General features: G+C 36.2%; 1 protein-coding gene and 2 long non-coding RNA genes across 3 annotated transcripts in view; 1 reads left to right on the plus strand and 2 right to left on the minus strand.

Annotated features, from left to right (window-relative positions):
* Positions 1 to 45,076: 45,076 nt before the first annotated feature.
* On the plus strand, positions 45,077 to 47,832 carry LOC101256450 (uncharacterized). Its single transcript, XR_011212425.1, has 4 exons — positions 45,077 to 45,387; positions 46,097 to 46,341; positions 46,430 to 46,518; positions 46,614 to 47,832. It is a non-coding gene; the product is annotated as an uncharacterized lncRNA (long non-coding RNA).
* Positions 47,833 to 53,531: 5,699 nt separating this feature from the next.
* LOC101256742 (probable cellulose synthase A catalytic subunit 3 [UDP-forming]) lies at positions 53,532 to 54,367 on the minus strand (the record flags this gene model as incomplete). Its single annotated transcript, XM_004250799.2, has 2 exons — positions 53,532 to 54,176; positions 54,272 to 54,367. Coding segments are annotated over 2 exons (741 nt in total), but the record flags the coding sequence as incomplete, so codon positions are not given.
* A 13,898-nt stretch (positions 54,368 to 68,265) lies between these two features.
* Positions 68,266 to 72,089, minus strand: part of LOC101254560 (uncharacterized) — a 6,955-nt gene continuing 3,131 nt past the window's right edge. Inside the window, exons 2-3 of the long non-coding RNA XR_183272.5 lie at positions 71,749 to 71,815; positions 68,266 to 68,539 (exon numbers count right to left, since the gene is read on the minus strand). This is a non-coding gene — a long non-coding RNA (uncharacterized lncRNA). The remainder of the gene's footprint in view (positions 68,540 to 71,748; positions 71,816 to 72,089) is intronic.

A 72,089-nucleotide genomic window follows, 5' to 3' on the forward strand; every position in this document is an offset into this window, starting at 1 on the left:
AAGGTTTCCCCATTAAAATTCTTCAGGGACAGGAACCAAATAATTTTCATCTAAAATATTGAATGTGCGGTTATGATTTTAATTGTTCCAGCACGCACAAGGATGAATTCCCAAATGATGTTTGGATGAATATTAGATTTTCTAACATTAGGAAGAGAAATGATTTTGACAACTGAAAAATATGTGTGAGGTTAATTATGAATTTTCTAGATCCCCATTAAATAAATATGTGAATTTAAAGTTTAAGGGATAATTCATTTGCATAAGATGATATTCATCTTCTGGAGTGCGGTGACACTCATTCCTTCATTGTTGGTGAGAGCAATTGCTTCAACCCATTTCGACACATAGCAACCACCACAAGAATATATTCATCCCATGAGAACTCAAAAATGGGTCCATGAAATGAATGCCCCATACATAAAATAGCTCAATCACCAAAATGGGATTCAAGGGGAGATGTTGTCTCTTTGAAATTCCTCCATCTCGTTGGCACCGGTCACATGATTTGGCAAAATCATGAGCATATTTGTGGATGGTTGTCTAATAATACCCACAGTTCAAGATCTTATGCGCAGTTCGGATACCACTATGATGCGCACCAACAGGCGAGGAATGACACACCTCTAGAACACTGAACATCTCAACCTCAGGTACACAACATCAAATTATCCCATCGGCAAAACTTCGATATAAGTAAGGCTCATCCCAAAAAAACTTTTCCACATTATGCATGAACATATTCCTTTGGTGGAAGGTCAAATCTGACTGGACGAAACCACTGGACAGATAGTTTGCAAAGTCTGCAAACCATGGGACCAAATCCTGAGTAGTAGCCAATACATGTTCATCTGGGAATGCATCATCAATTTCAACATTTTCTCCTAATTCACACATAGATTCATCCTCCAATCTATACAAGTAGTCAGCAACTTGATTATCAGTCCCCTTTCTATCTTTTACCTCAAAATCAAACTCTTGCAGCAACAATACCCTTCTTATCAACCTTTGTTTTTTATCCATCTTTGCCATTAAATCTCACAAAGTAGAATGGTCAGTGTGCACTATGACCCTCTTGTCAAGAAAATAGGAGAAAAATTTCTCAAAAGCAAACACCACCGCAGTTAGTTCATGTTCAGTTATCGTGTAGTTCTTTTGGGCTTCATTCAGGGCTTTATTCGCATAGTAGATAGGGTGAAGGATTTTATACATTCTTTGTCCCAATACCACACCAAGTGCAACCCCATTCGCATCACGCATAAACTAAAATGGATCACACCAACTTCTCTTTCTAATCTCCGAATGCTTTCAGAAAGGATTTATTGAAAGAGAACTTACAATCCTTTTTGAGCATTTTGCACAAAGGATGTGCAATCTTTGAAAAATCTTTAATAAACCTCCGATAAAAATCGGCATGTCCAAGGAAACTTCTCACAGCCTTGACAGAAATGGGTGGAGGAAGCTTCTCTATCACCTGCACTTTGGTTCATCAACCTCTATACCCTTTTTTGAGATGCGATCACCCAACACTATAACTTCTTTTACCATAAAATGACATTTCTCCATATTTAGAACCAAATTACTTTCCTCACAACTCATAAGCACCTCATCCAAATTACTCAAGCATCGATCAAATGAGTATACAACTACAGATATCATCCATGAACACCTCAATAGTGTCCTCCACCATATCAAAAAATATCAACATCATACATCGTTGGAAAGTAGACAATGCATTATATAACCTAAACGACATCATTTTAAACGCAAAAGTCTGATAGGGAAAAGTGAATGTGGTCTTATCTTGATCTTCTAGAGCGATAGAAATATAGTTATAGCCCTAATAGCCATCAAGAAAACAATACCAACCCTTACCTGCAAATCTACCTAATATATGATCCATGAAAGGCATGGGGAAATGGTCCTTCTCAGTCCAAGCATTTAACTTTCGGTAGTCCATGCAAACTCTCCAACCGGTCACTGGTCGCGTCAGAACAAGCTCGTTTCTCTCATTATGTACCACAATCATCTCGCTCTTTTTAGGCACACACTGAACGTGAAGCACTCAACTATTGTTCGCAATAGGGTAAATGACTCCAGCATCCAACCACTTGATGATTTCCTCTTTCAGTACTTCTTGCATAAGTAGATTCAACCTTATTTGATGTTCAATACTCAGTTTATGATCCTTCATGAGTTAGATTTGTGGGAACAAATACCAAGAGGGATCCCAATAATATCCGCAATAGTCTAACCAATTGCTCACTTAAATCTCTTCAATATCGCCACTAAGAATTCTACTTTTTGTCCATTCAAATCTGCTGTAATTATCACCGATAAAGTGTCATCACTACCCAAGAACACATACCTTAGATGAGATGGTAGAACCTTAAGCTCTAATTTTGGAGCCTCCTCAAAAGATTGTTTCATGGGTGGAGACTCGCGATGATTCATATCCAACTCTAATTTCTTCGGCTTTGATCGATATTCATTTCATTCAAGTGCAACCACCAAAGAATCATAATCTTCAATACCATCACTGTAAAAATTCATGATGACTACCGCTATGGCCTCGACACCTAGTGAATCTTCAATTTGCACTTCACATACACTCTCAACCCTATAGGATATCGCAGATACCGTTTGGAGCTCATCGCTCTACTTCATGGACCTATAGATATTGAAAGTTGCTTCTTCATTGTTCAACCTAAATTTCATTTGCCTTTATCCATATAGACTAATGCACGGCTAGTGGCAAGGAATAGTATTCCTAGAATAATGGGGACCTCAAAGCCAACCTCATAGTCAAGAATCACAAAATTGGCCGAAAATATGAACGAAGGACTCCACTTTTACAAGTACAACATGGAGTATCCTTATGGTCCTCTTCACGGCTCAATCGGCCATTAGTAACCGCATCGTAGTAGGTTTTGGGTCTCCCATGCCTAACTTTTTATAACTGATGGCATGAGATTTTTGCTCGCACTAAGATCATATAAAGCCTAAGTAAAATGGCGCAGCCCTATAGAATATGGGATAGTTAAGGCGTCCGAATCCTCTTTTTTCTACACAAGATACCTTGTAGCAATAGCACTACAATGTTGCATTCTGTCATCATCCTCAAATCTCACTCACCTTTTTTTTCACCATATTTTTCATAAACTTAGCATATCCGAGAATTTCCTCCAAATCTTCTATCAACGGAATATTGATGGAAAGTTGTTTCAGCATAATTATAAATTAGTGATATTTACCATTTTCTATTTTCTTTACCGAACTCTATGGAAACGGTGGTAGAGGTCTAGGAATGAGGACTACTTTCTCAGATGCTTTCGCTTCTTTTGTTGTTGTGTCCTCCAACTCTCCACTAGCTTCTAATACATCTTCTTCCTTGCTCTTATCATTTTCGACTAAATACGACATAGGTGGATCAATTGTATGCTTAGCTCCTCGAGTAGTGACTGTAATGTGTGCCCATCATTAATAGTTGTATAGTTTGTGGCTTGATAGGGTGATACTTCTGTTCAACTGATTTGAGATTTATTTCTTGATCGTCGCAAGTCATTCGAACAAGCTGAAATTTTGATGCCTCATTTTGTCTGAAGTCCTAAGTCCCCCTGCCTTTGTCGTTGATGTTTCGTTATTTTGACATAATCAAATTGTCCTATTTGTGTTCTTTAGCGACTTGGTTCTTTACTAAGTGGTGTTGTTATTGGTTAGTTTCCCCTTTTTATAATAGAGTACGTATTTTGTTTGTTTTATTTAGTATTGTTTTGCCGTTCAAATTCGAAAGTGTTTGTTAAAATTTTGCATTGTTCCTCGACTCATGGGGATGTTGTCTTGAAAGTTCGTTTGTTGTGCAGTAGCTTTAGTAAGTGTTTAAAGAGTTTGCTTTGGTTTGGGCTTTCATCGCATTTTATGAAAGTAAGCATTTTGGTTTGAATATTATGGTCTTGTGAGAATAGTAACGCTACAGTATTGTTATTTCTTTGTGTTTTGAAGTAGGTGACATCTTTTGCGAAAAACTTGGATTAAAACTTTTGTCCTTGTCAAGTTTTGTTCTTATATTATTTAACACCGTAATTTTAATTAGCATGCTTAGTAGCTTAAAATTTGTTTTCTGCTAGGATGAGTTTGAAGTGTCTCATAGGTATTGAAACATTTTATTTTTTTCTCATACTTGTAAAGCCTTAAATAGTGTAGCCTTGCCCCCCCCCCCCCCAATTGTTGCCATGATTTAGTTGGATTGTTGTTCTCATAAAGCTTTTCTTTTGGACATTTCTCTTTCTGTTAAAATTGTTGTTGGAATTTGGTAAAAAATTGAGTATAATTCATATTATACTCACATATGTACTATGGCAGTTCATTATTCGGTCATGCAGCTATGTATTTTAAATTAATATTAAGCATTTAGAAAGAAATGTTCGCTAATGCACTTCTTATTTTATCTGTTGCATGTGAGACACGTTAAAGTTCATTCCCAATTCTCGTATGTTCCTTAGCCTCCTTGGAGAGCCGTAATGGCTTAATCCCATCTTCACCGAGTCGATAAGTCATTTATTCGACGAACAAGTCCCAAAGAGAAAGAAATCAAAGTGGCAAAGTTGAAGAAGTCGAGGCAAAAAGTCTGCTTTTTATTTTTTTTTTTAAATATTGTATTTTGTTATTTTTTGGCCTAAGCCTTTTGCATTGTTATATTTTACTTGTTTAGGACAGGTACGATCAAAATTAGACCTAAGGCCTAAAAATAGAAAATGGGTCCAGTTACCGATCCAGGTGGACAGAAACCGGGGTTGGACCCAACTCTACCCTCCTCTCTCTCTCCCTTTTCTTTATCGTTTACCTGGTAGTTAATACTTGCTGTTAGTTTAGGGTTAAAAGATCTGATCTCCCACAAGAAGCCTTTATGTTTTAATTATCTTAACTAAATTGATCGCCTTTAAATAGACTTAAAAATGATAATAAATAAATTTTTCAAGCAAACTACTCACTTAGATAATAAATTAATATTTTAATTTTCAAAACAACTCTAAATATCTCTTTAGCTCAATTTTAAGATAAACATTTTTTAGCCAAATAAGTTAGTTGCTGGATAATCACGAGTTAGTGAATATTTTAGGTGCCGTAAAAACCTTCCAAAAATATAATAGGAATCCCCTAACCCCCTTATATATTTTTCAACCGGTTTCCTATTAATCGATTGAAAAAAATAGTTTTTTTATTTTTCTTCAAAAAATTAAATAGCGATTCTCTAAAAAACTATAAAACTTATATAAAAATATTTTTTTTCTGAAATGAATAAAACAAAAATGGCAAATCTGCTGGGGACTTGAGGATTCTAACCTTAAAACTAACGTGTTTTGGCAATGTGGAATTAACTATTTATTTGCTTACTTGTTGCTTAATTGAATTGTTGCATTTTTCATGACATTTTTCCGCCAAGCGGCAAATAGTTGCATTAGGATAAAGGGAGTTACGTGGCTTACTACGACTCTTTTTTAGAAACATACCAAGCCTTCATTTGGAAGTAACAAATGAATAGTTGGCTTGCGGTCATCCAACATCGTTTGTTAGCTTCACCCTGTCGTCTGTCCGACTGAAGTAACCATCACTTTGAAGCTAATTCTAGTAAGCCTAAGATAGAGCGAGACCAAAACTGAATCTAAGCATTAGCCTAAGAAGACTTAATACCCAAGGCATATTAAGTCCATTAGTTGAAACATCCAAAATCATGACCAACGTCTCCGACCTCATGACATATCAGTTTGCTTGACATTTTAATTATGTACACGTGGAAACCAAATATGGGGTGGGTAAACTTAACTGTGTTTCTTTTTTGTAGGTATGAATCACTTTCCAAGATTCGACATGGTCGTAAAAGCACCATTTTTACTCAAAATATGGTTTGATAACCTTGACGGAAATCGTAGAAGAGCCATAACAAGTATGTGGGCACCCTAACCGAGTTAATCAACATGACGGGTTGGCTTGAGCTAAATGAAGTCCTCACAGGTTATTGGGACGACAAAAAAATGATGTTTCGATTCGTAATTGTGGAAATCACCCCGACAATCGAGGAACTTTGAGACTGCATTGACAGATTAGGTACAGGGCTAGAAACAAAATTGAGAAAGCAAGAGTACATCCTAATCCCAAACAAACCTCCGTCAAAGATATCGCAGACTGTTCGGGTTAAGAAAAAATTACACTTACTGGTACCGAGAAGCTAGAGTATCGTTCAGAGATCTCTACGTCAAATTTGGATACGCGAGCTTCTATGCAATTTATAACCAAGAGTTCAAAATTACCTGCAGAGAATGGAATGTGATCCGACCCTTGATATTTGTCGTCTCATTATTGGGAACAATGATCTTTTCAAACGGCTCGATCTTGAGTATCTACACTCGAGTGATAATGCTTGCACACACGTTGTTCAAAGGTTTTAAGAATCAAGGACAAGTAAAATATTATCCCATCGCTCCAGTCATAGTCTCTGACATTTATTGAGCCCTAGGAAAGTGTAAAGGGGACATCGTTACTTTCAAGGATGTAACCTGCTCCTTTAGTGGTGGATCCTTAGTCATTTAGAAAAAGGGCACGAGACTCAGGAGTTACATACCTTAGATAATAATAACACTCTCAAAGATTTGAACGATATGTTGTTTTGGGCAAATCTGGAGAATAAAAGGACTAGGAAAAGATGGGCTCATATTTTTTCCGAACTAAGAAAAGAAGATCCCCAATGGTTGCTCGAATTGCTTCTTCTTGAGGGAGGACGTCATAGTGGGGCAAACAGAACTCGTACTTCCACTGCCGGGTATTTGGAGAATCCATTCTTACGCACTCTTCCAAGTCCTAAGACAATTTGTGAGGAGGCAAACAATGCCTCGAGAGGCGTACTTGTTAGGATCGAATTCACGCACACACACTAGGTGAATGAAGAACACAAGAACTTTCAAGAGAAAGAGATGAGAGATCTAGAGAGAGAAAGAGAAAACCCAATATTTTGTGGTAACACCCCGTGAGTAAACTTCCACGGCGGTGAGGTATATTTATATTAATAAAATCAGAGTATTTTTGGTTACAGAGAATAAATAGGAAAGCCTAAAATAGAGAATAAATAGGAAAGCCTAAAATAGAGAATAAATAGGAAAGCCTAAAATTAATGAGGCTCCACTACCTAACAATTCTCCCACTTGGAGACTGACTCAGTCATCCAAAAAATACATTCTCAAAAAAAATCTCTTCATCATCAACATCTTTACTGCACCGCAACATCTATAGCAACAACTACAGAAAACCAACCGAGGTTTTACATAACCTCAGTTTCCCAATATCAACACATTTCATCAACATGTCTGTCGGGTTCTTTGCACCCTCTATCTTCTCCAAGCACATATCACCATCCTCCACTGCCTGGGAGTGAAATTGTATCGCCTTCTAATGTGCTTTGTCTTCGAATAATAGACTGGATTTTTCACCAACTGTATGGCACTCTGACTATCTGAGTAAAGAATCTTTTCGCTCTGCTTCTTGCCCAATTCCTCAAGATAATCTGCCAGCCATATCATATCTTTCCCAGCTTCAGCTATTGCCACATACTCAGCTTCAGTAGATGAAAGAGAAACACACTTCTGAAGCCTGGACATCCAACTCACTGCTGTTCCACCTATGGTGTAAATGTACCCGGATGTACTCTTGCTCGAGTCAACATCCCTACTAAGATCAGCATCCACAAAACCCTGTAGAGTCACCTTGCCTTTGCCAAAACAAAGTGAAGTACTGCATGTACCTCTCAGATATCTCAGAAGCAACTTCACAGCTTCCCAACGCTCTTTCGTGACATGTCCCTGCTAACAACTCCCACTGCATGTGCTATATTAGGTCTAGTGCAGACCATAGCATACATCAAACTACCAACTGCTGAAGCATATGGAACAAGTGCCATGTGATCACGCTCCTCGGCAGTCTTGGGTGACTGCTCCTTTGACAATTTAAATTGATTTGCCAATGGATTAGTCATGGGTTTAGCATCATTAACCCTGAATCTACTCAGTACCTTCTTAATGTACAACTCCTGAGATAGATTTAAAGTGCCAGCAGATCTATCCCGAGAAATCTTCATCCCCAAAATTTGTTTTGTTGGACCCAAATCTTTCATCTCAAATGTTGTAGACAACCTTGTCTTCAGATTGTTAATCTCCCTCGTACTAGATCCTGCAATCAACATATCATCCACATACAAGAGTAGAAAGACATATGAATCAGTGTATTTCTTGAAGTAACCACAAGGATCCTTTTCGGCATTGCATAATCCACTCTTGGTCAAGAAGGAGTCAAACTTCTTGTACCAATGCCTTGGTGCTTGCTTTAGTCCATACAAGCTCCTGGTGAGCTTGCACACCATGTGTTCCTTGCCTGGAACCACAAATCCTTCTAGTTGCTGCATATAGATATCTTTGTCCAGATCTCCATGTAAAAATGTTGTTTTTATATCCATTTGCTCTAGATGCAAATTCTGTGATGCAACAACACTCAACAGAATTCAAATAGAGGTTAACTTCACAACAGGAGAGAGTATTTCAGCATAATCAATACCTTTCCTTTGTCAATATCCTTTAACCACTAAACGAGCCTTGAACCTTCTTTTGCCATCTGGTTCAGTCTCGATTCTAAACACCCACTTGTTAAGCAAAGCTCTCTTCCCTGCAGGTAGCTCAGTCAACACCCATATGTCGTTCTTCTCAAGTGACCTCATCTCATCATCCATGGATTGCTCCTACTTGATCGAATCCTCCACCTGTAGGGCCTCATCAAAAGACTCTTGTTCCCCCTCATCATTCAGCAATAGATAGTGTAATGAAGGTGAATACCTATCTGGTGCCCTGATGGATCTGGATGATCTCCTTAACACCTGCTCAGGTGTAACTTAATCCACTTCATATTCTTCACTAGGAGTTGGTTGAGTATCTGCTTCGACATCTCTGGGGTTACTCTTCTCCAACTCAACCTCAACTCCCACTTGCTTTGTAATCTCTAGAACCTTCTGCTCTTTGTCCTTGTACAGGACAGACTCATCAAATGTCACGTCACAATGTCTCAGGATCTTTCTGTTCTTGTCATCCCAAAACCTGTAACCAAACAAATCAGAACCATATCCTATGAAGTAACACTTCACAGCCTTGGCATCAAGCTTGTGTCTCTTTTCTGGATCAACATGAACATAATCAGTGCAACCAAAAGTCCTCAAGTGTGAGTACTTGAGTTCTTTTCCTGTCCACACCACCTCTAGAATCATGAACCCTAAAGGAACTGATGGTCCCCTGTTTATCAAATATACAGCTGTGCTCACAGGATCCGCCCAAAGTATTTTGGGCAGCCCACAGTCTATCCTAATACTCCTTGCACGCTCATTCAATGTTCTGTTCATCCTCTCAGCAATTCCATTCTGCCTCTCCTTACCAGGAACTGTTCTCATCAATCTGATTCCCTCAGCTGCACAGAAGTCCTTGAACATTGATTTTTCATACTCTCCTCCATTGTCAGATCTTAGGCATTTGACTTTCAAACCGGTCTTGTTCTCAACTTCAGCTTTCCACTTCTTGAAAGTTGCAAACACATCTGACTTATGCTTCAAGAAGTAAACCCATACCTTCCTGCTGAAATCATCAATAAAGGTAACATAGAATCTGGATCCTCCAAGTGATGATACTGGAGATGGTCCCCAAACATCTGTATGGACCATTTCCAACTGCACTTTCTTTGGCTCTCAAGGAATCTTTGTGAAGCTTACTTTTTTCTGTTTGCCCATAACACAGCTCTCGCAAAGACCCATATCCACAGACTTCTGACCCTCTATTGCTCCTATTGCAACCAGCATCTTCATTTCTTTAGCACTCATGTGTCCAAGTCTGTTGTGTCACAGACATGAACCAGAAGCACCTTCAACAACAGCGGCCATGTTTATACACCCTGCAGTGGTGTACAAGGTTCCAGATTTGGTGCCACGAGCTACTACCATAGCACCTTTCACGATCTTCCATGAACCTTTCCCAAACTCTGCTGCATATCCCGTGCTATCCAACTGACCAACAGAGATCAGATTTTTCTTGATCCCAGGAATATATCTGACATCCTCCAATGTCCATTGGTTTCCCGAGGTGGTCTTTGTGCAAACATCCCCCTTTCCTTCAATCTCTAAGGCTTTATTCTCAGCAAGATATACTTTTCCAAAATTTCTAGATTTGAAATTTTGAAACAACTCCTTGCTTGGAGACGAATGGAAAGATGCACCAGAATCCAAAATCCATGATTCAACCGGGCTGTTCACACTAAGGATTAGAGCATCCCCAATGTCCTCTGCTGAATTTACACAATCATTGTAATCTCCAAATTTATGATTCTGTTTCTTCTTTGGCTTTGTATTGTTCGTCCGAAAGTGCCCTTTTTCTCCACAGTTCCAACAAATCACATTTGATCTATTCGGGGATTTTCCTGGATTCTTTGATTTTGATCGACCATGTTGATTTTGGCCTTTCGCCTTACTTCTCCCCCTTCGATCAACGCTGAGAGCACTTCCCGATGAATCTCCCACTTCTCGTTTGCGAATACTTTCGCTAAGAATAACATCACGAATTTCATCAAACTTCAGTTTCTCAGATCCACGGGAACTACTAATCGTAGCAACAATAGTATCCCAAGACTCGGGCATAGATGACATCAAAATCAACGCCTTAATTTCATCTTTGAAATTAATATCCACAGAATTGAGTTGACTCATAATCATATTGAACTCGTTTATATGATAAGAAACAGATCTACTTTCAGACATTAGTAAATTGAACAATCTACGCATCAAATATACCTTGTTCATAGCCGATGGTTTTTCATACATATTTGATAGTGGCTTCAACAGACCGGACGTAGTCTTCTCCTTCACGATGTTGAATGCCACGTTTCTTGACAAAGTCAACCGGATCAACCCTAGAGTCTGGCGATCCTTGAGTTTCCACTTCTCCTCCGTCAAGGATTTCGGCTTCACCCCGGTCAACGGTTCGTGAAGATCTTTCTGGTACAGATAATCTTTGATCTGCATCTTTCAGAAATTGCAATCGGATCCATCAAACTTCTCGATTCCAAGCTTCGAACTATCCATCTTCTGTGATCGTGTTGAATATCCTTAGCTCTGATACTAGTTTTTAGGATCGAATTCACGCACACACACTATATGAATGAAGAACACAAGAACTTTCAAGGGAAAGAGATGAGAGATCTAGAGAGAGAAAGAGAAAACACAATATTTCGTGGTAACACCCCGTGAGTAAACTTCCACCCCTGTGAGGTATATTTATATTAATAAAATTAGAGTATTTTTGGTTATAGAGAATAAATAGGAAAGCCTAAAATAGAGAATAAATAGGAAAGCCTAAAATTAATCAGGCTCAACTACCTAACAGTACGATGGCGCCTATTTGTATGACATTGGGTATTATAGAGTGGATGACACTTTAGTAAAGCTGAGGGAATGGAAAGGGGCCAAGCGAATATAGAAAGACACCATTGCCCCAGATCGGTTTGACACTGGATATAGTGAAACTTATAATGTTTGGCTAAAAAATAACATACAAAGTGTCTTCTCTCCAGTCCTGAACAATTGTCACAGTGTGGAAGACAAAGAAGTCAAAGCTGTGATCGAGTTACAATAGGTAAAACGGGAAGCACGAGAAATGTACTCCAAGTTTATTGAAAATCAAGATGCTCTTGAGAAGACCACTCAGGAATTGGAATGGCTGAGACGTCGTTTTGATAAATTTGACTCATAGGTCAAAGAGAAGATAGGGGGGATGCAATACGAGGATTAGTATGAAAAAGAAAGCCTAAGCGGGGGTTATCTATTCATACTACGGTGCATGTTTCAGAAGTACAAGACTCAGGAAAGCAGTGGAGGAGAAGGGCCCTCAGGGACAGCATACTGGACTTCGCCCCTGCGTGGGTTTTTTCTATATGTATTTCTGTCATTACCGTAAATTTAAATGGCCTCTGCATGGGTCTGTCACTTTTGGTACTTTGTTCTGTACTTTTCTCCATTTATTCCCCTTGTGAACATTAACTATTCATATGTGAAATTTACTTGGGAGTAATTAACTGGTTTAATTCCACGCGTACATCATTAGGATGCGCTAGTCCTACCCTTGGAACAAAAGGGTCCACTATATGTTTAAGATGTTATACATATGTGTTTTTAACTATTTATGTGATATGTTTTTTTGAACGAGGACATCACAAACCAACTCCTTGCCAGAGATCCCCAAAATATACAAGTCACTACTACAAAGTCTGTCCAAGTTTTTTCGAGTCTTAAGTATCCCAATAAAAAGCAAATATTATCACCAAATCTTAAAAAATTACTCTACCATCTCAGAAAGGGTGAGATCACAGCTATGGACAAAGGAAAGGGTATCCAGACTGAATCAACCAAAAAGGAGATGGTCGACATAAGGAAGTAGTGGGGAAAGCGCCTATATAATATATTGTTTCCTGCTAAGAACCCCGAGATAGAGAGCATTGAAGAAAGTTATGAGGAAGAGCTTACCCGCAAACCATATCTCGAGGGACTTCTGGTAGAGTGGGACCAGAAAAATCACTCTCGAAGCATACCCACAAGGATATCGGACAAGGATGGAAGCCATTTCGTGCACCCTCATTTTTGAGAATTATTGGTCTAGGCGTATATTGAGGCCCATCGAAAGAGCATCTTCTTAAGAGGAATCAGGGGACCTCCGCAAGACTTATGAGTGTCATGCCAACCAGAAAGGGCACACGATAGAAGAGTACATAGAGTGTAAGAATATAGTCCTCCATTTGCTCGATATGGACAGTACCGTGAATAGTTTGGGAAGACGATGTCATCATTGCATGTGATGAAAGGCGGCTCGACATAACAGTCACTGAGAGGACTATATTTTACCATTTCTCATTCACTCCTTTTAAGAAAACAGTGTTGGAGTTCTATTCAGAATTGGTTCGAAATGGAGTCTTCACCCCTTTATACAAGGACGTACATGTGTTGTATTCCCTTTGGTTTGAAGTTCGACAAACGTTGCCCCTATCACAACGCCACAGACAATAGCATGGAAAAGTGTCTTGTCTTCCACCAGACGTAGAATATCTCATCAACATAGGAAAGATTCAGGTTGAGTCTGTTCCCCGTGGTTGATTCTACAACAAGAAGAAGAACGACTGAAATGGGGCCACTAATTATACATTTAAATCTTTGTTGTTATTTTTCAATTTCCTTGTAATCGTAATGAATGAATGAATGAAAAATAAGTATTTCCTTTATTCGAACTACGTAGGTCCTGAATTCTCCTTGTGAGATACGTAGGCAGCCTTTCAAGGCCCCGCCCTATCCTTTGAAATTTTCATTCTCCCCCTTTCATGCTACAAGGAAATGTGAGGCTCAAATCAATGGACGACAAAGAGATGCAACAAAAGACCTTGTCTCAACATGATCTAACCTTTCTGAGATAGTGTCTAACAAAAAAAAAGCAAGCTCGTGCTTGTTCAAAGATAGTTTCCCTTTACTCGTGGGCTAACATGTCCTTAAACAAAGCAACTTTGTGTGTTTATCTGCTCTCTATGTGATATCCTGCATTTTGTATTCTGAACTTAAACTGACAAATCTACCTTTGAGTTGTTTTCCTCCACAGGTACTTTGAAATTGGTCTGTGTTGATTTAAGATGGCAATCATCCCTACTTCACTAGATCTAAAGGGCCCGCATATTTCTTTCCAGACAAGATTTAGACAAGGGAAAAGCAGTAATAGGGGACAACAACGAGGAAATTCGTCATACTGACGTTGCGGTTGCTCAACCCACCACAACGGATCAGAATGAACTAATTATGCGATTAATGCAACAGAACACGGAGATGAGAGTGAAAATGCAAGGGAGATAAAATCTGCCTCCAACAGGTTTTACTGCTAACGCTGCAGATGGGACACCTCCTCTCTACTTCCCCTCTTCAAACATGGATCAAGCTCAGAATTTGCCGTCTACTCTTGCCCAAAATCCCTCGGTCATCAATTTGACAACCCAAAATCCTCAGTATGCCTCCACCTACTACCATAATTCACCACCTCCTCAAAATAACCATTCCCAAATACCACCTAATCCTCAAAATACCCACCATCAAACCGCTCCACCACTGCAAAACCAGAATCAAAGCCAAAACCAAAACGCATTTCACACCCAAACTCCTCACCACCACCACCACCAAAATACTAACCCCAAACCTATCCGTAAACATACCAAAACAGAATGCCCAAAGTCCCTCCGTAGCTCCACCTCTACCCAGAAAAACCATCTTTTAAATTCCCATTCGTAATGAGCAGGATGTGAACGGTTTTGAGCTCGACCATTATGAGGAGCAGGAAAGAGACTGGAAGTTGAAAGAAGAGGCCGCCAAATAGACATAAAGGAAGAGATTCGAAAAGCAATGAAGGAATTTAAGTGCATTCTTGACGTTGGAGTTGGTAGAGATGAAATTGTCTTAATGGACCTCCAAGAAGGGTCCTAGGTGCCAATGTTTGATACTTTTGAAGAAAAAAGGAATCCCTTAGTGCATCTAAGGGCCTACTATGACCGGCTCGCAGGAGTTGGTAGAGATGCAATTGTCTTAATGTGGCTTTTTAGCCAAAGTTTGAGTGGGGAAGCTTTGGAATGGTTTACATCTCACGAGATCAGACAGTAATCCAGCTGGAATACTTTGGATAAGGATTTCGTCGAACGATTTGCCTACAAAGTAGAAATCACCTGTAATAGTTACTCCTTAGAAAAGATGAACAAAAAGTCCAACGAACGCTACAGAGAGTTTTTGCATAGATGGCAAAAGGAAGCAGCTAGAGTGCGGCCTCCTATGTCCGAAAAGGAGATAGTTGAAGTGTTTGTGCGAGTGAAAGAGCCCGAATACTATGATAGAATCATATTGCTCGTTGGAGCAAAATTTTGTGAGATAGTCAAAGTTGGTGAGACTGTTGAAGATGGATTGAAAACCAGGAAGATTGCCCGTGTTGCCGCGTCAGCTGGATCATCGGGTTTGTTGAAGAATAAAAAAGAAGACATTTGTGTTGTCTCTTACGATGGGAGGAAGACCCCCAGAAGATCATCATCCTACCAAGTTCTCCCTCGACCTTCCCATAATTCTTACCAGGCTTGCTACACGCAATATAGTTATCCAAATACTCCTCCTCCTATCTACAAAAATGCTACCTCCACATACCCAAATTCCCTCCTCCAAATTATCAAAATCCATCTCCTGTTACCAAAACTCTCCCCCACTTTACCAAATTCCATCCCATCTTACCAAAGTGTTGCTCCCAACGGTGCCAATGTCCAGTCAAATTACAAACCACCCCCACCAGTATATCAAGTCCAATCTCCAGTGTACCAAAATACCCCCACGAACTACCAATCTCTATCACAAAACTACCACACAAATCCTTATATAAGAAACCAAACTTCCCGTCCAAATACCCGAAATTATCAATAGACGCCTCCTCCCCAAAAAGGCAGCTATGATCCCCTTTGACCCAAATTCGAGAAAAAGGCCCCAGAAACTTTACCGTGCTCGCTGAAAGCCGAACAAAGTTGTACGAGCGACTGGCTGCGACCAGAAACATTCACCCGGTGAGGCCTAAGCCGGTGGATACAAGTTCTAAATTCTAGATACCCGGTCAAAGATGTGCCTACCACACCAACGGCGTTGGACATGATACTGAGAATTGTATAAACCTCAAATACAAGAATCAAGATCTGATCTATCAAGAAGTAGTTTCTCTTCAAACAGTTGTGCCAATTTCAACACCATCCTTTGACAAATCATGGAGACGTCAATATGATAGATATGGATGATAACTACTGCACGACTAAGGTGATAACTCCAATTGTCCATGATGAGTTTGAAAGGGTTGCGGCTTCGCTTAGAATTAACAAGAAAAAAGAGTTCGTGATATTGACACCCACAAAGGTTGTTGCCTTAGTGCCATTCAAAGCTCCTTCTAGGTCAAAGTTTGTGATTGAAACCGCAACTGCTCAGGGTATGACGCGATCTGGGAGGTGTTATACTTCGAAGAGTTGGCTTTTGGAGGACAGAAGTAGTATCAAAGGAAAAAGCCGATAAGTGAGGGTGAAGCGGAGAAATTTTGGAGAATGATTTAGCCAAAGGACTACTGGATTATTAAGCATTTGATGAAAACTCCAACTTAGATTTTCGTGTGGGCCCTATTGATGAGCTCCCAGCTACATAGGCAGGCCTTGATGAAGGCCGTAGACAACTCATATGTGCCTGTGGGAACAATCAGTGATAATGCAGCGGCTATGATCAATCAAGTTATCAAAGGGAATCATATTAGCTTTTGTGACGAATAAATGTCCTTTAAAGGGAGGTTGTATAACAAGGAACTACATGTCACTGTTATATGCCGTGAAAGGTTCATAAATCGTGTCTTGGTGGATGATGGGTCTGGTCTCAACATTTTCTCACTGTCGACTCTAAGGCAGTTAAGGTTTGACTTAGGGAAGCTGGTACAAAACCAATTCAATGTAAGAGCCTATGGCGGAGTACAGAGAGACACATTGGGAGAGGTGAATCATGTCATTCAAATGGGTCCGGCACAGTTCACTGCACAGTTTCAAATCTTGGACATTGACACCAACTATAACCTTCTTTAGGGAAGGCCTTTCATCCATATGACTGGATTTGTGCTTTCTACTTTTCACCAGATGATGAAGCTCATCTAGAAGGACGAAGAATTGGTTATTTATAGCAACGGCAGTCACTCCGGAAGGCAGACGCCCATTATTGATGAACTTTTGCAAGGTACCAATTTTTACACAGTGGAGCTGGTAAATGCCACTGGTGATGATTTAGCCCTACAGTCTCCTATGCCTGCCGTGTATAAGATTATTGCCACTGTGATGCTGTAGAATCGGTTTGAACCATGTTTCAGATTGGGAAGGAATTTCCAAAAAATTATTAAGCCTATTCCAGTCCCCGTCAAAGGAGAAAAATATGGTTTGGGATACGTCCCCACATATAATGAGATGAAGATGAAGAGGAACAGTTATCAAGCATTGGCCAAGCCGATCCCACATTTGTATCAATCATTTCCAGTCTGGTAGCACGCCTATCGTGATGGTCTCGGGAAGGAATTTGTGGCCTTTGAAGATATCGATGTTGTCACAGAGGACGAGGTGGAGCTAGATTGTATCTGTGCGATCCTGTAGAACAGCAGTAGAATTAGACTTCCATGCCAATCCTGATTCCCCGATCAACTTAGTAGAAGGACATTTTTTATGCATATTTTGAAAATTGGTGGTGGTCCAGAAGAGGCCCGGATCCACCATTCTTCATTTTTCTTAATCGCTTGAATTTTTAAATTCCCCCGTGATGTTTAAAAAGGCGACATGGCCCTTTACCATGGCAAAAATTTGCATTATTTCCATTTTGAATAAAGCCTCTTTTATTGAAAACTTACCTATTTAATTATTTGCTATAATTTGCTTTCCTAAATTTGTCTGTTTATCGTTTCAGTAGCATTAATTTAAAACCTACAATGTCATTTCATGTCACGAGTTTAATGAATAGAATGAGTTAGGTGATGACGATGGTGAAGGATATGAAGAAGAAACTAAAGTACCAGAATATATTACTAAAAAATTTTGGTAGTTTGAAAATAATCATAAGCCAAATTTGGAAGAAACTAAAAAGGAGACCAAGAGTCTGTTAAAGGAAGCTCAAATAAAGGATCTGATTCATTTGCTTGCTGAACACATTGATGTGTTCATCAAGGAGGTTAGCTACATGCTAGGGTTAAGTACAAATATGGTGTCTCAAAAATTCACGATCAATCCAGGGTTCAGTCCAGTGAAACAGAAATCTCGGAAGTTCAAGCCTTAATTAAGTTTGAATGTTAAAAAACAGATCACCAAACAAATCGATTCTCAATTGATGAAAGAGACACAATACCCCACTTGGTTGGCCAATGTTGTTCCGGTTGCCAAGAAAGATGGGATGATCAGAATTTATGTCGACTACAAAGATATCAACAAAGCCATCCCAAAAGATAATTTTCCAGTGCCAAACATTCATATTCTAATCGATAATTGTGCTAAAAATGAAATGCAGTCATTTATGGATTGTTACGCTGGTTATCACCAGATTTTGATGTATGAAGAAGATGCAAAGAAGACAGTTTTTATTACGCCTTGCGATGTATATCATTACAGGTGATGTCATTTCGTCTCAAAAATGTTTGTTCTACTTATATGAGGGCTATCACAATCATATTTCACGACATGATTCAAAAGGAGATTGAGGTGTTTGTAGGCGACGTCATAGTCAAGTCCCGCAAGAGTTTTGATCACTTGACGCATTTAAAGTTCTTTGATAATCTGAACTTTTATAACTTGAAATTATATCCCGCTAAATGTGCTTTTGGGTTGCCAACCGGCAAGTTGTTGGGATTTATAGTCAGCAGAAGAGGCATTGAGCTCACCCTTCAAAGATTAAGGCAATTCAAGAGTTACCTCCTCTGAAGATTAAGAAGGAAGTGATGAGTTTCTTATGGAGGTTGAACTACATAAGTCGATTCATATCCCAATCAACTGCGGTGTGTGATCATATCTTCAAACTGTTGAAGAAAGATGCTTTGACAAAGTGGACTGAAGAGTGTCAGACTACTTTTTATGCTATCAAGAATTATTTGTCAAATCCACCGGTATTGGTTTCACTGTGAGAAAAGAGTCCATTGTTTCTGTATTTTTCCATCTCAGATAATCATTTGGATGCGTGCTTGGGTAGCATGACGAAACAGGGAAGAACGAGGGATCCATTTATTATATAATCAAGAAGTTCACCTCATACGAGTCTGATTATACTCTTTTGGAAAGAACGTGTTGTGCTTTGACCTGGATCACTCAAAAGTTTAGACATTATTTGTCTTCTTATACAACATACCTTATATCAAGGATAGACCCATTGAAGTACATTTTTTAGATAACGATGTCGATCAAAAAGTTGGCCAAATGGTAGATGCTTTTGAATGAATTTGATAATGTGTATGTAACTCAGAAGACTATAAAAGCACAGGCCTTGGCTGATCATCTTGCAGAAAATCCTGTTGATGGAGAGTATGAACAGCTCAAGACAGATTTTCACGATAAAGAAGTATCGTTTGTGGGTGAAGATATTTCTGAAATATATCCTGGATGGGGATTATTCTTTGATGGAGTGGAAAATCATCAAGGAAAAGGTATCGGAGCGGTCTTAGTATCAAAATTCGATCAGCACTATCATATGGCATCTAAGTTCCAGTTTAATTGCACGAACAATAGGAATGAATATGAAGATTGTATCGTCAGTTTAAAAATGGCCATTGACATGAATGTCCACGAGCTATTGGTTATTGGATATTCAGATTTATTAATTCATCAGGTTCAAGGAGAATGGGCTGTGAAGAACCGGAAGATCATGCCATATGTGCAATATATATAGAAGGTGTGCAAGAGATTATGTAAAATCGTATTCAGACAAACTCCCAGAAAGTAGAACGAGTTAGCTTATGATCTTGCCACCATCGCCTCAATAATTAAACATCCAGATACTGATTATATTGAACCTCTGGATACAGAGCTGAAAGAACATCCAGTCCATTGTTCACATGTCAAAGCAGAACCAGACGGTTTACCATGGTATTTTAAAATAAAGAAGTACTTAGAACCGAGAGTTATACTGAAGATGCCACATCGAACCAGAAAAATTCGATACATCGTATGGCCCTCAATTTTTCTAAGTAGAGAAATCATTTAAGGAGGACTCCAGATTTAGGTCTTATCAGATTTATTGATGATGTGAAGCTTATTGAACAAATATACGCCGGAGTTTGTGGCACGCACGTGAATGGACTCAATTTGGCAAGGAAGATCCTTTGAGTCGGTTAATTTTGGATGACTATGGAGCATGATTGTTGCAAGTTTGTGCAGAAATGTCATAAATGCCAAGTGAATGGTGATTTAATGCAAGTGCCTCTTCATGAGCTCAACGCTATGAGTTTACCTTGGCCATTTGTAGCTTAGGGCATGGATGTCATCGGTCCAATAGAGACAGACGCTTCTAATGGACACAGATTTATCTTGGTTGCCAATGATGATTTCTCCAAGTGGGTCGAAGCAGCCTCTTAGAAGTCGGTGACCAAGAAATTTGTAGTTGATTTTGTTCGTAACAATTTGATATGCAGGTTTGGAGTACTAGAATCCATCATTACTGATAATGGCATGAATCTCAACAGACACTTGATGAGAGATATATGTGAATAGCTTAAGATTACTCACCGAAACTCAACCGCTTATCCTCTCTAAATGAACGGAGCTGTAGAGGTCGCTAATAAGAATATACAGAAGATTTTGAGGAAAATGATTGACAATCACCGAGGATGGCATGAGATATTTCCATATTCTTTGTTGGGTTATCATACGACTGTTAGAACGTCGATTGGAGCCACTCCATACTTGCTAGTATATTGAACGAAAGCACTCATATCTGCCGAACTTGAGATACCATCTTTGAGAATCTTCCATGAAGTTGAGTTTAGTAATGTTGAATGGGTCAGCAAGCGGATCGATCAAGTAACCTTGATTTATGAGTAGAGAACAGTTGTCGTTTGTCATGGCCAACTATATAAACAGAGAATGATTCATGTTTTCCACAAGAGAGTCAAACAAAAATTTTTCAAATTGGTCAGTTGGTCCTGAAGTGCATTTTCCCCCATCAAGATGAGTACAAAGGAAAATTTACACCGTATTGACAAGGGCCTTACATGGTTCGCAAAATATTATCTAGAGGTGCCTTGGTCCTGTCGGAGATGGATGGCACCGCATGGCCAAAAGTGATCAACTCGGACGCTGTCAAGAGATATTACATGTGAAACTTTAGTTTGTATTTTTGTTGTTTCCTTGTAATCGTTCTATTTGCTTGTATTTGCTTTGTTTAAAATTTTATCCCTTTTGTAATGAACTACGTCTGACTAGAATTCTCGAGAACGAGATACGTAGGCGGCTTATGTCGGCCTCGGTCACCTCATTTATTCCCTTTAATATTTTATTGTATTTGAACTACTTTGGACCTGAATTCTCAAGAATTAGATACATAGGCAGCTTATGTCGGCTTCGGCCGGCTTATTTGTAAATTTTTTATTATTGTCAACCTTTGAGGGGGAACTGCATTTGGCCTGGTTCCTGCCTCAACGGGACGTAGGCGCCACAAGGGTTCGTTCATATCTGTAGTGAGATTTCTATTCCTCTTTACAATAGAAACTGGGATAGAATTTTTTAGAGTGACTCAAAAATTCTTGAGAAGAAGATTTTTCCTCAACAAGTCGAGACTGAAGCCTCTTTGGAGCTTTAACATGGTTTATTCGCAGTCTAGAGTGATTCTGAATACTCCTCAGCGAATAAACAAATAGACCTCTACGCATCAGACTTAAAGAAGTTCGCTAAGCCTGACATGACATGATACTTGGCAGTAACCTCTTTTCAAAATACTAATTTTTGAAATTTATTTTTCTCAAAATTTTCTCTTTTTGATTCATTTATTTTGGCATAAAATATTTTGTCTTATCTATAAATAGTCGAGAGATCAGAAAATCAACCAAAAAGAGCATGACAAGGAGCAGACAAATGAAGAAATTGACACATATCAGTTTTTTTTTAAAACTAACAATTTTTCTGTGGACGCATGTTTATAGGAAATATTTTATATTGTTTATATCAAAGATTGAAAGTGTTAATATTATTGTTTCATGCATTGCCCAACAACGAAGTCTATAATGGATATATAACTGTGTTCAAAGAAAAATCAAATGAAAATCTCGAGAAAGGCGTTCTACAGCTTTTTGTCAAGGATGTCATCTGCATCATATTACCAGACATGATAGTATTGCTACCCGGAGGGTCACTTTATTTGTGTTGTCGATTAAGATGATACACTACCTGGAGGATCATTTTAGTGTATTATCAATTAAGGCGATGTGATTATATAGAAGGCACCAAGAAGATCATTATGTGGCTCGATTGAAAAACTATCTTCATTTGGTACCAAAGATATTCATGCATCGTGGGAAGATATTCATGCCTCGCAAAAAATCATGCATCGCGAGAAGATATTCATGCATTTTAGGAAGATATTCAAGCCCCGTAGAAAATCAGGCATCGCATGAAGATATTTATGACCCACAGAAAATCAGGAATCGTGGGAAGATATTCATGCAGCATAGATATTCATGCCTCGCAGAAAATCATGCAACGCGAGAAGATATCGATGCATCGCGAGTCGATATTCATGCATCGCAGGAAGATGTTCATGCCCCAAAGAAAATCAGGCATTGTGGGTAGATATCCATGCCCCACAGGAATTCATGCCTCGCGGAAAATCATGCATTGCAAGTTAATATCCATGCATTTAGGAAATTCATGCATCGCGAGTTAATATTTATGCATCACGGGAAATCATGCATCACGGGTTAACATTCATGCATCATGGAAAATCATGCATCGCAAGTCGATATTCATGCATCGAGAAGATGTTCATGTATCGCGGGAAGATGTTCATGCCCCACAAAAAATTAGGCATCGTGGGAAGATATCCATGCCCCACAGAAAGTCATGCCTCGCAGAAAATCATGCATCGCGAGAAGATATTCATGTCTCGCAGAAAATCATGCATCGCGAAAAACCATGCATCTTGAGTATAATTCATATTATACTCACATATGCACTATGTCAGTTCATTATTTGGTTATGTATTTTAAATTTATGTTAAACATTTAGAAAGGAATTTTCGCTAATGCACTTCTTATTTTATATGTTGCATATGAGACTCGTTGGAGTTCATTCGAAATTAACGTAAGCTCCTTAGCCTCCTTGGTGAGCTGTAAAGGCTTAATCCCATCTCCACCGAGTCGATAAGTCATTTATTTGACGAACAGGTCTCAAAGTGAAAGAAATCGAAGTGGAAAAGTTGAAGAAGTCGATGCTAAAAAGCCTGCTTTTTGTTTTTTAAAAATATTATATTTTGTTACTTTTGTCCTAAGCGCTTTGCATTGTTATTATTTTACTAGTTTAGGATAGGTACGATCGAAATGAGGCCTAAGGCCTAAAAACAGAAAATGGGTCCAGATACAGGTCCTCTCTCTCTCTCTCTCTACTTTATCTTTTATCTACTGGTTGATACTTGCTATTAGTTTAAAGATCTGAATTCCCCGCAAGACACCTTTATGTTTTAACTATTTTAACTAAATCGATCGCCTTTAAATAGACTTAAAAATGATAATAAATAAATTTTGTGAGATAACTACTCACTTAGATTATAAATTAATATTTTAATTTTCAAAAGAACTCTAAATATCTCTTTATCTCAATTTTAAGTTAAACATTTTTAGCCAAATAAGTTAGTTGCCGGATAATCACGAGTTAGTGAATATTTTAGGTGTCGTAAAAACCTTCCTAAAATATAAACAGGAATTCCCAGACCCCACTTAAGTATTTTTCAACCGTTTTCCTGTTAATCGATTGAAAAAATAGTTTTTTATTTTTCTTTAAAAAATTAAGTGACGACTCTCTAAAAAAACTATAAAACTTACATAAAATATTTTTTCCGAAATGAATAAAACAAACTTCATATGTGTAACGACCTGTTTAGTCGTTTTGAGCAGCAGATTTTATTTCTAGAAAACTGGCTGAGGCGACGGACCCCACGACGGACCGTCATGGGCACGACGGACCGTCGCAGGGTCTCGTTTCAAAAAACTTAGAAATTATGAAATTTGGGTACTGAAATCGACTCTCTAAACTTCGTAACGGAATGGCAGGACGGACCGTCGTGGGTACGACGGACCGTCACAGACCCTTTAGTGAAAATTAAGTCTCTGAACTCAGTGACGACTTGGCAGGACGGACCGTCATAGGCGTGACGGGCCGTCACAGACTCTTTAACAAATTAGGGGTCTCTGAACTTTGTGACGGAGCAGCAGGACGGACCGTCGAAGGCACGACAGGCCGTCACAGACTGCGTAATCCCAGTCTGAGTCGGATTTCCTTAATTATTTTGAGGGACGTTTTTGACTATTCCTGCTTTAATTATAAAGTTAGGGGGTTAATGTTAATAAGTCTAATTACTTGGGGTTAAAAGAGGTAACCTTAAGTTAATTAGTGGGTTATTATTGCCATCTTTTATTCTTAATTATATACTAATTAGGGTAAAAGAAAGAGGGTTTGAATAAAGAAAATAGAAAGAACAAGAGAAAGAGAGAGAGAGAGAGAGTCGAACGAGAAAGAGGAGAAACGAAGAGAAATAAAGCTTGGGAAATTGCCTGCTTGATCACGAATCTTCGGTGGAGGTAGGTTATGGTTATTTCATGCTATTCGTAGTAAACTCTTAATAGCGAATGTTATGTATTGATAATATTGTAAGCCCTGCTATGTGCTTAATTGTATGCTTGCATGAATATGATTATGTAATTGTGAATAAATAAGCATGATGAAGCTATTGAATCCCAAATCTTGAAAAGAAACCCTAATCTAGTTTGTTAATGATGATGCCTTGGTATAAAAGAAGGCTTGATGAACGAAAGTGGTGAGATTAGGGGATCGGGTGCCACGTTTTGGTACGAGGATAGTATATGGGGGTCGGAGTGTCACGTTCCGACACCAGGATAGTATATGGATCGGGTGCCACGTTCCGATACCAGGATAGTATATGAGGATCGGAGTGTCACGTTCCGACACCAGGATAGTATATGGATCGGGTGCCACGTTCCGGTACAAGGATAGAATGAGGATCGGAGTGTTACGTTCCGACACCAGGATAGTATATGGATCGGGTGCCACGTTCCGGTACCAGGATAGAATGAGGATCGGAGTGTCACGTTCTGACACCAGGATAGTATATGGATTGGGTGCCACGTTCCGGTACCAGGATAGTATATGAGGATCGGAGTGTCACGTTCCGACACCAGGATAGTATATGGAGCGTAGTGTCACGTACCGACACGAGGGGAATAAAGATAATGAATCTTGAAATATGTTAATATACTCAATCTAATGAACTTAATTTCCATATGAGTATGATGAGGAGGCGTGAGTCCTCATTGATGTGCTTGGTGTTGTGACCAAGGGTTATGGTAATTGTAAATACTGCATGCTAAGGATATTAGTTGATTTAGGATGTTATCTGATATATACTGTTTTCTATTTTGAGTTGGCCGATGATATCTACTCAGTATCCGTGTTTTGTACTGACCCCTACTTTTATGTTTTCTTCTTTGTTAATTGTGGAGTGCAGCAAACGTGTCGTCGTCTTCGACTCAACAGTAATTCAAGCCAGTCTTTACTACATCGGAAATTCAGGGTGAGCTAATGCTTCTAGCTTGGACTGGATCTTCTTCTTCAAGTCCTGATGCCTTGAACTTCCGTCATGGACTAGCTTCTTATGTATTTTTAGCTTCTTAGACATTTTTAGTTAGTAATTTGATCGTAAATGTTCTTGTGATGATGACTTCCAGATTTTGGGAATAATAATAGTTTTGAGTTACAGAAGTTGATTATTGGTTTTATTAATGAGTTTAAGTCTTCCGCATTACTTTTTATTGATATTACATTGAAATGTTAAGGTTTAGATTGGTTGGTTCGCTCACATAGGAGGGTAAGTGTGGGTGCCAGTCGCGGTCCGGTTTTGGGTCGTGACAAACTTGGTATCAGAGCATTAGGTTCGTTGGTCTCATCACACAAGAACGAGTCTAGTAGAGTCTTAAGGAACGGTAGGGGGACGCCTTTACTTTTCTTCGAGAGGCTATAAGACTTTAGGAAAATTCCATTCTTTCTTTCTTTCGTGCTATTACTTGGATCCAATTGGTATCTAGGTGATACAAATTAGTATATGACCATCTTCACTCTATTTCGTAGATGGTTAGAACTAGAGCAACGACTGCGCCAACACCAACACCGGCAAGACAAGAAACGTCTGAGCCAGCCACTGGGGCTGTGGCTCGAGGAAGAGCAATGGCAAGAGGCCGTGGTAGAGGTCGTGGGAGGACGTCCTCTAGAGGAAGAGGACAAGTACCTAGCCCATCTGATACTAGGGCAGTGACTCCTCCACCGACTGAGGAGGTAGTAAGAGAGGGTGAGGAAGGGGAAAATGAGCAAGTACAGAATGAGGAATTACCACCCCAACCTACCCCAGAGATGATCAATCAGGTTCTGGCTTATCTTAGCGGGTTATTTGATCAGGGCCAGACACCCCCAGTGTTTTCTGCACCAGCACCTCAGGTTCCGGAGGTGCAACATGCGGCTACTATGGCTCCCTGTATGGATGCCTCATTGGAGATAGGCACGTTTCCTCGTCTGACTACGGGGCCCATAATGACAAATGATCAGCATGAACTTTTAAGTTAGTTCTTAAAATTGAAATCTCCAGTCTTCAAGGGTGCTGAATGTGAGGATGCCTACGATTTTTTGGTTGATTGTCATGAGCTACTACACAAGATGGGTATAGTAGAACGGTTTGGTGTTGAGTTTGTGACTTATCAGTTTCAAGGGAATGCCAAAATGTGGTGGCGATCACATGTTGAGTGTCAACCGACAGAGGCAACACCTATGACTTGGGCATCATTCTCTAGCTTGTTTATGGAGAAGTATATCCCGCGGACTTTGAGGGATAGGAAAAGAGATGAATTCTTAAGTCTGGAACAAGGTAGGATGTCGGTTACTGCTTATGAGGCTAGGTTTCGCGCACTATCCAGATATGCCACGCAGCTGTGCTTCAGTCCACAAGAGCGGATTCGCCGATTTGTGAAGGGGTTGAGGTCAGAATTGCGGATTTCAGCCTTACAGGTAGCGGCTATGGCAAAATCCTTTCAAGAAGTGGTAGACTTCGTGATAGAGGTGGAAGGAGTAAAGCCAGATGACTTCACCATGGCATCGACATCAAAAAGGTTTCGAATGGGAGGTGAGTTTAATGGTTCTTACTCTAGAGGACAGGGTTTCGGAGGTTACTCAGTCCGACCAATTCAGTCTTCACTACAGACTGTAGTTGGGGGTCCACCTTAGACCGGTCAACACTTCTCTAAGAGACCTATGCATGAACCCAGAGAGTGATATGGATGTGGGGAGATTGGAGATATTAAGAGATATTGTCCAAAACAGAGTTATCGACCCCCAATAGCTAGAGGTAGAGGTGGTTATGGAAGAGGCCGTCATTCTGGAGGACGTGGTTGTCGAGGTAATGGTGGTCACCAAAACGGCCGGGGTGATGGGCAAACTGGAGCCACTACATCACAACATGGTAGGGGCAACGGACAGACAAACGATAGGGCCCATTGTTACGCTTTCCCTGGGCGGTCTGAAGCAGAGGCATCTGATGCTGTCATCACAGGTAATCTTTTGGTTTGTGATTGCATGGCTTCTGTATTGTTTGATCCCGGATCCACATTTTCTTATGTATCTTCCTCATTTGCTAATGGTCTTAATTTACATTGTGAATTACTTGACATGCCTATTCGTGTTTCTACTCCGGTGGGTGAGTCTGTGATAGTTGAAAAAGTGTATAGGTCTTGTTTGGTAACTTTTGTGGGGAGTAACACTTATGTAGATTTGGTTATCTTAGAAATGGTTGACTTTGATGTAATTCTGGGTATGACCTGGCTTTCTCCGAATTTTGCGATCTTGGATTGTAATGCTAAGACAGTGACGTTAGCCAAACCTGGGACAGATCCGTTAGTGTGGGAGGGGGACTACACTTCCAATCTGGTGCGTATCATCTCCTTTCTTCGTGCTAAGAAAAAGGTTAGTAAAGGGTGTTTAGATTTCTTGGCACATCTCAAGGATGACACTACCCAAGTACCTTCGATTGAGTCGGTTTCGGTAGTCCGTGAGTTTTTGGATGTGTTCCCTGCAGATCTTCCTGGTATGCCACCAGATAGGGATATTGACTTCTGCATCGATCTTGAACCGGGCACTCGCCCCATTTCTATACCCCCTTATAGAATGGCTCCCGCGGAGTTAAGAGAGTTAAAGGCACAACTTCAAGAGTTGCTAAGCAAAGGCTTTATTAGACCAAGTGCATTTCCTTGGGGTGCTCCGGTTTTGTTTGTGAAGAAGAAGGATGGGAGTTTTCGGATGTGCATAGACTACAGACAACTGAATAAGGTAACTATTAAGAACAAGTATCCTCTTCCTCGCATTGATGACTTGTTCGATCAGTTACAAGGTGCTTGTGTCTTCTCTAAGATTGACTTGAGATCCGGTTATCATCAATTGAAAATACGGGCAACGGATGTGCCAAAGACTGCTTTTAGAACCAGGTATGGGCATTACGAATTTGTAGTGATGTCTTTTGGTCTTACGAATGCCCCTGCTGCGTTCATGAGCTTGATGAACGGGATTTTTAAGCCATATTTGGATCTCTTTGTGATCGTGTTTATTGATGATATACTAATATACTCTAAAAGTAAGAAGGAACATGAGGAGCATTTGAGAATGGTATTGGAAATGTTGAGGGATAAAAAGCTTTATGCCAAGTTCTCTAAGTGTGAGTTTTGGCTAGATGCAGTGTCCTTCTTGGGGCACGTGGTTTCTAAGGATGGAGTGATGGTAGATCCTTCTAAGATTGAGACAGTGAAGAATTGGGTAAGACCTACTAATGTGTCAGAAATAAGGAGCTTCGTTGGTTTAGCTAGCTACTACCGTCGATTTGTCAAGGGATTCTCTTCTATTGCTTCCCAATTGACGAACTTGACTAAGCAGAATGTTCCATTTGTATGGTCGGACGAATGTGAGGAAAGCTTTCAGAAACTCAAGACTTTGTTGACTACCGCACCTATCCTTACCTTGCCAGTAGAGGGTAAGAACTTCATTGTTTATTGTGATGCATCCTATTCTGGGTTGGGTGCAGTGCTAATGCAAGAGAAGAGTGTAATTGCTTATGCTTCAAGGCAATTAAAAGTGCATGAACGTAACTATCCAACTCATGACTTGGAATTGGCCGCGGTAGAGTTTGCAGTAAAGCAATGGAGACACTATTTATATGGGGTTAAGTGTGAGGTCTATACGGATCATCGTAGCCTACAGTATGTCTTTACTCAGAAAGATTTGAACTTGAGACAAAGAAGATGGATGGAACTACTGAAGGACTACGACATCACTATTTTGTATCATCCGAGGAAGGCGAATGTTGTAGCGGATGCTTTAAGTAGAACGGCGGGAAGCATGGGAAGTCTAGCTCACTTGCAAGCTTCTAGACGCCCATTGGTTAGAGAGGTTCAGATTCTAGCTAATGACCTTATGAGGTTAGAAGTAAATGAGAAGGGAGGATTGTTGGCTTGTGTGGAGGCAAGGTCTTCCTTCCTTGACAAGATTAAGGGAAAGCAGTTTAATGATGAGAAATTGATCCGGATCCGAGATAAAGTGTTGCAAGGAGAGGCTAAAGAAGCAACAATCGATGAGGAAGGTGTTTTGAGGATTAAGGGAAGGGTATGTGTATCCCGCGTCGATGATTTGATCAAAACTATTCTGACAGAGGCTCATAGTTCAAGGTATTCGATACATCCGGGTGCAACCAAGATGTACCGTGACCTAAAGCAACATTTTTGGTGGAGTAGAATGAAGCGTGATATTGTTAATTTTATTGCCAAATGTCCAAACTGTCAACAAGTAAAGTATGAACACCAGAGGCCCGGAGGAACACTTCAGAAAATGCCCATTCCTGAATGGAAATGGGAGAGAATTGCAATGGATTTCGTGGTTGGTCTTCCAAAGACAATGGGTAAGTATGACTCTATTTGGGTGATTGTTGATAGGTTAACTAAGTCTGCTCATTTCATTCGGGTCAAGGTGACTTACAATGCAGAGAAGTTAGCCAAAATCTATATCTCAAAAATCGTTCGATTGCATGGAGTTCCGCTCTCCATCATATCAGATAGAGGTACACAGTTTACTTCTATGTTTTGGAAAACATTGCATGCGGAATTGGGTACTAGGTTGGACCTTAGTACTGCGTTCCATCCTCAGACCGATGGTCAGTCTGAGAGAATGATTCAAGTGTTGGAGGATATGCTTCGTGCATGTGTGATAGAGTTTGGTGGCCATTGGGATAACTTCTTACCCTTAGCGGAGTTTTCATACAATAATAGCTATCACTCAAGCATTGATATGGCTCCATTTGAGGCATTGTATGGTAGGAGATGTAGGTCTCCCATTGGGTGGTTAGATGCATTTGAGGTTAGACCTTGGGGCACTGATCTTTTGAGGGATTCGATGGAGAAAGTGAAATCTATTCAAGAAAAGCTTCTAGCGGCGCAAAGTAGACAAAAAGAATATGCAGATCGAAAGGTTAGAGACCTAGAGTTCATGGAAGGTGAACAAGTCTTATTGAAGGTTTCGCCAATGAAAGGGGTGATGCGGTTTGGTAAGCGAGGTAAACTAAGCCCAAGATATATTGGTCCCTTTGAAGTACTTAAGCGAGTAGGGGAGGTGGCTTATGAGTTAGCCTTACCTCCAGGGCTGTCCAGAGTGCATCCGGTATTCCATGTGTCTATGTTGAAAAGATATCATGGGGATGGAAATTACATTATCCGTTGGGATTCAGTTTTGCTTGATGAGAATCTGTCTTATGAGAAGGAACCTGTTGATATTTTAGGTAGAGAAGTTCGCAAGTTGAGGTCAAGGGAGATTGCATCCATCAAGGTGCAATGGAAGAATCGGCCGGTTGAAGAAGCCACTTGGGAGAAGGAGGCCGATATGCAAGAAAGATACCCACATCTGTTTAAAGATTCAGGTACTCCTTCTCGCCCTTGTTTTTCTTCTTGTGATCGTTCGAGGAAGAACGATGGGTAAATTGGTATCTATTGTAACGACCTGTTTAGTCGTTTTGAGCAGCAGATTTTATTTCTGGAAAACTGGCTGAGGCGACGGACCCCACGACGGACCGTCATGGGCACGACGGACCGTCGCAGGGTCTCGTTTCAAAACACTTAGAAATTATGAAATTTGGGTACTGATATCAACTCTCTGAACTTCGTAACGGAATGGCAGGACGGACCGTCGTGGGTACGACGGATCGTCACAGACCCTTTAGTGAAAATTGAGTCTCTGAACTCTGTGACGACTTGGCAGGACGGACCGTCACAAGCGTGACGGGCCGTCACAGACTCTTTAAAAAATTAGGGGTCTCTGACTTTGTGACGGAGCAGCAGGACGGACCGTCGCAGGCACGACGGGCCGTCACAGACTGCGTAATCCCAGTCTGAGTTAGATTTCCTTAATTATTTTGAGGGACGTTTTTGACTATTCCTGCTTTAATTATAAAGTTAGGGGGTTAATGTTAATAATTCTAATTACTTGGGGGTTAAAAGAGGTAACCTTAAGTTAATAAGTGGGTTATTATTGCCATCTTTTATTCTTAATTATATACTAATTAGGGTAAAAGAAAGAGGGTTTGAATAAAGAAAATAGAAAGAACAAGAGAAAGAGAGAGAGAGAGAGAGAGAGAGAGTCGAACGAGAAAGAGGAGAAACGAAGAGAAACAAAGCTTGGGAAATTGCTTGCTTGATCACGAATCTTCGGTATAAAAGAAGGCTTGATGAACGAAAGTGGTGAGATTAGGGGATCGGGTGCCACGTTCTAGTACCAGGATAGTATATGAGGATCGGAGTATCACGTTCCGACAACAGGATAGTATATGGATCGGGTGCCACGTTCCGGTACCAGGATAGTATATGAGGATCGGAGTGTCACGTTCCGACACCAGGATAGTATATGGATCGGGTGCCACGTTCCGGTACCAGGATAGAATGAGGATCAGAGTGTCACGTTCCGACACCAGGATAGTATATGGATCGGGTGCCACGTTCCGGTACCAGGATAGGATGAGGATCAGAGTGTCACGTTCCGACACCAGGATAGTATATGGATCGGGTTCCACGTTCCGGTATCAGGATAGTATATGAGGATCGGAGTGTCACGTTTCGACGCCAGGATAGTATATGGAGCGTAGTGTCACGTACCGACACGAGGGGAATAAGATAATGAATCTTGAAATATGTTAATATACTCAATCTAATGAACTTAATTTCCAAATGAGTATGATGAGGAGGCGTGAGTCCTCATTGATGTGCTTGGTGTTGTGACCAAGGGTTATGGTAATTGTAAATACTGCATGCTAAGGATATTAGTTGATTTATGATGTTATCTGATATATATTGTTTTCTATTTTGAGTTGGCCGATGATATCTACTCAGTACCCGTGTTTTGTACTGACCCCTACTTTTATGTTTTCTTCTTTGTTAATTGTGGAGTGCAGCAAACGTGCCATCGTCTTCGACTCAACAGTAATTCAAGCCAGTCTTTACTACATCGGAAATTCAGGGTGAGCTAATGCTTCTAGCTTGGACTGGATCTTCTTCTTCAAGTCCTGATGCCTTGAACTTCCGGCATGGACTAGCTTCTTATGTATTTTTAGCTTCTTAGACATTTTTTATTAGTAATTTGATCATAGATGTTCTTGTGATGATGACTTCCAGATTTTGGGAATAATAATAGTTTTGAGTTATAGAAGTTGATTATTGGTTTTATTAATGAGTTTATGTCTTCCGCATTACTTTTTGTTGATATTATATTGAAATGTTAAGGTTTAGATTGGTTGGTTCGCTCACATAGGAGGGTAAGTGTGGGTGCCAGTCGCGGTCCGATTTTGGGTCGTGACAATATGCATCCTCTTTATAGTAGTACTCATCTGCCATTGGTAGTGGTTTAGTCAAATAGTTCACCACATTTACCTTCTTTGCGCCTCCGCAAACATATTTCAAGACCAACCCTAACTCAATTCTCATTTGCACCATCTCTTCACGAATCTCATCTGAGGTTGGGTTGTTTTTAGCCTGAAGAGTGAAAGTGTTTCACCCAATGTCCGACTTTCTAGTGCTCCAAGATTTACTGTTACGCGATATCTTCTCCAACTTTTCTGCAATCTCAGCACACGTGCATTCTCCATAAGATCCACCCGCAATAGTATCGAGCACTGTTTTGTTGTTTTCACCTTGACCTCTGTAGAAGTACTCTTTCAGTAATTCATCATTAATGTGGTGGTTTCGTACAGATCTCATGAACGCAATAAATTTTTCCCAAAAGCTACTCACCGACTCTTCACGTAGTGCCAAAAAGTTATTCACCTTATCCTTGTAGTTGAGTTTCTTAGACACTGGATAGTACCTTACCAAGAACACATCTCTCAACTGATCCCAAGTATAGATAGGGTCTTAGTGAAGCTCAGTGAACCATATATCACATCTCCTGTCAGTGATAAAGGAAACTCCCGCAACCCGATGACGTTTATATCCAAGTTTTGTCCACCCACACAACTTTTGTACATGGTCCTTAATTTAGCTATATGATCATGTGGGTCCTTCGATGGTAGTCCGAGAACAAGCCCCTCGTGGTGAGCATCTGCATCGAGCTACTCGTCACCATGAATGTGTGCCCATGTGGCAGAGGGGGCAGGACAAGAGGTCCATGAGAGTCTGCGATCACATTATCCCTATCCTGAAGTCGTGGGGCTGTTCGAGGTTGCATTCTTAAAGCCTCTCCCAACTGGTTTTCAACATGTGCCTGATTGCGTTCCTCAACTGATAAAGGAAGCTTTTGGCCTGCTCCATCACCTAAAATCACTCTGTTAGGGTTAACTGGGACTTATTAGTTCTCCTCAGATATGTATACTTGGCATACACTAAAGTTAGACTTGAGAGAAACAAAAACAAAGAGACAAAGTAAATCAGGAAATAGTTGACTAAATTTCAATAATGTAACTAAAGTTAATCTAAAAGCCAAATTCACCGGTAGCGGCGTCAAAATTTGATATGCTCAAATTACACCTCCCTAAAGAAATATAAGTTATCGTTACCAAGTACAAAATCCAACTAGTAGGTTGGGATCGATCCCACGAGGAAAATAGTTTAGACTTAATTTTTATTTCCGATTAGATCTATTTAGGCAACTTCTTTCCGAAATAAGTAAGTAACGGGGGGGGGGGGGTTGTGAAACAAAATTTCCTTAAAGAGTGTAATTATCAAGTGAGGACAAAAGCAAACGTTGATTTTATCAAGATGAGAGAATAACTAGGGTATATGTGTTCCCCTTAGATTCATAACGTTGTATTCCTAGCAAGAGCAACTCTTTCTAGTGTTTTACATGCAAAGTGATAAGTTAGGTATCTCTAAATCCTTGGTCCGACATCTAGAGAATTTCACCCCGTACCTTGTATAATTTACTAACCCTTACCATTACATCATGATCAATGTATGAATTAGTTATTACTTTGCACCGATCAACACTAGCCTATTAGATAGCATCACACTAAAATTATGTTGATAATTCTTTTCTTATTAACTACCTCCTTGGTCCGCAAGTATCAATAAGGCGAGTTCTAACGCGCACTCATTAAAAAGACTTCTAAACGAAAAAATTATCAGTGCATGCAACATCACTGTACGAGAATTGCTTAATTACTAGGATTACTTTGTCAATTACCCATGGTTTCCACAACCCTAGTTGTGGATTTAGTTACCCATGCTAGCAAGATCACAATTCATAATATTAAATAAATAAATTATGAACTTACTTTGAAGAATAAACCCAGAAATCTTCACTTGAAATTTCAATAAAAATCGTTTAAACGAAATTCAAAAATTGATTAATTGCTAAAGTTTGCAAAAATCAATCTCCAAAACACAAAGTAAAACAAACGTAATAGTAGTTAACCTCAAAACAAGGTTTTAATGCCCTATATATAGAAAAACATAATCCTAAAGAAAAAGGTGCACAATATAGTTCAAGGGGATAATAGTTATTTAGTATAGTTAAGGTGTGTGTTTGAAATTTCGGTCATAGTCTAGGGGGGTATTTGTGCATTTTCTATTTTATTTTAAATATTATATTTCTTTTTTGGTTTGTAGTCGTTCAAATAGGTATATAATGTATTCGTCACAATTCTATATTTTATGATTGAATATATGATTTATAGAATTGTGACGAATACATTATAAGAAGGGAAATAAAAACTTACTGGTATTCATTTTTTCGTTTGAAATACAAAATCATGATGAAATACAACTTGATATTTGAAATACAAACTTAGTAAGACATTTTTTGTATTTTACTTTTCAAAAACAATATAATTTTTATGAATACATAATATATAAAATTGGGACAAATACATCACAAGAAAGGAAATACAAAATTATTTGCATTCATTTGAGTTTGATATACAAAATGCTATTGAAATACAATATAATATTGTTTTTTTAAAAAAAAAATTCAACTTCAAATTTTTATTTTTTCATCCCTACCCTCTAACCCCTCACCCCCCCCCCCCCCATTCGCACTCCGAAAAAAATTCAAGTTTTTTTTTTCGAAAAAGTTTCAACTTCAAAATTTATTTTCAACTCTAGTAAAAAATAAAAGATATTTCTCAAAAATATTTTTCATTCAAAAATCAAACAGTAAAGTATTTTTTCGAAAAATATTTTCTACTCACCATAAACTATTTGATATTTTTTTACACTTTCCTTATTAATTCTTTTTTATCTTTAAACTATTTGACAATTTATGAGACTTTCGTGTTTTGCTTTTAAACTTTCTGTATTAATTCTTTTGTATTAAAAAAAAAAAAAAAGAGGAAAAGAAAAGTAAATGTTTTTCTGATGAAAATCCAACTCCAGCTGGAACTGAAATCAAATCCACTATATACACCTTCTAGTCCTATTCGAAAACAGATGCTGGAAAACTCTCAGGTATTTTTTTTATTATTATTATTATATATATATATAATTTGAACTTTTAAATTACACGGTCTTTATTAACAGTAATTATTAAGAAAGTGCTTAAAAATTTAAGTTTTTTTTAAAGAAATATTTCAACTTTAAAAATTATTAGTTACTCTAGTTAAAATAAAAGATATTTCTCAAAAATATTTTTCTTTCAAAAATCAAACACTAAAATATTTATTCGAAAAATATTTTTTACTCACCAACCAAAATGAGAAAATAAATCTAATATATACCTATTTTCCAGAAAAACATATTTTTTTTGAAAACATTTTTCATTTCCTTCGTACCAAACATACCCTTAAAATCCATCTGAAAAACAATATTGTTGCAGTTGAAAATTGTTTGTAAATTAGTAGAAGTATCCCACTAAAGACAGATCATGTAATTCGGGGTATTTACTATTTAAATTTAAAAGTTAATTATATAAATTGATTTTATTTGGTTTATATTTATAAAAATAAAAATATTTAATTAGAATTTAGCTTTGTTAAAAATTGGAAGAAATACCAAACGGATAAAGTATATGCATAATATATACATATTTAAAGAACAATTTTAAGTGTCATCTACATGTTGTCATTGAATTTATATAAAATATATAGGGTAAATGCACGAGTATTCCCTAAGCTATGATCGAAATTTCAGTGACACATCTTAACTAAACTAAGGTCATAGTACCTCTCCTGAATTTATTTGTTTGGTAATTTTATGCATCTTTTTTACTTACGTGGCATCCAAATATCTCCCACGCGCCTCAATTGCGTGGATTTACGAGATGTGTCACGTAAGACTAAAGGTACACAAAATTATAAAAAAAAATAAGTTTAGATGAATAATTGGACCTTAATTTAGATAAGATATGTCTCTAAAATTTCGATCATAATTTGAGGAATATTTGTGCAATTTCCCTAAAATATAAAAAAAAAAAAAAGTCAAAACAAAACTTTAGCAAAAAGTGGTGTTCCGGAGATGGGTTAAACTATTTGACAATTTTTTTACACTTCCCTTATTAATTATTTTTTATCACTAAACTATGTGACAATTCATTAGACTTTCGCGTTTTGCTTTTAAACTTTTTGTATTAGTTCTTTTGTATTTAAAGAAAAAGAGGAAAAGAAAAGTAAATGTTTTTCTGATCAAAATCCAACTCCAGCTGGAACTGAAAACAAACCCACTATATGCACACCTCCTAGTCCTATTCGAAAGCAGAAGCTGAAAAAATCTCAGGTATTTATATATATATATAACAATAATTTGAACTTTTAAATTACATGGTCTTTATTAACAATAATTATGAAGAAAGTGTTTAAAAATTTGTTGAAGCAAAAGATGGCGGGTGTGGATGCTGCAAAGAGTAAAGAGGAGAAGATGAAGATAATTTTCGACAAGTTCGATGTTAACAAAGATTTATATTTAGGGATAAGGAGTTGTTAGGATGTATCATGACAGTTGAACCCACATTAAGTAACGATTTGCAAAGGCTTCCATTTTTCCTTCAAATATACTTGGGTAACCCCTCTTTCCTAGCTGGTTCAAAAGGCTATCCTATTATGGTTTCACTCGCATTTACGAAGAAGGTCATCGTAATCTTGATCATGACTTCAATACTATTAATATTCAGCCCCCAATTCCACAGGTATGTACCTTGCATATGTTTCATATATATAATGTGTTCATTCACTGAATTGTTTGTTGTTGAATATGGACTTTTTCGTTATTACATAATGATGGATGGTGTAAATCTTGCAAACCTTTGGCGTCTATGAGAATAGTACGAAATAGAATTGATTAGTAATGTAAGGATTATGTCTAATCCACAATTTGGTATATTAGGGACAGTTCTATCTTTAAGCATGCTTAAAATAACAATACCATGATTTGGTGAAAATCCTATGAGGCAAAGAATTAAATAATGACAATGGCCTCTTGGATTTATTTCTCGATCGCAATAGAAAATCACTAAGACTTGTGATATGAATAGGTACATTGCATAAATTTGCAGGTATCTTTACAAGCAGGGCCAGCAGTAGGACAGGGATAATCCATTCAAGGTGTTTTAGAACAACAACAACAACAAGAACAGTACCAACAACAACTACAAAAACAACAATAACAACAACAAGAACAGTACCAACAACAACTACAAAAACAACAATAACAACAACAAGAACAGTACCAACAACTACAACAACAACAACTTCAATAACAGTACCAACAACAACTACAACAACATAGTTTGATGCTTCAATCACAAGTAGTACAACAACAAGCACAACAATGTGCTAGCGACAACTATTTACTCAAACAACAACCTCAGAAACACACGCAACAACTGGTACAAATATCTCTTCTGCCTTTCATATAATCTGAGAACATTTGACAATGTTACTTTTATGACCGTCATTAGGTTACGAATTTTATTTGTTTATGAAATTATTGTAGGGTGGAGTGTTTAGCTCTACTGCGCAAGTGAATAGTAATGGAAACACGGGGCAACAAGTGGTACATATACCTCATCTACCTTTAGTACACTCTGAGAACATTTATTAGTGTTGCTATTTAGCCGATCATCTAGACTCAAATCATATTTTACCAAACTCCAATCTAAAATAATCTTTGTGTTTTATATTGTTTTTCTTTTTCCAACTTTTTTTGTTTTAGGTTACAAAGTTTATTTGTTTGTAAAATTCTTGATCCTCTCACTGTACCCGAGGTAATGGATTAATTTCTCCCAAGACAAAATATATTAATCCTGTTAAAGAAATAGCAGTACCTCAACTTCTTTAACTTCAGCAAACTTAAGAACAACAACAAGTCACACAGACTCAGTCGATCGACACTTTGATTTGAGAGAAAAATATATGCAGAGAAGAAAAATTTCAGTGTTTGAAAAAATGAAAAATGACTTCCTTTTATAGCCATTTTCAGCAAGAAATGTGTATGTTCAGAAAAATCTATTCAGGCCGTTTTATCTTGAAAGTTGTGTCTTTTGGAAAAAATAACAATTTTTCAAAAAATGTGTTTGTTAGGAAAATAACGGCTTTTCAAAAAGTAATGACTTTTCGAGAAGAGTAACAACTTTTCGAAATGTTATTGTTATCCACGAATTAATTCTGTTAATTAACTAATTAACTAACATTCTGATTTAATTTAAAAGAGATAATATTAACACGATTTATTTGATTAACAAAAATTGATTAAAAATATTTTGTCCAAAAAATTTATCAATCAACCACATCATTTGCCAAATTCAAATCCGAAGCCGAAGCCGAGTGACGACGGCGTGAGGGAGCGCCTTCTTCTTAACTCTTTAAGAAGTAAAGGAAGTGTTTCCTTATATAACGACACCAATTTCTCTTTCTTTTGCCGATATGGGAGAAATCACTTTTCATTTGCACTTTGCAAATGACTTTTCATTTTCCCTCCAAAATAGTTCTCTCACTTTTCATGTTCTCTCTTTTCTTATTTTTTATTTTCGTTTCCCATTCACACTTGCTAAATCCAACAATCCCCCACATGAATGGGAATGACTATTGTTAAAACACATGCATGAAAAACTCGTGTGTCTTGTAAATAAAGGTTAATCACATCTGGATAAGTAGGTTTCCCTTTAAACTTTCTGTAGTGAACATATATTGAATATACTCGGGCAATCGATAGATTTGATATCCTTGAACCATCGAGCTTTGGTGTATACCTAGACAACAAAAGTAACACAATCAACCCTTGAACTGTTCTTAGTTCTCATTGTTTTGTTCGTTTTAGCCATGAACACATCTCGGATAATAAGTGCTTAGAGAACTGGCCTTACCGGATTCTCCTTAAAGCGGCTTACACTTTACACTCACATAGGTGATTTCTAAATGTGTTATCCTGTAGATACACCATTTGATAAACCCTGTAGCAAACTTAGAAATAATTAGAAAGTCCTTATGCCTTTATCATGGTTACTGAACATTGTCTCAACATTAGAATGGACCATAAAATAACTTTTTGACAATTTTGAACCGTCATTAATGACTTTGTTTTATATCCTTGAACCTAGATCTTGGGATCTCCAGTCTTCTAGGTAGAGTTACTGCCACAATGACTTGTTTTCGGCCATAGTCCCATTCCTGTCGATGATTTCTAAACTCCTTCTCTAGTTAGGCCTTTTGTAAGTGGATCCGACGCATTATGCTTTGACTTCACATAGTCAATTGTGATAATTCCACTAGAGAGTAGTTGTCTCACAGAAGTATGTCTTCGTCTTATGTGACAGACTTGCCATTATACATAACATTTCCAGCCCTTCCTATTGCAGCTTGACTATTATAGTGTATGCATATAGGGGCCATTGGTTTGGGCCAAAATGAAATATCTTCTAAGAAATTACGGAGACATTCAGCTTCGTCAAATGCCTTATTTAAAGCAATGAATTCATACTCCATTGTAGAGCGAGCTATACATGTTTGTTTGGATGATTTCCAATATATTGCTCCTCCACCATTAGTAAAAACATATCCACTTGTGAATTTTTTTTCAGTTGACCCAGTAATCCAATTTGCATCACTATATCCTTCAAGAACTGCTGAATATTTGTTATAATGCAAAGCATAGTTTTGAGTGCCATCTAAGGATCTCAAAACTCTCTTCATTGCCAACCAATGATTTTGATTAGGATTACTTGTGTATCGTCTCAGTTTACTGATAGCGCAAGCTATGTCTGGTCGTGTACAATTCTTGACATACATCAAGCTTCCCAACACTTTAGCATAGTCTAATTGAGAGTGACTTTCACCTTTATTCTTTGCAAGATGAAGGTTTACATCAATTGGAGTCTTTGCCCTTTTGAAATTCAAATAATTAAATATTTCAAGTACCTTTTGAATATAATGAGTTTGAGATAATGCTAGACCATTAGGAGTTTTAAGAATTTTAATTCCCAATATCACACCAGCAACTCCTAAGTCTTTCATATTAAATTTAGTAGAGAGCATACGCTTAGTAGCTTTTCTATTAGTAATGGCTTTGCTCATTATAAGCATGTCATCCACATATAGGCATACATGACTTCCTAATTTGGAGTATATTTAATGTAAACACATTTATCGCATTCATTGATCTTAAATCCATTTGACAATATGGTTTGATCAAACTTTTCATGCCATTGTTTTGGTGCTTGTTTTAGACCATAAACTAACATAATAAGTTTGCTCACTTTCATTTTTTTAGCAGGAACTACAAAACCCTCAGGTTGTTCTATGTAAATTTCTTCTTCTAGCTTTTCATTTAAAAAGGCAGTTTTCACATCCATTTGATGAATTTCAAGACCGTATATTGCAGCTTGGGTAATTAACATTCGAATTATGTAATCCTAGTCACTAGCGAATATGTGTCAAAATAATCAAGACCTTCTTTTTGTCTAAAGTCTTTGACAACAAGTCTTGCTTTATATTTGTCAATAGTTTCATTATCTTTCATCTTCCTTTTAAAGATCCATTATGAACCCAAGGGTTTGTTCCCTGGAGGTATTCAATTTCACAATTAACAGCCTCCTTTCAAGAGGTTGTGTCTCTAAACAACATTGCTTCCTTGAATGTTTGAGGCTCACTTTCAGGAAGAAATGTTACAAAATCAGTTCCAAATGATGTAGATGTACTTTAACGTTTACTGCGTCTTGGGTTCTCTTCATTTGGTTCATTCTCTTTTGGTTCTTCTCTGGGTTGTTTAGACCCCCCACTAGATGACTCAAGTCTAGTTTTATACCGATAGATATGTTCAAAAAATTCAGCACTATCTGATTCCATTATCGTATTACTATGAATATTCAGATGTTCGGTCTTATGAACCAAATATCGACATGCCTTACTGTTTGTGGCATATTCAATGAATACACAATCCACAGTCTTAGGCCCTATTTTACCCTCTTAGGTATAGGAACTTGGACTTTGGCTAGACACTCCCACACTTTAAAATATTGCAAGTTGGGTTTTCTACCTTTTCGTTTCTCATATGGAATAACATGTGTCTTTGAGTGAGGCACTCTATTGAGTATTCGATTTGCTGTAAGGATAGATTTCCCCCACAAGGTCTACTGTAAACCTGAACTTATAAGTAATGCATTCATCATTTCTTTTAAAGTTTGGTTTTTTCTTTCTGCAATCCCATTAGATTGAGGAGTGTACGGAACAGTAGTTTGATGGATTATTCCATTTTCTAAACATATTTCTGCAAATGGAGATTCATATTCTCCGCCTCTATCACTTCTAATCATTTTGATCTTTTTATCTAACTGATTTTCAACTTCAGTTTTATATTGCCTAAATGTATCTATTGCTTCATCCTTACTATTTAGCAAATATACATAATAATATCTAGTTCAATCGTCAATAAAATTTATGAAATACTTTTTTTCACCACGTGATGGTGTTGACTTCATGTCACAAATATCAGTGTGAATCAATTCTAAAGGATTTGAATTCCTTTCAACAAATTTGTAAAGATGCTTAGCATACTTTGATTCAATGCAAATTTGACATTTTGATTTATTACACTCAAAATTTTGCAAAATATTTAAGTTAATCAGTTTTTGCAAGGTTTTGTTATTAACATGTCCCAAATATTCATGCCATAAACATTTAGACTCAAGCAAGTAAGAAGAAGCAAAATCTTTATTCATATCAACTGCAATCACATTGAGTTTAAAAAAGTCATCAGTGAGGTAGCCTTTTCCTACATACATATCATTCTTACTTACTACTACTTTATCATAAACAAATACATATTTCAATCCATTCTTAGTCAGAACAGGAACTGAAACTAATTCTTTCTCAATTCTGGAACATGCGAGACCCTATTCAAAGTCACCACCTTGCTTGATGTCATCTTTAATAGGACCTTTCCAGTTCCTTTCACCTTTGCAACAACGGGATTTGCCATAAACAACTTCTCATCTGTAGGTGCTGGAGTATCTGGCGAAAATAATTTTTTGTTGGCACAAACATGGCATGAAACACCAGAATCTATCCACCATTCTCTTGGATTTCCAACCAAGTTACATTCTGAAAGCATTGCACTGAGATCGTCCATTTCTCCTTTGGATTTAACAATTTTTTTTGATCCTTCTTTTTCTTGTCCTTCATAGGACCATGACATTCACTAGCCCTATGACCATGTTTACCACAATTGAAGCAGTTTCCAATTAATTTCTTCATAGGAGGATTGCTTTTTGGACCATATGATTTCTTTCTTTTCTTTACTTTTGTGGGATATTCTTCAACAATATTTACTCCAGATATTGTTGAGTTACCACGTGACCTCTTTTTTACAGCCTTATTATCCTCTTCGATTCTCAACCTTGTTATGAGATCTTCAACTTTCAACTCCCTGTGTTTATGTTTCAAGTAGTTTTTGAAGTCCTTCCACAATGGAGGTAACTTTCAATAAATGCAGCCACTTGAAAGACATCATTCACAATCAATCCTACATTAAAGATTATGTGTGTATTGAGAAAAAACTTAATATTTCTAACATAGGCATTAAATATATTTATACCTTCAGCAAGGAGATCATGGATTATGACCTGTAGCTCTTGAACATGGGTGACGACGGTCTTACTGTCTATCATCTTATAGTTCAGAAACTTTGCCACAGTGAACTTCTTCATTCCGACATCCTCTTGTTTGTACTTCTTTTCTAAAGCATCCCAGAGCTTTTTTGATGTTTTGACATTGTTGTACACATTGTACAGATCATCTTGCAGGTCACTCATAATATAATTTTTACACAAAAAATTTGAATGTGTCCATGCTTCTGTTACCAAGAACCGTTCTTCAGACGGAGTATCATCCGACATAACATGAACATTCTCATTTATGAACCTCTACAGACTCAACGTAGTGAGATAGAAGAATATCTTTTGCTGACATCTTGTAAAGTCGACTCCAGAAAAATTTGCAGGTTTCTAAGCCGGCGCTAAGGCAGCATTTGAACAATTGTGGGTAATCGATGTTGTTGCAGCACTTACTGTTGCAGCAGTCAGTGTTTCAACATTCACCAAACTTGAATTAGTCATTTTCTTTTTGTGAAAAATGAAAAATAATTTTAGTATTTGAAATACTAACAGTAAAGAATAAATCTTTACACAATTTGTTTCTGATTTAACGATAAAGTTTTTATGTTCTTTTAATCGTTAATTGAATGAATTATAAAAAATTCAAGCAGAGTAAAAAATTATAAAGGTTTTAATCTCCAGAAACCTCAAATACATAAACTTATTAATTTCTTAAGATTGTTAACAACATGTATTTATAAGGTTAGCCAATAAACACAAACAAAAATAAGATGAAGCAGACTTCCTTTTATAGCCATTTTCAGCAAGAAAAGTGTCTGTTCAGAAAAATCTGTTCTGACCCGTTTTATCCTGAAAATGGTGTCTTTTAAAAAAATAACAATTTTTCGGAAAATGTGTCTGTTAGGAAAATAAGGGCTTTTCAGAATTTAACGACTTTTCAAAAAGAGTAACAATTTTTTGGAATGTTACCGTTACCCGCGAATTAATTCTGTTAATTAACTACTTAACTAATGTTCTAAATTAATTTATAAGAGATAATATTAAAAGAATTTATTTGATTAACAAAAATTAATTAAATAAATTTTGTCCAAAAAATTTATCAATCCTATTTGCCAAATCCAAACCGAGCTAGCGACGCCGCCGCGAGGGGGCACCTTCTTCTTAGCTCTTTAAGAAGTAAAGGAAGTGTTTCCTTACATAAGAACATCAATTTCCCTTTCTTTTGCCGATATGTGAGAAATAACTTTTCATTTGCACTTTACAAATGACTTTTATTTTTCCTCCAAAATAGTTCCCTCACTTTTCATATTCTCTCTTTTCATTTTCTTTCTTTTCTTTTCTCATTCACAATTGTTAAAACCCAACAATACAAATACTTCATCTACCTTTAATACACTCTAAGAACATTTATTAATGTTGTTATTTAGCCTATCATCTAGACTTAAATCACATTTTACCAAACTCCGATCTTAAATAATCTTTTACTTTGCTAGAATTGTTGTTTTGTATTGTTTTCTTTTTTAAACTTTTCTTGTTGTAGGTTACAATGTTTATTTATTTATAAAATTCTTGTAGGGAGGAGGGATCAGTTCTGTTGCGCAAGTGAGTAGTTATGGAAACACCACGCTCAAGTGGTACAAATACCTCATCTACCTTTGATAGTACGCTCCGAGAACATTTATTAATATTGCTTTCAGCCATTATCTAGACTCAAACCACAAATTATTTTACCAAGCTCCAGTGTAAAACAATCTTTAATCTTTGCTCGAATTGTTATTTTATTTTCCTTTTGCTGACTTTTCTTGTTTTGTGTTACAATGTTTATTTGCTTAAAAAAAATCGTAGGGAGGAGAGCTCAACTCTACTGCTCAGGTGAATAATAATGTAAACTCAGCACAACAAGAGGTACAAATACCTTTCCTGCCTTTAACTATGCCAGAACATCTAAACCTGTTGCCTTTTAGGCCATCATCTAGACTCAAATCACAAATTAAGTATTTTTCCAAACTCCAATCTTAAGAAATCTTTAATCTTCATTTATATGAAAGCAGTGGATTTTTGTTGTTAAATAGATAAAATCAAGTAACTATACTTTAGTATGATGCAATTTTTAGAGAAGTTCATGTAATTAAAGTGCACAAAAGCTCCTTCTCTCTGCTTAATACCAAACCGAGACTTAAGTTCTTTATAGATATAATATTTTTACCGTCCTTCCTTACAACTACCAGAATGATGTAAAAGACATCGAGTCAAAAAAAGTAAAGTACAATGGATCTCATCCTGAATTGGCTGCTAGGCTTGAAAAGGAAACATTTTACACAAATCCAGGGTTTGATTATAATGATGTTGCTGGACTAAGTGATGCAAAGAGGATTTTGCAGGAAACACTGGTACTCCCACTGTTGATGCTCGAGTATTTCTAGGTATTGCAGATAGTTGATTCTTAATATTACCATACTAATGAATGACGGGTGGGTGCATATATATATTTGGCAAGACAGAAGTAACATTTTAAGGAAAAATACTTTTCATCATTCTCTGGTGTCCAAAAAGTGAATAATCTCGCGTATTTATTAGTCACGTAACATACTGTAATATTGAATGTTACTTGCAGGGAATCGGGAGACCTTGGAGAGGAGTTCTTATGTTTGGTCCTCCTGGCACAGGGAAAACACTCTTGGCCAAAGATGTTGCTACAGAGTGTGGGATGACATTTATGAATATTTCCTGTAGTTCATTGTGTGGAAAAAGTTATGGAGAAAGTGAGCGATTGACACGGTGCTTATTTGAGCTTGCCCGTGGTGATGCTCTAACTATAATTTTCATCGATGATATTGATTCTCTTTGCAGTGCCTGAGGGTAAAATAATAATCTCGCTTCTTTCTAAATTGATTTCATATAAGCTGAGTATTTTTCTCATTTCTAAAGCTTTGAAGTTGTTTCTTAGGTCCGCTACAGAGCATGAAACATCCCGAAGGATAAAGTCTGAACTTCTAGTTCATACCGATGGATTAAACAACTCTAATAGTACATCAGGTAACATAAGTGACACTTTTGATGAGTCAACAATTTTGCTTCAGTTTCTATTCATTTGCATTCTGTTTAATCGGCGATTAACTGTGCTACTGTAGGAGGCGGCTAGAAAAGCGGATTTACATCCCACTTCCTTATTTTGAGACCTGTAAGGAGCTTATAAGGATAAACTTAAAACCAATCGAGGTAAGCTCTCCTTGATTCAACTATTTTTTTCTTGTATGTTCTTCTGTCATATTATCATCACAACATCAAAAGAACCGTTCGATAATCAAAAGTCAATCTGAAAATTTTTCTGACTTTTACAAGAAAATATTCATATGCATAATAACTAAATGATCTAGTTAAGTAAGCTATACTATGTTAGGTAGGACACAATATATGTCGAATGTCACCTGTATAACTTGTATTCTCTAGTTCCTTGAGGGAAGTCATTTCCTTATTTTAAAAAACCAGTTCTCTTAAAAAAATGTTCAATTTTTTTAATGACAAGGGAAACTCGCAAACGCTATCCTTTAGGTGTGGATAGGGTAAAACCCCCGCTCATATGCAATAGCTCGCAAATCACATAAAAAGAGGTAACCTGCACTAGATAAGCATGGTGCGACGAGCTTGACCCAGAAGGCAAACCCCTTGCTTTCCCTGGTGAGAGGTTTCAAACTTGAGACTTCTAACATAGAAGTGTCAATATCAAACTAGCCTATTATATATGGGAAAATTGATAGAGTGGATTCAAAATGAGTGTGATCTCATTATACCTTTTTCATTTCAATATTTTTTCACATTGCATGTTATGCTTCAGACGAGAGAAATGTCTTCATGTAGAAGCTGCCCTAGATTAGTATTATAGAATGGAAATTTTTGTTGATTGAAAAATGGCAATTGATCAAGTGGCACAAAAAAGCAGAAGGCTACAGCGGAGATGATCTGACAAACATCTGCAGAGACGCTTCCTTCAGTGGCATGAGGCGGAAGATAGCTGGGAAAACCATAGACGAGATCAAGAACATATTGAAATCAGAAATGCTGAAAATTCCAATGACAATGGAAAACTTCCTAGAAACTGTAGATAAAATAAAGCCCACAGTTTCTTCAGGGGACATTCAACAACATGAGAAATGGTATTCAGAGTTTGGATCATCATAGTAAATGAAAGTTCAAAAGTGTTTTTTTTAAAGAAATCAAATTGATCGTTGTGGACAAGCATCACTGTTATAGTGTTGGATATTTTAGGAACTATTTTCGTTAGATGATCCAATGTTGATAATACTATACTACTTATATATATATGGGCTCTTCCATGGAAAATTTCAATGGAAATATAGCGCAAATCTTCTAAATGGTTTCAAATTTTTAGATATATGATATTCCCCTTTTCATATTTTGATTTTTTTGATATATTATTCACTCGAATGGATTCACTGAATTTATTAAATTTAGGAAACTTACTGGTGGATTTTTTCTGGCTTTCTTTTCTGTCAATACGTCTATTATTTTCTGATATTTTTTCCAGCAATTTTTGTGTCTCCTCTATTGATTAGAACTTGTGAATGTGTGTCTCCTCTACTGATTTCCCACACAAACTACATGTGTCATCTTCCACAAGAATATTTAATCTCTTGAGTCTCTCTTTGGTTAGTACTCTATCTTGCACAGCTAGCTACAATATGAATCTATGTTTAGGTTGAGCAAATCTAATCCAGAGTAAGTCAGACACTCTAAGTCTAGCATGTTGCCCCAATAGTGTATTATAACTCTGTATGAGTGAGTACTTGCCCTCGGGAGTAAGTAAGCAAGCACCAAATAAATACCAAATATGCATCTCTGCTTTCAAGGCATTAACCCTCTTCCAGTACCAACTTGAGTCCAATGGTGGAGTAGTATCCATATGTAAATAAAATGTTTTGATCAAATGAATATTTACTGTAATTTTATTTGGGTAAAATGTTTTAGATCAAATGGACATTTTGCTATTTTACTTTCCTTTTTATTTGGTAATAAATACACATTAAAATAACTCAAACGTCATTAGGGATGACAATTGGTAGGGATTGCAAGTAAATTCAAAGAAACTTACAGGTGCCTCCTCAATCTATGCCCGAAATCTCAAAGACACATTTATACTATACTAAGGTCTTATTACCCCCTAAACTTATTTTATTACTAATTTTCTACCTCTTTTCAGCCTACGTGACACTATCTTGTGGGTCCAACACTGGTTGACTTTTTTTTCAAGCTAGTGCCATGTAGGTCGAAAAGGGTTAAAATTACTGATAAAATAAGTTCATGGGTTAATAGGACATTTGTATAGTATAAGTGTGAATCTGGGTTGAGGGAGTACTTGTGCATTTTCCCTCTAATAAATGAACTATTTATATATTTTATGTTTTGGGAAGTCATGGTGTATATTATCCAAGTAATCTGGAAATTTAATTTATGCATCTAATAAATTTATAATTTCTTCAAGTCATGCAACTATCAACCTTTCTTATTAAATTGTTGGGAAAATGTATAAGTAGTCCGAGACTATGTTCAAAATTCCAAAGACACACTTTAGCTTAACTAAGGTTCTATTTGTAGAGAATAGCAGAAGAAAAGTATAATTTGGGAATCCATCTTCTAACCGAAGATCGTTAACTAAGATCGGAAGATTCAACTAAGGAAGAGGAAGCTAGAAAGGAGAAGAAATATTTTGAATAGAAGAACTTTGATATAGAAGAAGACTACTTGATTTGAATTACAAGTGACTATGGTCACCCCTATTTATACTAGTATAGGGATGCTTCTAGAAATTCTTCTAGAAAGACCTACAAGAAAAATCTAGATGACCCTATCTTCTAAATATCTAACAAAATCTAGATTTTTCTATACTTTACTCTAAATATATAATTATCTAGATTTTTCTTTAAGTATAAATATCAAATATATTTATTCTACCCAATTCTATAAAGTGATTATTTTTGGAAACTATCCACACTTGTCGTAGAAGAACTCAAACGAAGCTTGGCGCCATGTCTCAATTTCTTCCAAAGTCCTTTTGTTTCTTCAATTGATGAAGATTCCTCATTAGTAATTGATCCATGGAAATTATCTCCTTGTTGAGTTCTCAGACTCCCCCTTTTTCTTAACTTCTCCATTATTATATTATCCAGAAAAACACTATCAATTTCCTGTAAAGTCTCAAGACCTACATATGATATACTGTCATATTCATCTATCATCTCCTTGATAGATTTGTTGGCATCTTCAGAACTTTCAAAAATCATATAATTTGTCCTTGAGACTTCAATATCAATTTCATTCTCTATTTGATGTTTACTTTCTCCATCCGCTTTCACAAATTGCTTCGAGTCACACATTCGCCTTGATATTGCAGATGGTTGACCAGATAATTTCGCTTCCAATACTTCTCCATCAATACTTTCACTATAAAGGTCGCCACTAGCACATATAGTTTCAAATATTGCATGTTCAAGACCTTCTTCGTTGATTTCTTCAATAGAAGCTTCCATATCACCACTTGGAAATATTCAAAAAATACTTGGTTCATGTCGACAACATCTGATTCTTGCTTCTCTTAGTGATCGAATATATTATATTCTAAATCCTCGATCCATTCTTTTTCAAGATGGAAATCATGGCATCTATTGCTCGAGCCTCAGCTACTAAACATTGTTCTCACTCTTCTTCTTCTTCAGCAACTTTGTGTGCCATATTTCTCTCTTTGGCTTGGCAATATCTTTTTATGTGTTCTATGTTTCCACATCGATAACATCTAAGAGGCTTCTTTCCATAATAGTTGGAAGACACTTCGTTCTTTTCAGGATCACCTGAGGATCGAGAGTGCGACATATCTCTTGATTTTCCTTTGAAGTTTCTCTTGTTAGCTACAAGATCATCTCCTTCTCCGTCTTTTACAAACACACTAGCCAACTGCTTGGCTAAAAATTCCTGTGACGACAACAAATTTTCAAATTCCTCCAAGGATGGTTGTTGACCATCCTTGAATCGACGTCACAAATGGGATATATTCATGCTACAAATCATGAATGACAATTATTCTCATTCGTGCTTCAGAAATAGCCTCTGCCTGATTCAACGAAGATATCTCAGAACATTTCTTAATCTTCAAAAAATACTTTGAGATAGAAACATTACCTTGAATGGTGTTAGCCAATTCATTCTCCAATATCTGCAACCGAGCTTCATTCTTCTTGTTGAACAAGTGATTGAGGTTCCTCCATATCTCATGAGTTGATTTACACTTTATAATGTGATCAAATAAATCGGAGGAGATTGTCCTCTTCAGAATGAACTCCGTCTTCGCATTAACCTGCTTCCACTTCTTGTATGCACTGTTATTTTCCAGTCCGTCAGCAAGAGCACTTGTGTCATTCCCATTAACAACATCCCACAAATCCTCTCCCACAAGGTATGATTCCATACATGTGTTCCATACCTTGTAATTGGACTAATTCAACAACTCCATCCCAGTCCATTAACACGATCGCTAAAATCCATATCGACAAACCAGTTAAATCTACCACTAACCTGATCTTGAATAAAATTTAAAAGTAAAAAAATGACTATGGCTCTGATACCTTGTAGAGAATAGCAGAAGAAAAGTATAATTCGGAAAGCCTTCTTCTAGCCCAAAATCGTTAACTAAGATCGGATGATTCAACTAAGGAAGAGAAATCTAGAAAGGAGAAGAAATATTTTGAATAGAAGAACTTTCATATATAAGAAGACTACTTGATTTTGATTGATTACAAGTGACTATGGTCACCCCTATTTATAATTGTGTAGAGATGCTTCAAAAAACTATTCTAGAAAGATCGACAAGAAAAATCTAGATGACCCTATCTTCTAAATATCTAACAAAATCTACATTATCATATACTTTACTCTCAATATCTAATTATCTAGATTTTCTTAAGTATAAATATCAAAGATATTTATTCTACCAAATTCTACAAAGTTCTAATAAATATCTAAGATGTTTTAGTACCTCTAAAAAATCATCTTTATTTTTCACACTATTACCCCTAACCCATTTTTTTTTATAATTTTATGCGCCTTTTTGGCTTACCTGACAACCAAATATCTCCACGCGCCTCAATTGTGTGGAGTCATGAAGTGTGCCACATAAGACAAAATGTGTACAAAATCATTTAAAAAAGTAAGTTAGGAGGTAGTAGGACCTTAGTTTAGCTAAGTTGTGTCTTTGCTATTTCGATCATAGTCTAGGAGGTACTTTTGCCTTATCCCTAAATTGTTCATGATTCTTTTGATTATCGAGTCTGAATTGAATATTGATCCGTAATAAAGGGTGTCTTGGTAGAATATTACAAAATAGATAACTAAAGAGAAAAAAAATTGAAAATGAGAGTAAACGAACAGAACGGGGCAATGCTTGCTAGAGTGAGGTGGGATAAGCCAAATTTTCAAAAAATGTTAAATACTGCGTCCCATTTTATGTGACACTCTTTCCTTTTTAATCCGTCCCAACAGAAATGTCTCCTTACTATAATTAGAAATAATTTAACTTTAAAATTCTTATTTCCCTAAATGAAATGATTTTCAACCATACAAGTATCTAAGGATTGGTCTAGACTACAAATTTCAAAAGTCTTCCTTTTATTTTAAGCACAATGTCACGTCAACGGGTAATACCTTAAAATGGGACCGAGGGAGTAGGACAGGAAAAGGCAAGTCAACTTCTTAATAGGTCAATCCTTTTTCTATCACACTCGTCCCTGTCTAAGCCCTAATTTCCATCCTAGGAAGACTTGCATAGAAAACAAAGTTTCTACACATGGAGACAGTCTAAACCCTTAAGAAAAAGTAGGAGCTTGTGTGTTTAGTATGAACGGAAATGTTTTTCATATAAGATGTTTTCCTACAAAATATTTTCTTGTAAAACAACTTGGTCTCTGACTAATTCTCATGTTTGATAGGTAAGTGAATAATATTCTTTAAAATATTTCTGGCTTATATTCTCACACTAGTGTCTGGATACGCTCCACGCGTGTGTGGTCATATAAATAAATATATTTTTTGTGAAGATCGTATATAAACAATATTTTAAAGTTATATTATGTGTTATAAAATAGAAAATGCAATTTTTTTAAAATTGATAAGTATTCTATATGGTGTTTTGTTTCTAAGATCCCATATCCAAAGAACTATTTGCAAATACCATTATTTATTTATTTCTTGCTCTACTTTGAAGATATTTTGTACTGCATAGAACAATTTATGTAGTAAACATATAAGCATTTTATTTTTTTTCAATTATGATACATATATATAGATACCATCACCAATTAATCAAACTTCTCCGAGATATCTCCTTTCAGATAAAAATAAAGAGAATGAAAAGTATATTAATCTGACCACATAATCTTATTAAGTAAAATAACTAAGCTATGTACAACTACAATATTTAAGTGAGATAGTGATATATTATGTGCTACTTAATGAAATATGTGTAAAATTAGTAATATACTGGAATCTTTTACAGTAAATTAATGTTGTGTGTTGCACATATTAAGCTCTAGCAAGTAAATCTATATACATATATAAATCTCAATCAAGAATTGCTTATGTGGCACCCTTCAGTGGCCAACATTTTATAATTATATAGTTTCTCCTTTTTTTGATTTCGAAAAAGCGCCTAAAATACCCTCGAAGTATTGAAAATGGTACACAATTACCCCCATCCACCTATTAGCCCCCAAATACCCTTCACTCCACCTTTGGGTCCAAATTTACCCCTTCATTAACGGATCAAAATTAAAAATAATTAAATAATAATTTTTAATTATGTGACACTCAACCATTGTTTGTAATTTAATTATTTAAAATAATTTTAACACACCCATTACCCACCCATTTTAACAAAACCCGCCCCACTTGACCCAATTTAAAAAAAAAACATCTAATTAAAATACCCTAAAACCTTATTCCTCCAATTTTCACAACTTTCATCGACTCCACTGTCTTCTTCTTCTTCATGAAGAAAATGTCAGCTTCTTCTTCAATTTCTTCACCTGAAGAACTTCAATCTCGTACATGTAGTTGATTGAAGAACTGCAATTCAGGTGTGAACCGTCTATTTTCGCCAAAAATGGATCAATCCTAATCCACAAAAGCAAAAATATTGAAGCAAGTAAGATTGACCAGACAATGATGATTGTTGGAGTTGTAAGGTTTCTACCAACAAGTCCTTTCAATAATGGATAGAGATGAAGAATCACCCAGATTGCAAAAAACAGCTTCCCAAACAACGGTCCCCATGTGTCGTATCCGTTGTTTATAGGATTGGAGATACCAGCAACAACTCCTATAATGTTTATCACTAACAATGTGGTTGGTGGAATGAGCAGAGTTATCCATTTGGATGCATAAAGCTCTGCATATTCTTCATCGTCTCCGGATTTTGATGTTACTGTGAAGTTGGTTTCAACACCAGCTAACACTTTTAGTAAACCTTCAAACACAGCAAATAGATGTGCTGATACATCTCCGATCACCCAAAATTGTTCGTTCCTCCACCATCCATCTATCGCGACTCCACTCCATCTCATTTTAAGAATGCTTGTTGCAAAATTGTTAATGAAAAGTAACAAAAACCACAGGCTAGCAATGTTGTCAAGCTACAACATTTAACAGAATTGAGTTATCTTTCTTGCTGAGTTCATCATGTGTATGTGTAGATAGATAAAAGGAAGCTAAGTCTTTTCTTTTAAACCTTAGGTGCAATGAAGTTTCCTGTGAGCAAGCATACAACAGGTAGAGTGCAATAAGCGACCAGGGGAATAGACATGAATGGATAAATGGTGGGTTTTTTTTAAAAAAAATGGGTCAAGTGGGGCGGGTTTAGTTAAAATGGGTGGGTAATTGATGGGTTTAAAATTATTTTAGATAATTAAATTACAACCAATGGTTGAGTGCCACGTAATTAAAACCTATTATTTAATTATTTTTAATTTTGATCCGTTAATGAAGGAGTAAATTTGGACCCAAAGATGGATGTGAAGGGCATTTGAGGGCCAATAGATGGATGGAGGTAATTGTGTACCATTTTCAATACTTCAAAAATATTTTAGGTCCTTTCCATTTTGATTTATTTTTTAAAAAAAATGCATAAAAAATTTAAAAGATCACCTTCAAACCCACTATCATCATCTTAACCAGCCCACTAACATCACCTTAAATACCCATAATAAAGTTTAGTATAATATCAGTGACCCTCTATTCCTATTTATTTCCTTTTTCTCCCTTTTTAAACCATTCTTATTTATTTTAATCAATTATTTTATTATAAAAGTACTACTTAATTTATTACAAATAAGTATTTTATTAATGGAGGTATATTTACAACAAAAACTCTTCACATGCCAATTTTTCTAAAGTAATTGTTCATAATAATATCTCTCTAATTTTCACTCTTAGTAAATGATTAATTATTTATGTTCATCTTCTTCTAATTATAAAATACAACATATATATATATATATATATATATATATATATAATTTTATTTTTATTTTCATTTCCTTCTATGTATTTTTCCAACCAAAATTTTATTTAAAAAGTCTCACAAAATAATACTTATTTAAAGTCCACTTATTGTAGTCAAATAATCCATTAAAATAAGAAAAATTAATCAAGCCCACCAAAAATATTTTCGTCACAAGTCCATTCATCAAAATCTTTTTCATCCTTTTCCCCCTCTTTTGTGCTTTTTCTTTTTTTCTTGTCTTAAAATTTTGTAGAAATTAAGATTTTTTTTAAATTTGTTCACTATTTGTCACTTTTTCCTGAAACTCTTCTTTATTTTTAAAAGATATTACTATATTACAATTAAGACACTTAATAAGCAAAATTAAAACAATTTTAAAATTTTGTAGAAATTAAGATATTTTTTTAATTTGTTCACCATTTGTCACCTTTTCCTAAAACCCTTCTTTATTCTTAAAGATATTATTATATTACAATTAAGACACTTAATAATCAAAATTAAAATAGTAATTTTTTTCATTTATCACCTTTTCGTAAAATCTTTCTATATTTCTTCTTAAAGATATTATTATATTACAATTAAGACACTTAATACCAATGTAAGTTACAATTTTATTTATTACTATATTTTTTAATTCATATTATACAATTAAGTTATAAATTTATTGATTACTATAAATACCAAAGCATATCATCCTTACCAATGGTAAATATTTCATTCTTTTTTGATTATATTTACTCTTAAGTTTATCATTTTGCTATGCCTAATTAATAATGTTTAGATTATTTGTCATTAACTTTTTTTGTTTACTGTATGAAAAATAAGATGAGTATATGCCAATGTTATTTTTGAGAATTCAAATTCAAAATTCAAACTTGATAGGTAATATTATTTGTTATATTTTAGTTTAGTCGATGACTCTTATTTATAGTGTTTTTCCTTCTTTATTTCTTTTGTGTGATATTTTCTTCATTATTGTTGGTGTTTTTTTATACTTTTTATTCTTTGTATATTTTTTGTGAATCATTTTTGTTGTTTATGGTGAAAGATAAGATGAATACATTTCAAGTTTGATGAAAACAATATCATTATTAATATATGTAAATTTTGTTACTATTCTCTATTAAGACGTTATAAAGTTTATTGTTTTAATATTAAATCAAATTTAGCAATTCTCTTTTAATCTCTTTTAAGACGTTATAAAGTTTATTGTTATAATACTAAATCAAATATAACAATCTCACATTTTGTTTGTGGGGGTAATATCCCAACTTTTTTTTTTAAAAAAAAAGTCATAATTTACTAAATTCATTTTTAATTTACAAATTGAAAAAAAAAGGAATTGACAAAGTACGACTATCTATATGCTTTGAAGGCATATGACAACTTATTAAAATTTGGTATTTTCCTCATCTCAAAATAAATAATATAATTTGTCTGCATATGCTACAATGATAAAGTTTCTCAATTTTTTTTATTTTGATAAAGTTTGTTTGAAATTTTTTTCTTAAATTTGTTATAAGCATTTTGATAAAGTATAAAGAGATTGTTATAAATAATTAATTTCTTCTAATACTTTATATTCTTTATGTAATTGGGGTTATATATCTCTCAATATATTCTTTTTATAGAAATAATAAGGATATTATATTTGTAGTAAATATTAGTCAAGATAGAAAATTATTTATAAAATATTTCACAAACTAAAATTAGTGAAAGGTGGAAACAAAGTCGATTCATAATTATTGGAGAAGGGATAATAACTTTGGAAGAATATGAACATCAAAAAAAAAACATAAAGAGATTATAATATTTGGAGGGAAAAATTAATTATATAAACTATATTTGACCTTATTTGAACCACAATAGATGTTTTTTTTTTTAAAATTTGATTATCATGGAGGATGTTTTGAGCTTTCTATATTTTATGAGTCTATTTAATTTAAATTCTTCAATTTTGCAAGAAGGATACAAATTAAATGAAAAATATACACGAAGAATGAAAGATAGATTTTAAAAAATTGTATAAATTTAGAAAAGCATGAGATACACATATCTAATAAAATTATAGAATGAGGTCATAAAATGTAAACTCTTAGCTTAAGCGATTTAAAATTACAAGAGATATAAAAACTTCAATACTAATATAAACTTGATTAAGACTTCAAATCTGATATATTTGAATTAAACACAACAAAAAATCTTCACAAAACTTTAAGTAGTCAACTATTTTAGTTCTTTTTTTAACCAATAAAATGAGTTATATATGATTGCGGCTAAGTTCACTAATTAAATAATTAGGGCCATAAGTATATTTTTCACAAAGAAATTTTTTTGACGAATCCAACAACATCCATAGCTTAAATTCTTGGACAAATCCAACAACGTTCATAACGTATTTTAATAGTCTTTACCTTTAACATTGATTGAGAAAAAACTGCTCAGAAAATGATATACTCCTCTTAGAGCCCATAAAAATGGAGAGGAGACATGAGGGAAATGAAAATTATTCTTGGCTTTATATAATACTTTCACTTTAAATGATTGCTTAGTCACTTTAGCTTCTTTTCATGTGTTTGTCATTGAAAATAACATATATGAACTATGAGATTCATTGTATTGAAATCTACAACTTTAAAGATTCTAGCAATGTAAAGGTAATGCTACTATGTTTTAGTTAATGTGCAACTTAAATATCCACCTAATTGCTCTCATTAACTAATGTTTGTCTCTCCATTTTCTTTAACGTTCAAATTATTTAATTTTCATAATAGTTCATATATTCTCAATTCATTAATAGTAAAAAAAGTTTACTAATCAATATTTTTCAAAAATAAAATAATCAAAGAATATGAATATAACATTTTTATTTAGTATAGGGATAAAAAGGTAATTCAACTTTATATCTCGGAGCTACCCACATATAATATAATACGATAAGATGTTTTTCTAAGAACTTTTTTTAGTGTTTGGTTGATGAATGAAAAATATTTTTAAGAAAATATATTTATTTTTTGACAAAAGAGTAGACAAGATTCTTTAAAAAATTAGTTTTTGACATGAAAATCAATCCCGATAATCTTCGAAACCCAATACTAATGGGATCTTAGCCCAACTCTTAATCGAGGATCTGACATTTAAACTAGGGACTTACCCCGACATTCGATCCTAACCTAGCCCCAACTCTTGACCAAATGACCCTTCTGGAGCTAATGCAATTGATGGAATTTCGATTTCACGTCAGGATCTCTAGATGTTGACTAAAGTTAACTCTTTCAAGCATTAATCATCAAAACTCAAAACTTGCACCAAACTCAGTCGAACACCATAGGTAGCATGCCACCCAATGTAGCACCGCACACAAGCTATAAGAAAACTATACGAAGAAGAAAACAGGAAAATCATTCATAAAACAGAGAAATGATCCCAAGGTTCATTACATCACCTGTACAAAATATCGCGAACGCTAAGACCAAATATTGCCAGGCGTTGAGCATAAATGGAAATTCAAAATTTTTATGCAAAATTCAATTTTACACCAATGTAAAACCATTAATGTGAAGATTATTATTGACTGTACTTATTTTTTGAGAGTTCTGAGTTTAGGATAAAAAGCTTGGATAACAAGGGTCCTCACAATTCATCTTTTGGATTTAAGATTGAATACTCCATTGTGATAATTTTCACTTTTTCTTCATTTTATTAGTTTGAATAGCTTATTGTAGGTGTAATTGATCATTGGAGAATTTGAATTTTGTTAGGTTGATTGACTTCTTTAGCTTTGTAATTGGCTGAATATTTCTATTTATGAAATGGGTATTTTATTACCTAATCAATTTTATGTTTAATTGCTTTTCTGATGGATTTGATCACTCCTTGGACTTCAGTGTTTACTTTGATTGGGCTCGGTAGAGTCAATTGAGGTAGGTAAATTTTTTTTGCTTAACAAACGGAAGGCATTATTTATTTATAAAGGATTGTCCATACAAAAGGGTATTGATCTAGCTGAAGCAGTTTCATTAGCATCTCATTCTAGAATGTTAGTAGAAAACAGAGGAGATGCGTCAAAAATATATAGTTTGTTTACAATCATAGTAGGATTCTTTGTTTTCCTTCTGTATTCAGCTAAAGCATCAGAGACTCCATTAGCCTCCCTCGGATTATGGTGGAGTGTTGGTCCTTCTGATTACTGGAGCAAGGACATGCAATCAGCACTTATGTTTGAGTATAACTCATTATCAGTGAATAAGGAATATAAAAGTACCTGTGAGTCGGTTTCCACCCAAACTTTTGCTATGCTTTTTGTTTTTTCAACTGTCAGGCCATGTAGTAGGGCCAATAGTTTTGCATGGAAGCACTGTCCACTTTAGTTTTTCATGAAAATCTCGTAATCCACTGTCCTGAGCGGTTGCTTATCACCCCTCTAAGGCCACCTTTGTCAGTTTCAAGAATAAATGATCCATCAATGTTTAGATTGAAATGGTCATCATGTGGTTTTTACCTTGTGATAGGTATCCTGGTTTTTTGGGGTGGTTTCACCAAAAATGTAAGCGATGTGTTGAAGCTCAAGGGTTTAGAAGAGGATAGCGTGCATAATTCCATTGATATCGTTAGATGGTTGATTCTTGAAAAATTTATTATTTCAGGTTTTCCAAATATTCCAAAGAATAATTGGTGTAAGTATGGAGGTATGAATCATGTTAGGTAGTGGAGCCTGATTAATTTTATGTTTTCCTATTTATTCTCTATTTTAGGCTTTCCTATTTATTCTTTTTTTAGGTTTTCCTATTTATTCTCTGTAACCAAAAATACTCTGATTTATTAATGTAAATATACCTCACCGCCGTGGAAGTTTACTCAAGGGGTTTTACCACGAAATATTGGGTTTTCTCTCTCTCTCTCTCTAGATTTCTCATCTCTTTCTCTTGAAAGTTCTTGTGTTCTTCATTCATCTAGTGTGTGTGCATGAATTCGATCCTAACAACTGGTATCAGAGCTAAAGAGATTCAACACGATCACTGAAGATGGATAGTTCAAAGCTTGGAATCGAGAATTTTGATGGATCCGACTTCAGTTTCTGGAAGATGCAGATCAAAGATTATCTGTACCAGAAAGATCTTTACGAACCGTTGACCGGGGTGAAGCCGGAATCCATGACGGAGGAGAAGTGGAAACTCAAGGATCGCCAGGCTCTAGGGTTGATCTGGTTGACTTTGTCAAGAAACGTGGCGTTCAACATCGTGAAGGAGAAGACTACGTCCGGTCTGTTGAAGGCACTGTCAAACATGTATGAAAAACCATCGGCTATGAACAAGGTATATTTAATGCGTAGATTGTTCAATTTACAGATGTCTGAGAATGGATCCGTTTCTGATCATATAAACGAGTTCAATATGATTGTGAGTCAACTCAATTCTGTGGATATTAATTTCGAAGATGAAATTAAGGCATTGATTTTGATGTCATCTCTGCCCGAGTCTTGGGATACTGTTGTTGCTGCGATAAGCAGTTCCCGTGGATCTGAGAAACTGAAGTTTGATGAAATCCGTGATGTTGTTGGAACTGTGGAGAAAAAGGGCACTTTCGGACAAACTGTACAAAGCCAAAGAAGAAACAGAATCAGCAATTTGGAGATGACAATGATTCTGTAAATTCAACAGAGGACATTGGGGATGCTCTAATCCTTAGTGTGCCCGGTTGAATCATAGATTTTAGATTTTGGTGCATCGTTCCATTCGTCTCCAAGCAAGGAGTTGTTCCAAAACTTCAAATCTGGATATTTTGGAAAATTATATCTTGTTGACAATAAAGCCTTAGAGATTGAAGGAAAGGGGGATGTTTGGATAAAGACCACCTCGGGAAACCAGTGGACATTGGAGGATGTCAGATATATTCCTGGGATCATGCAAAATCTGATCTCTGTTGGTCAGTTGGATAGCACGGGATATGCAGCAGAGTTTGGGAAAGGTTCGTTGAAAATCGTGAAAGGTGCTATGGTAGTAGCTCGTGGCACCAAATCTGGAACCTTGTACACCACTGCAGGGTGTATAAACATGGCGCTGTTACTTCATAGGATATGGTTCTGATTTGTTTGGTTACAGGTTTTGGGATGACAAGAACAAAAAGATCCCGAGACATTATGACGTGACATTTGATGAGTCTGTCCTGTACAAGGACAGAGAGCAGAAGGTTCTAGAGATTACGAAGCAAGTGGGACTTGAGATTGAGTTGGAGAAGAGTAACCCCAGAGATGTCGAAGCAAATGCTCAACCAAATCCTACTGAAGAATCTGAAGTGGAGCAAGTTACACTTGAGCAGGTGTTAAGGAGATCATCCAGATCCATCAAGGCACCAGATAGGTATTCACCTTCATAACACTATCTATTGTTGACTGATGAGGGGGAACCAGAGTCTTTTGATAGGGCCCTATAGGTGGAGGATTCGATCAAGTGGGAGCAAGCCATGGATGATGAGATGAGGTCACTTGAGAAGAACGACATGTGGGTGTAGATTGAGCTACCTGCAGGGAAGAGAGCTTTGCTGAACAAGTGGGTGTTCAGAATCAAGACTGAACCAGATGACAAAAGAAGGTTCAAGGCTCGTTTAGTGGTTAAAGTATATTCACAAAGGAAAGGTATTGCTTATGCTGAAATATTCTCTCCTTTTGTTAAGTTAACCTCTATTCGAATTCTGTTGAGTATTGTTGCATCGGAAAATTTGCATCTAGAGCAAATGGATGTAAAAACAACGTTTTTACATGGAGATCTGGACAAAGAGATCTATATGCAACAACCGGAAGGATTTGTGGTTCCATGCAAGGAACACATGGTGTGCAAGCTCACCAGGAGCTTGTATGGACTAAAGTCAGCGCCAAGGTAGTGGTACAAGAAGTTTGACTCCTTCATGACCAAGAGTGGATTCTGCAAAGCTGAAAAGGATCCTTGTTGTTACTTCAAGAAATACACTGATTCATATGTCTTTCTACTCTTGTATGTGGATGATATGTTGATTGCAGGATCTAGTATGAGGGAGATTAACAATATGAAGACAAGGTTGTCTGCAGCATTTGAGATGAAAGATTTGGGTCCAGCAAAACAGATTTTGAGGATGAAGATTTATCGGGATAGATCTGCTGGCACTTTAAATATATCTCAGGAGTTGTACATTGAGAAGGCGCTGAGCAGATTCAGGGTTCATGATGCTAAACCCAGGACTACTCCATTGCCAAATCACTTTAAATTGTCAAAGAAACAGTCACCCAAGACTGCCGAGGAGCGTGATCACATGGAACTTGTTCCATATGCTTCAGCAGTTGGTAGTTTGATGTATGCTATGGTCTGCACTAGACCTGATATAGCACATGCAGTGGGAGTTGTTAGCAGGTACATGGCGAACCCTGGGAAAGAGCATTGGGAAGCTGTGAAGTGGCTTCTGAGATATATGAGAGGTACATCCATTACTTTACTTTGTTTTGGCAAAGGCAAGGTGACTCTACAGGGTTTTGTGGATGCTGATCTTGGTGGGGATGTTGACTCGAGCAATAGTACATCCGGGTACATTTACACCATAGGTGGAACAGTAGTGAGTTGGATGTCCAGGCTTCAGAAGTGTGTTTCTTTTTCATCTACTGAAGCTGAGTATGAGGCAATAGATAAAGTTGGGAAAGAGATGATATGGCTGGCAGATTATCTTGAGGAATTGGGCAAGAAGCAGAGCGAGAAGATTCTCTACTCAGATAGCCAAAGTGCCATACAGTTGTTGAAAAATCCACTCTATCATTCGAAGACAAAGCACATCAGAAGGCGATACCATTTCACTCGCAGGGCAGTGGAGGATGGTGATATGTGCCTGGAGAAGATAGAGGGTGCAAAGAACCCAGCAAACATGTTGATGAAATGTGTTGATGTTGGGAAACTGAGGTTATGTAAAACCTCGGTTGGTCTTCTGTAGTTGTTGCTACAGATGTTGCGGTGCGGTAAAGATGTTGATGATGAAGAGATTTTTTTTGAGAATGTATTATTTGGATGACTGAGTCAGTCTCCAAGTGGGAGAATTGTTAGGTAGTGGAGCCTGATTAATTTTGTTTTTCTATTTATTCTCTATTTTAGGCTTTCCTATTTATTCTCTATTTTAGGTTTTCCTATTTATTCTTTGTAACCAAAAATACTCTGATTTATTAATATAAATATACCTCACCGCCGTGAAAGTTTACTCATGGGGTTTTACCACGAAATATTGGGTTTTCTCTCTCTCTCTCTCTCTAGATTTCTCATCTCTTTCTCTTGAAAGTTCTTGTGTTCTTCATTCATCTAGTGTGTGTGCGTGAATTCGATCCTAACAAAGTGATTGTTCTAGGTTGTGGTAAGAGTTGTGGAGTTGCACAACCTGAAGATGCTGCTATAAAAATCATTGTTGTCTAAAGTTATAGAAAATTTCCCCCACATGTTACAAGAGACAGGGAAGTTGGAAAAAATGTGACACAATTTCTTCTATATTTGAACAAGATATACAATTTTTATTATTAGTAATATTTCTATAGAAAAGCACGGAGGAGGTAAAGTGTCATGACCAAAGGCTAAACCCTGGATGTGGCCAACAATCAAGAGCCATTGCTGGTCCCAAAGCAAACTTTCATCCTGGCTGACTACAAGCAGAAGACTAACTCAAGCTTACAAAAGCTTAAAACAGAATAAAATTTTTGAAACTGAAATACAAAACTTTAACTCAAATAAAAACTCTGAATAAAAATAATTATATTCAATCCGCCACAAATAGACAACTTAAGTCTTTGAAACATTTAATAAAATAAATGATGCAAACTTCTCAACAACACTGACTATATATGAAGTCTTTGGCTGATAAATATGGAAGTCGGGACAAGACCCACGACATCCTAACAACTAATATAACTGAAAGGTATATGAAATCCTCCATAAGTAAGGAGGCTCACCATAGCTAACTCGAACTCTCGAATGCATCAGCAAAGCTCGTGTTGAAGATCCTTAATACCCGTGTCTCAATAGCGAGAAGATGCAGGTCAAATAGCTCAGTACGTAGAATGTATGAGCATATAAACATAAGTACCTCTTTTCAAACTTAATCAACTCAAGGATAAGATACTCAACTCAAAGATTAGATAATCAACTCAAAGATTAGATACTCAACTTTAAATATATGATACTCGATTCAATAAAGCACAAATAAACTCAAGATACTCAACTTAAGGTACTCAACTCGTAATACTCAACTCATGATACTTAACTGAACTCTTTTCAATATAAAGCAGTTTAAAACAAGTGAAATATAATCATAATATCATAAAAGATATACCATTACCCACTCAAAGTCTACTTGTGCAATGCATGTACAATGTCTACTTGTTCCGCGCCAGCCTCTCTTGAGGCAAAGTTCGATGAATTCCGCCTCTCGTTTTCTGATCCTACCTACATCACTTTTGATCGAATTTTTTCTCAAGTTTTAATTATATTAAATTATCCAACCTAAGTACACACTAATACATTAAAAACACTCTAAACAATCACTTTCATCTCAAGAAATCATCAAAACCCCTACATGACAAGATTTATAATGAACCTCAAGAACTTAAATCCTAACTTTTTGAGAATGAATTATGCTGAAAATAATATGTTTGGAATGTGGGTGAACTAACCCACCACTATGAAAGCTTACATACCTCTAGGGGTCAAAACCATGGAGAAAATCCTCAACAAGACACAAGAAACTCGACGAACGGTTTATTATCTCCTCTTTCTCTACTTGAAATCTCAACTAAAACCCTAGGCGTATATTGAGATTACTGAAATGAACCTAATAGGATAATACCCCTAAAATATTAATAAAAATGAATTAAATCTGATTGGGTTAGGGAAAAACCAAAATACCCCTTACTATTTTCGGCTAACTTTCCTTAACTAGACAACATAACTTCAAAAAAACATATCTCACTCATCCGAACTCAAAACTTAGAAAACTAGATAAAGATAATTCAATGATCTTTCCTAAAGTATCTTGTAGCTCACCCAACTCATTTTTTTCTAGGAGTTATGGTTGTTTTAAGTTAACCCAAAACTCATACTTAGCTTAATTCTTCAAATTTCAATTTTTTGTTATTTCCAATTTTTTTAGAACTCAAGGTGCTACATCTAGTGACCTGAACTTAATACTAAAGAAATTTTAACTTTCTTGGAAAAAGGTTATTTACTACGCAGGATGGTTCGAGTCTTAGTTCAAATTTTTTTTGGTGTTTTACATACGGAGTTTATTGATAGTGAGGAGCCACATAAAGAATTTTATATTGTTAAGAGACTTGAGTTTCCAAATCCAAGTCAAGTTCACAAGAGTTTGAATATGGTCTTTTTTATTAGCGCCTAGGAAACGTTTATAGGAACTACTTGCACTGAATTTACCACTACTACTAAGATTCCAAAATCATCTTTTTTGGGCATATAAAGTTGAGTATAAGTATGGATGCAAGATCTTATATGGGAAGGGAGCTCGAAGGAGATTCTGGATAAATACCAATCATTTCTCTTTACATCCATCACTACAAGTTCTGTAACAGATTTATTTAGGGGTCCATTGATAGTTTCTCACAAAGTGTGAGTCCCTTCAATCCATCTTTCATTCCAAAGATTTTTTATCCGTCCCCTATGTTCCAAGATATACCTTTGGAATAGTTGGTAGGATTTAGTAAGGCTTTACCAAATATATGAGTCATAGGCGTGAAATTTTCTAGTATAGGTATTGTTTCTCCTATTGCTATAACTTTTTGAAAGAGCTTTAACCTACAAATTGTCTTTGTTATCTAAACATCTTTAGTGCAAGCTAGCTAGAAGTGAGAAATTAATACCACTTGTGTTTTAGAGTCCTAGACCAACTTGGTTCTTCACAGTGGTGCACGTGTCCCAATTTACTAAGTGGAGCTTCTTCTTTTCTGGTGTTGACCCCAAAGGAAGTTTCTCTGGATGCGGTCTATACGATAATAGTAGCTTGGGGTATTAAGTTGCATTGCATTTCATAAGTTGGAATTGAGGCTAGGACTGCTTTAATGAGGGTAGTTCTTCCTTCTATGGAAAGGAATCCTAGTGTCTACCCACTAAGTTTTTTATTTAGGTTGTCTATGGTGTATTGAAAGTCTTGGATTTTCGGATGATGGTTTGCAATCGTTAGGCCTAGGTATTTACCTATGTTTTCTGATTGGCGGATATTCATCATAGTGGATAATTCATTTCTCGCATGGTGTAACATTTGATGAAAAAATGATGGTGGATTTGTTGAAATTGATTTTTTCCCTCATTGGTTTGAAAGAGCATTAAAGTTGTGGATTATCGAGGACGCATTTATGGAGCCAGCTTTGGCAAGAAAAATAATGTCATTCCCAAAGAGGAGGTGAAATATAGGAACTCCTATTCTACCTATCCTAACAGGTTGCCAAATGCTTTCTTGGATGGCGAAGTGTATGAGTCTCAAGGAAGATTTCATAAAGATTATAATAATGTAGGGTGAGAGGGGGTCTCCTTGCCTTATTCTTCAAGATGGTCGGAACAAACTAATCAGAGTTCCATTTATTAGGATTGATACGAAGGAAGATATTATACAAGACATGATAAGTTTGGCAATATTATTTGGAGAGTTTGAGATCGTTAGATATTGCCGAATGAAGGACCATTTAATCTCTCAAAGGCCTTTTCTAGATCGATTTTCAGAAGTATTTTCCCAAATTTCCCTTTAGGTTTTTGGAAAGAATATATAGCTTCCTAAACAATAATAGCATTGTCTAGTGCTCTACGACCTTGGATGAAGCTCCATTGTTTCAGACTAATGACATCATTTAGGAATAACCTAATTCTTTTAACAATAATATTAGTGGTGGTTTTGTAAATTGTGTTGCAAAGGCTAATATGCCTATAGTGGGTAATTTGTTCAGGATTATTAATTTTTGGTATAAGGCAAATGAAGGTCTTGTTTAATTGAGGGGAAATAGAGCTAGTACTAAAAGCGGTCATACAAGTGGAGACTACTGTTTATTCCGTTTCATTCTAGAATTTCTGGAAGAATAGCGGGTGGAGGCCATTCGGGCCCGGTGATTTGAGGGGTTGAAAGGAGAACATAGCTGATTTAACTTCCTCTCTAGTTAGAGACCTGCCAAGTTTAGATTTTTTTTCTTGGGAGATGGCATTTACACAATTTGCAAGAAGTGGTAAAGAGCTTCAGTTTAACTCAGTTGTATAAATATTTTGGAAGTACTGGCCAGTAGTCTTGTTAATTGAATTTAAATCAAATGTATGGTCCTATTTCTACGTCTCCTATTAGTGGTAGATATACCGAAGAATTTAGTTTTTGAGGTGTAACAACCGATACATCAAATGATAGCTAGATATAGTTAATCCATGCTATGCATAGAATTGTACTAATCATAATTGCTACTTAACTAGATTCAGGAGAATTAAATAAGATATATTTGCTTACGTTTGGAGAAGTAGGTGAATCATTGAGTTTCCAATTCATATACGATTTTAGATATGAGTGAATTTGCTTGAGATTAATGTGCAATGGATCATGTTGATGTCAATTAGCTTCCCATTTCATAATTGCATAGATTCCTTTCTTGACAATACTTTCGCCTCTATCTGTGATTATTACTAAAATCATCTTCATATAATAATTGTGTATTTTTCATTTAGATACAAATTTATACATTGTAATTCTTTATTTTTCAATCACTGACACATTATTTCTTGTGGGGTTTGACTCCGACCTCATATGTGGTGTAATTATATCTTTTGTGAAGGATATTCTCCAAGGTATTTGAATACCATTCCTTAGAATTCTCAGTAATCTTTTAATTTTCTTAGTAATGTTTTCTAATAGTTACACCACATTATGTGTACCAAATACTTAAAAGTGACATGAGACACCCACGTTGATTCCATCTTAAAACAAATCTATCTTAATTGAGCAATGATCCGAAAATATCCTATTTAGTTCAATTATGTAAAAGTACCGAGCAATTATAACTAGTTATGTTGCATTTCACTGCTAATGTGTGAACATTTACTATCAAGTTATATTTGAAAATAAACAAAGTGAGAACTTGATGAAAATTAGATGATATCAATGAGTTGTATGGTCTTGAGCGGACCCTTGGCCTAGCTTACTTACTTAGGGGAAGACTTAAACACAAGAAAAAGCTCAAGAAATACATAAAAGTAATACTTAGCCAAAAGGACAACTCAGTCTTAATCATTTACAAGTGAAATGAAAAGATTAAAGAAACTAATACTATCAGTCTATGAAGCCTCTAAAATAAAGAAGAATGTTGGGGGAGGACCCCCAATTATCCTAACAAGTGAAAACTAAAAACAATAATTGAATGATAAAGATATCCTCCAGAATGATGGGAGGCTCACCAATTGACTCTGAGTTGCTCACTCGATCAACGGTTTGCCAGATGTTGAACCTAGTTACATGTGTCTGCATTATAAGATGATGTAGGCCAACTGACATCACTATGAATATATGAGTATGCGAGTTGGAATTCTAAAACGACTTAAGCTTGAAATGAGTAAGAAGGGACACTTACCGTGTCTTTTTCAGCTCATGGATACTCAACTCAATATAAAGCTGTAAAACACATGTAATGTACATATATATATATATATATGTGTGTGTGTGTGTGTGTGTGTGTGTGTGTGTATATATGTATATATATATATGTGTGTGTGTGTGTGTGTATATACATATATATATACATATATATATATATACACACACACACACACACACACACACACACACACACACACACACACACACATATATATATATATATATATATAAAGCAAACTTAACTTTACTCATTTAAAGTAATATAACTTCTATGAGAGATTCTCTAACTAACAACCATCATTATGAGTCTAACTGATGGTACAATGTTTTACTTCACGCTATCGAGGACCATCCTATACCTTGCCATTGGTATAGGACTTAACTTAGTGGATTCACTATCTTAACTTAAGTGATCATCTAAAAAGTATAATCCTTTAATGCTCATGATAGCTACATGGTTTATTGAGACTTGAGTTATTATAAACTCGCATCCTCATATCCGTGCTCAATACTACTCCCAAAAATATCCTAAGCTCATGTGTTTTTAAAACAACTTCTACGCTGGGTGGAGATAATTGCTCAACACTTATCTTTATAAGCTCTCTTGGAATCAATGTTTCGTTTTCTTGCTGAAATCTAAAATAATCTTAGTTTATTCTTATCATAAAGTGAAAAAAACGTTTATAACTCTTAGGTAATACTTAGTTCTCGTATAACTTTTGAGAATGAACTGAACTCTTTACTCTTTACCTAGCTTCAAACTTAAGTCTTAAAACATTTTTTAGTGAATACTTAGTTCCCTTATATATTTTTGAGAAATGAACTCAACTCTTTACTTGTTACATAACTTGAAACTTCAGTCTTAAAACAAAGTTAAAGTGTTGCTAAAGACCCTTGAAAACTTTTAAGAACTTGGCTTTGACTTGCTTCTTAACTTCAAGACTTGACTCTTAATTTCTATGACTTTGATCTTAACTTTCCTTGAATTGGATTATGAATTGAAGGTTCATGGTCTCATTTTTTTGATGATTTCATGATATAGGTTAGAGTGTTGGAATCAACTAAGAAACATAGGTACATCACTTAGGAACTAGTATGAAAAGGTGGGGGAAAGAATGGGTTGAATTGACGTCCTTGGCTCTCTTAGAGGCGTGGGGAGCCATGCCCCAAATTTCAGAGGCCAAGTTGGGGCTCTATGGATGGCGTGATTCCCCAAGTCCCTACGAATAACGATTTTCCTTTGGGCGATGGGAGGTGCGGCGCCCCAACCCCTTTAACCAGGTGTTCTCGACTTTTCTCCTTCGTTTTTTATCTCTAAATCCTCTAAAGTTCCATGGTTCTTTCCCCAAACACTTAAGAATCATTATTACCCTCAATACCCAATAGATTTAACTCGAAAAAAAACCCAGAAACATGAATCAAATCAACACTATGCATTCAACAACTCAACCAACAAGAATTTGACAATGTTCTTCAAGAACTTCACATATTAACATGTAAACAACTCCCCAATCACTTAATTGAGACAAGTTAGGTGTGTGAGTGAACTGACCCAATAATAAAGATCTCACATACTTTTATAGGGATCACCGCAACTAATTCCATTCGCAAAGCTTGGCATTCTCGACAATTCTTGACTTCTCTCTATCTTTCTCTTCTTTTTCTCTCTTCTCCAAGCCTAAGAGTAATTTTTATTTTTACAAACTGAACTAAATTTAGTTTTAACCCCAATTAATCCCTAAAAATGAATTAATTAAATTATGTAGGGAAAATACAACTTTTCCTTCCCAAATCCGCATTGGATTTTCCTTAATCCAACAATCCAACTTCCGAAAGGCATAACTCACTCATACAATATTAAAATTGCGCAAACTCGGTGGCGTTGGAAAGATATATTAACGGGATCTCCAATCATATCAATAACTACCTCTAAATCATCCTGCGATAGAAGTTATGACCGTTTGAAAATTACCAAAACTCACTTTCCTAACTTAAACAATTTTTCAGATATTTCTTATTCTTTATTAAAATAAATACTTTCAAATTTTTTCTAGATGTGGGATGTTACATCAAAATTAAACAATTATTTCTCTTAGGACATAGTGAATTATATAGCCCATGACCTATCAAATGTTCTATGTGTCCTTTTTAGAACACCACCATGTTTTTCTCATTTTAAGTTAGAAATAAAACATTATGACCATTTTACTAGGGACTACCACAACAGAGGTTTTTGAGTCAATGACCTACAAATAACTTCAAGGGGTCATAGAACTTTCTAGGACCCATATTGTTCACTCGTGGAAAAAGTACTAAGAGAAAAATTGTGGATTTAATTCTTATGGACCTATCTACAACTGATAAACTTCTACTGGTAGTAGTTTGGACAAGTAGAATAAACCTTTGAGTCTTAAAATTTCAGTATGAATTCTACGGATGAGATCCACGATTCATATATCAAGCCACAAACTGTAGATGACCTTATATAAGGTTTTTGCCAAATTTTAAGAGAGGTGTTCCAGACTATTCCCACCCCTTCTAAACCTAAACCCTAACTCTTTTTCACGTGAATAAGGTTCTAAAATATGTTAATGAACCATATTACTTTCATTAATGCTTACAAGCCTTAGATCAAATATCCAAGATGATAAATCTAGGGTTTTCAAGCGACGTCAAGTTTCTCCAAACACTTTTTTTGTCACACCCCGAAGCTACCTCTAGGATGTGTACATGGACCTAGGATCACGAGTGACACCAAACTAAACCTGGTGAACATATCATAAGCATACTAAATTAAACTGAAGTAAAGAATTATTGTGCGGAAGCTAATCATAAGATAATACGAAATAATGGGGAATATCCCATACTAAATCTGAATAAATGAAAACTCAGAGTTTAACAACAACTGAAAAGTCTAACTCAAGTACTAAAGTTAAAACTAACTATGTCTTAAAATAGCCTCTAACTGACTAGAAGTCTTGGGACATACCCAGCTAAATTTAACAAAACTGACACAAAAGCTTAAACTAAAAGAAGATAATCATTTCACTCTTTCTCAAAGAATGAGGACTCACCATTGGTGTTGTTGAACTGAAGATCGGGAACTGATCTCTGAGTGATCTGGAAGCTGAGAACCTGAACCTACATCAGGAGAATATGTCACGCAAATTATGCGTCAGTATTTGAATGGTACTGATCATGCAAGACAAAATAAAGCTGAACAATAACATAACTGAACCAAAGCATATATATGAGCAATGATAAAAGATAAGCATGATAGTGTATTGAGAATATATAACATGAACTAATGGAATGCAATGACCAAGTTTATAACATGTTGGGATTGAAATCTGATTGTAACTGATAACATGGCCAACACAATAAAAGCTGGACTGAACTGTGGGAGATACTAATA

This window comes from Solanum lycopersicum, chromosome 11 (assembly GCF_036512215.1).
Source record: "Solanum lycopersicum chromosome 11, SLM_r2.1".
In the NCBI taxonomy this organism is placed as follows: Eukaryota; Viridiplantae; Streptophyta; class Magnoliopsida; order Solanales; family Solanaceae; genus Solanum; species Solanum lycopersicum.